The sequence below is a fragment of the Ruditapes philippinarum genome, unplaced genomic scaffold, assembly GCF_026571515.1.
Source record: "Ruditapes philippinarum isolate M1 unplaced genomic scaffold, ASM2657151v2 ctg2211_1_1_1_1, whole genome shotgun sequence".
In the NCBI taxonomy this organism is placed as follows: Eukaryota; Metazoa; Mollusca; class Bivalvia; order Venerida; family Veneridae; genus Ruditapes; species Ruditapes philippinarum.
In genome coordinates, this window is record NW_026856501.1 from 114,489 (window position 1) to 184,906 (window position 70,418).

The 70,418-nt window shown below is 31.5% G+C and overlaps 1 protein-coding gene across 2 annotated transcripts; it reads right to left on the minus strand.

The window, feature by feature from the left end:
• Positions 1-8,726: 8,726 nt before the first annotated feature.
• On the minus strand, positions 8,727-38,423 carry LOC132746761 (tetraspanin-13-like). 2 transcript variants are annotated; one of them, XM_060736011.1, is made up of 6 exons: positions 38,254-38,423; positions 26,635-26,802; positions 25,844-26,062; positions 23,661-23,831; positions 20,490-20,582; positions 8,727-14,088 (listed from the first exon to the last, which is right to left on the minus strand). In XM_060736011.1, the coding sequence occupies exons 1-5, from the start codon at positions 38,314-38,316 to the stop codon at positions 20,508-20,510; spliced, it is 696 nt and encodes a 231-aa protein (XP_060591994.1). In that variant the 5' UTR covers positions 38,317-38,423; the 3' UTR covers positions 8,727-14,088; positions 20,490-20,507. The 2 variants fall into 2 exon arrangements, with proteins under 2 accessions (XP_060591994.1, XP_060591993.1); XM_060736010.1 differs by lacking the exon at positions 20,490-20,582 and having other exon boundaries at positions 38,254-38,422.
• Positions 38,424-70,418: the final 31,995 nt, after the last annotated feature.

The following is a 70,418-nucleotide window of genomic DNA, read 5'->3' on the forward strand; positions in this document are numbered from 1 at the left end:
ATTTATTTGGATTTTATTGCGTTTGGAGGTCCACACCCCGATAGACTGTGGCACAAAGCATCAAGGACAAGACGGGACCCAAGGCTAGTAGTAGCTATGGCTGACCTGGCTAATTCTTCTATTTGTGGATGAAACCAAAATGATAGGAACAGATTTGCTTATCAGTATCAGAATACCCTGCAGTGATGATCAGTATATTCAAGCTATCGACCGAGGACATGCTGGAAGAAGTCTGTGATGTTGTAGGAGAGATAAACTTGCATTTCAGTCTTCAAGTACAAGATAAAAGTTCAGACTTTGTTGTAACGACATTTGGTTTGATCATCTGTGTATCCGATTTTAGATTAATGCATAATTAAAAAGTGGGAGCCAAAATAACTTTCTTATCATGAACAGCAACGCTGAGCGTAGTTATTTTATATATAGACTTGTTAGTTGTTACCTTACTGAATATTCGTATGAATTATGTCCTAGGTTAAAATTTACCTAACCCAAGTATATGGGAGGTTCACTCTAAAACACGAAACAATAGTTTCAGTTGATGGCAATGTACACCCTACATGTAGTGCTAAATCTAAAGAGATAAACAAATCCTACTTTCATATACATGTACTTGTATTCTCAAAAAAAAAAATCAAGTTTACCCTCACAAAGCCTTACCAAAAGTCCTAACGACGAGCTTATGGCCTTGTTAACACTTTACTTACTACAATTTTGAAATTAAAATAACTAAAATTTCAGCTGGAGCTGTTTGGCTCATTCGTCACAAGAACTAATATTTTCTGGTCATCAATAAAGAAATGGTACCCAGAACTGAGAGCCTCAATTTGTTGGAACAATTCGAGTGTCCATGCTATCCATCTGATTTCGTCGTTATCGACAATCGCAATTCTGTCGTTTCCGGTACACAATTCTACAAATCTTTTATATAGCACATGCATTTGTAGATTTATTGCCTTTGACTTAGTAAACATGGGCCATCAGTGATGACATGTGTCGCCTCATGATAGCCATACCTCAGCAAAAAATCATTCAACCTAAAACCCATGTGCAATATGCACAAGAATTTGAGCTATCGATCAATCCTGTAAAGTTTTATTGAAATTGCATTAGTGGTATAACAGGAGTAGTCCGGACAAATTTCAAAATTAAAATCATGAAAGGGCAAAAAAATCAATGAACCGAAAAATGTTGATGAGATGCACAACTAGACATTGTATTGATCATTCCTCTAAAGTTTTGATGAAATTGCACCAGTAGTTTCTGAGGAGTAGTCCAGACAAACTTCCGTGTAGCTGGCAACACAAAAAGCACCATTTTATTCAAGGGCAATAACTCAGCCCTTAAATAAAAAAAACCTTCAAGTGAAAAACTTGTGTACTAACCAATCAATCCTGTAAAATTCATTGAAATTGCATTAATGATATATGAGGAGTAGTCCGGACACACTTTATTAAAACCCTTTTCATTCAAGGGCCATAACTGGGCCAAAAAATATTCAAGCGGAAAACCCGTGTAATATGCGTAATATGCGCAAGTATTTGACCTAACAATTAACCTTGTAAAATTTCAACGAAATTGCATTATTGGTATAAGAGGAGTAGTCCAACAAACTTTAAAACATAAAAATAATTAAAGGGCCATAACTCTGACAAAATTTATTGAACCGAAAAAAAGCCGATGATATGCACAACTGGACTGGGTACTGATCATTCCTGATCATTCCTGTAAAGTTTGGATGAAATTGCACCAGCAGTTTTTGAAAAATAGTCCAGACATGCTTTTGGGCAACTCACAAAAAACCCTTTTATTAAAGGGCCAAAAATCATTCAACCGGAAAAATAAGAATAAAGTGACCATTAAAATATGTACTTTTGAACGTTGATAAAGTTTATTGTTTTCCATGGAAACGAGTGAAAAAAAGTTTTAAAAAAATGTTATTTTGTTTTGAAAATACATGAAAACGTTATCTTACGCCATTTACTACATGTGTACTTGGTTTTGGCACAGACTCGTTACAAACATTGTTTTCAGTGAATACTACAGAACATTATGGCACAAATTTGTAAAGGTAGAACATATGATTGCATAATTTCCGCCGCTTGAATATTTAATTTCATTCTTTTATCATTCCCAGGTTATAATATTTCTTACTATAATAATGCGTTCCTGTTGTTAAGATTTTTTTACCTCATATTTTTTAAACTACATTCAATAATATGTAATCATGTTAGCTCATTAAAAATCTTCAAAACCATATTTTTTGATAAACGACAAATATATACAACAGTATGCAACTTTATATCAACCCTTCAAACCACATGACTCATGGTAGTCTTTTAATTAGAGAAAGACTGTCGACAATAGAGCCAAACAGAATAAATGTTAGATAATAATGAAATAGAAATATTGTTGTTGTTGTTTTATTTTTTTTTATTCTTAAAAAGGACTACCACAATGACGTTATTGAAAAAGCAAATAAATATAGTCATTATTAAATGTACATATTCTTTTCTAAAATATTTCTTATATTATTATTTTAAAATTGCAATGAAAGGTTCACTTATTATTTAATAACTTATTTCTTATCACTCATTTAAAGGGTGTGATACTTCAAAGATATATATGTTGATACTTCAATTCTTTTTACACTTCCTATGTTAGGTTGAACCTTGATAAATTACTGTTAATGTTGAAAGTCACATATATCTAATTGTCATCAACTATATAGAGCTCTGCAATGTTTATTCAATATTTATTTTATTAATCTACAATTTGTCTTTCATGTTATGTTTACATGTTGTTATATATTAAAAGGTTCATGTAACTGTTAATTGTCTCATGATATAATTATGTTTAAATTCTATAAGTAATAGAAAGATCATCGAAACACGAGGCTATCTGATTTATATACGAGTATAAATCAGATTGCCGAGTGTTTTGATGTTCTTTCACAACAGTAACCGAACGGAAGGTAGGCAACTCTGCAAGAATTTCCAACATAACTTACAGAGTTACCTCTCTTCTCATTCCATATATCATATTACAACTAAATTAAATAAGTATTGCTAATTTTGTTTTAAAAGACTAAAGGAGTTTCTCATATAACTGCTCTACAGTGAATACCCTGGTAATGTTCTCTTCCTTAAAACCATAAAAATTAGACCGAAAAGCAACAGATTCTTAACCTATAAAATAATTTTCTGCATAAAATTATTTCGCGTCATTGAAAAGATAAGACCTATATAAATTAAAATAAAACATTGTCAAATTTAAATAACTGTACATATAACGTCTTTGCCTAAAAAACTGGGGAAAAAAGATAAAAAAAGAAGAAGAATCAGTTACTAATTATTAAAATTGAGTATGTTTACCCTTTCAAGAGACCTCGAGAGTTTTAAATATATGTATTAAATATAACCAGATAATATGCTCTTCTTTTGGAGGAAATAAAGATATTATTAATAATTTTTTATTATAATCCTAATAAATACACTGATTAGTAACATTTCTCGGTAACATACTGTAAAACCCTCAGTTTGTTGGTAAAATATTTAATAATTTAAAAGTAACATTATAAGAGACAGTTTTCAAGAATACAACCAGTTAGTTCTACAAAGCAGGATTTTGCAACACAATATACAATTCCCGTACTGGAAAAAATGAATGACAGTTTATTGTCATCAGACAGCCTTAAGAATTGATCATTTACATTTTCTGCTGATAAATCTTTCTGAATAACCTCATACCTGGAACAATACAAAATAACATGTTTCTCATCTTCAATGCTAGTTTCACAGATTGGACAAATTCTATGGTTTAAAGCTAACCTTTCATATCTGCCAGTTTCAAGTCTAATAGTAGCTACCCCACATCGAAACTTTGCAAATGCTGCTCTATGCTTATTCGGTAGGATAGCAGTTACTTAGTACTATATTTCTGTTTCAAAGCTAAACTTTAAGGTTCTATAAGTCCCAAACTTGTTTCCACCTTGCCCAGAACTACTATTTATTTATGTAGTGACTCAATCTATTCATCCAAATACTCGTTCAGATAAGAACTGGTTAGCTTTTCCACCAAACATTTCTATTTAAAACATTATTAAGAACTCAAAAATCACCACTGTCCGACCACTTCATTCTATGTGAAGGTTTTCACAAGTTAACATGGACTCCGGCGAGGATTTATCATTAATAAATATATATCACGCAGTCGAAGTACACTAAAAGACACTATGACAAAGATCAAATTTGTGCAAATATCTTGGATTTACGTGAGGAAGCTTGGGCGTTGTCGAAGCCATACATAAACATGTTCTCAGCTATATCTGATGAAGAGTTACCACGCGAAACAACTTCCACCATTTCTAGTGAAGCCCCTACTCTGTCTGACGAAGAAATATTTTTTCTGTCATGAACATTGAAGAGCCGTCTTTAAGAAGATACACCTAAAGAGACATCATACAGATTTCCTAAACCTATTGCTCACGAAGAAATTTAATGTATTTTCAGAAAATGACGGAGAAGCTGAAGTAGAAAACGTGATGGTCGGGACTACCCTTCGGATACTATGTAGTCTCTAGTTGTTTGTCTTCAACTATATATGGATTCTATCGGCAAGTATGGAACGCCATAGCTGCCTTATATACACACTTCTAAAGTGATGGTGTCCTTTTTATAAATTGTGCTGTGATTTAGATAAATGGTGGTGTCGTTTTTGACAGATGGTGCTGTCGTTTGAATAAGTGAACAGAAGTTGAACACATCGCTCTACTGATATTGCAATTATGGCGCTAGAACACCGGTATATTTTTAATTATGTTTTGCTTGGTAATGTAAAAAACAAAATCATAGACGATCTCTGTGATAATGAATACCTACGATAACAGTTTTATGAAGAAATCAAGAACGAGATGTTGTCGACCGCTAAAGATCTGGACGCCATACACGACAAGATTTAATGACGTTCATGATTTGCCAATTGTTGTTCCAGAAACGATTTGTAAATTCCCCAACATCAGTTCAAGTCCTGCTTTGACAAGTGGATTCAGAGATGGGAGAAGTGTGTATGGTGTATTGGAGAATATTTCGAAAAGGTTTGATTTTTAGATTCGTATGACCAATTTTCCTGACGCTGTCTCCCATTGTTACAGCTGGTCACCGTCTCGCCATTTTCCAAATCTAGCCACATGCGACTTTTACCTTTTCCAAAAACTTAAAAAGTTCTTATCTGGTCGTCGATATTGTCCCGACAGGCGCTTTGATCAGCCATCAGTCAGTGCCTCAGAGGTCTACCTAAATGAGCATACCATGACACACTTCATAAATGGATTTAGAGATAAAGTAACTGTTATGTATTTCAAGCCGCGGACTAAGAGCTGACTGCCTTTGGATATCCTACAATTTACATTACATATCGAACAACCATCGTTTTTTAATTGATCTGTGTTAGGTTATGATGAATGGGATATTTTGATATCAACAATCTAAGATGTCCGTAGAATAAACAATCTTAAAAGTTAATATTAATTTATTTTGAAAATGAATTGAAATTTTAAATACAATCAATATTGACCTATGTATAATGACCTTTTGTCGGTAAAAACCGTATTCCCAAGTGAAGCCAATGCGTAAATCGTAATGACTTATGAAAACTAATGACAACCCTCGCGAAAGGTGAACATTACCAAATAATACAAAAAATGTTTTATATTTATTTTTTGTCCATCAATATCATGTACTACTTTTTGGATTAAGCTAGGCGGATGTCAAGTCTGTGATTCGTACTTGAAAATATCCTGTGGTTTGTCCACTTTAATACTTTTTTAGTTTGTGTACTTTAATTTGGTTTTACATACAGTATACATATAAACTATAGTCTGTCCCATTAAAAATGGAAATGAACTTTTGCCTGGTATGAATTAACAAAACGACGTTGAATAAAAAATAAAACTTTTTTGTAAACTAAAAAAAGTCACCCTCGAGATTTTACTCTAAAGTGTCTACTTTTCTTGTGAAAGCAAATTTTGATTTCTCTATGGTAAATCTCTGTTGTTTATTTTCCGTAGCCATTGCCGAAGTACTCTTCATTTGAAGATGAACGGGAGAAAGCACGTGTCATGTTTCTAAAATATACATGAGGTTCTCGGGGTCGTTTCATGATTATGAGTAATTATAAGTAATTAAGTTGGACCACTCACAAGCGTCAGTAGCACCTGATACACACGAGATTCGAGTTTCAAACAATTACACGGTCTTTCAATCGCTTTCTACGCCATTATGCATCCTTGTGTGAAACGTTGCGGTTTCGTTGCTATTGGCCAATCAGAAGACTCGTTACAAAATATCGAACAGCTGATTGACAATGGCGTTGAAAGGAATCTAAATACCGTGGAAAGGTTTGAAATTCGAATTTTACGTTTATCAGATGCTACTGACGGGTGTGAGTGGTCCAACTTAATGTATTTAGTAATATTATTTAGTAAATTCAAGTGATTTTGACCCGTACTCAGCTGACAAACATGTATTAGTCTATGTTTACGTACCGAATCGTTGTGCCGCAATTCTGTCTACCAACGATTTTTAGCACGAATTCGCTCGTTTCCTGATAGATATTTCATGAACGGGAAGGGCTAGAGACTTGGGGTCGGTCTCATTTGGAAGCTTAATACAAACGTGAAATAGTGATATAAGTCGTTTTTAATTGTCCGGCCAATTGTTTTCACAACGGCTCGGGAAATGAATACCTTGCTTGTAGGCTCGAATCTGGAGTTTCCGGCCTTCTCTTAACTTATAGTATATTTTAAAGGGGGTCATTTTTTACAATTTTTTTTTTGGTTTTTGACACTTTTAAGATGAACACAGGTTTTATTATCAATCTGGTCATATATTTTCATCTCAGGTCCGATACTCCTGCCTGTGGTTTGTACTGCGTTCTTTGCGATTCCACTGCGCCTTTACGGCGCTCACACTGCTATGCAAACGCAGTATAAGCGCAGTAGAGACGCCGCACAATCTCCGTACAAGCGCTGTGGATAACCACCGCGTTCGTTTGGCGTTCCTTTAACGCTTCACGGCGCTCCTGTTGCGTTGTAGGAGATGCTAGTGAGTTGCTACGGCGACCTTACTTGGAGCCCATTGGGCTCATCAGAACGCTGACGGCGTTTGTTTTGAGCATTCTCAAAATGCGTGCCGTTGGCCGGTGTTCTGTGACGCTGTCGTGATGTTTGCGATCTTACTGCGTTCATCTCGGCAATCTGAATTTTCTTTGGACGCCGTTAGAACGCCGTCCTAGTGTGACAGGGGTTTACGGATTAAAACAAGACATACATGTTTTTGTATGGTTTACAGATATTAAGAAAGTAGAGAGAAATAGAATCCTTAAAGAAAGTCCAAAACGGCAAAATTGAAAATATTGCAAGCTCGGTTTGATTGAGCCTGTTCATGGACAGTACTGGAGTGCAAGCTACTGTCCACGCTCCATAGCAACGGCTTAAGGAGTTTTCAACATTTAAAAATGAAGTGGTAAAATTTTGAATTTAGAAACATCCGCAGATGTGTTCATACGGCGGTTATCATGGAACCTTCAATGTGACTCTTCCGTGCCATTCCATGAAAAGCGGCGTATGGTCCCCAAGTAATAGAAAGCGTGTGTCCTAAACGGGAAAACAATGGGTGGAACTATTCAAAATGGAATTTTGAAAGGGGATGAGAGGTTATGAGGCCTGCTTTGTTTGTTTGTTTCATTTTACGCCTTTTTCCAACAGTATTTCAGTCATATAGGCGGGTAATTTCCTAACCATCGTTCCCGGAGAGTTACACCAGTACTAGACTACCTTCCTCCGCGCTAAACTACCAAAGCATCTCCCGGGGATCGAACCCACGCCAGAGAGGTACTAGATTAGAAGTCATCGACTCTAACCCCTCGACCACGGAGGCGGTCTCTATGAGGCCTGCAGATCACATAAGCGTCAAAAGGCAAATTTAAAAAGCAGGCCACATATCCTAAGAGTGATTATTCAGTATTCAAGTGAGGAATATTGGAACCACTAGCCAAACTGAAAGAACTAAAATACCACAAACACAACCAACAATTATGTAAGGATCGGACCCGATTGCATGTACAGGGCGATATTTTACGGCCTCCACACAGCACACTTGGTCATGAAGCATTCCTTTTCCAAAGAGAGTTTAATGAACAAGTTGATTACTGCATTAAATTTCTAATACCACTAACATTAAAATATCTTCTTTTACAGATTAAAAATATATGGTTAATTATTATTATAGTAACTCAGTCACAATACAAGGATAAATCACCAACGGCTTAATCAATGACATCTTTTATGAATGATTCCAACCAATAATAATTGTGTGGTGGCCGAATTTCATACACACTTAGCATTGTAACTTTTATAAAACTCACTTAGCTTTGTAGATTGGCTTTTGCTTAAACATAACCTTCGTTTTTGAGCCGCGTCATGACAAAACCAACATAGTGCGTTTGCGACCAGCATGGATCCAGACCAGCCTGCACATCCATGCAGTCTGATCAGGATCCATGCTGTTCGCTTACAAAGCCTATAGCAAGTAGAGAAACTGATAGCGAACAGCATGGATCCTGCTCAGACTGCGCAGGCTGGTCTGGATCCATGCTGGTCACAAACCCATTATGTTGGTTTTGTTGTGACGAGGCTCATATAAATTTGCTAAATTATAACAAAGATATTGTTGCTTCATGAGAATTTATTTGGAATGATTATTTTATAAAAGTGCATTAACATAACCAAATATTTAGAGGAAACAAATGAAAGCTTAGAAATATTAAACATGTAAATACAACCCCGTATATGCTATGATTTAATGACACTTGAAATAATGTTATAGTGTTAATTTTTTTCTGGAGAACCATTGCCTTTTGTCAAGATTATCAATAGGTCTTATTAGCTTTTATATTACACAAAAATTTATTGTTGAAAAGACCTGTAAGAGAGTCATATAATAAAATGAGGTTATATAGACTATTCCATGAAAGTTCCAATAAGGAAGGAATTCTGACTGATTCTTTAACAAGCATACATTAACAGTGATATAGCGAAAGACTAAAAAAAATCAATGACAGACAGACAGACAGACAGACAGACAGAGAGAGGTGTCTATTACAATATAAGATACACACAAAAAACTTGCCAGTTAATCTATCATATATACATGTATATCATAAATGTACAAATTTCCCTACTTCTTATAATATACGTAAACTTACCACAACCATTTCAATACAACTTGACATTTTTATACTTCTATTGAACAAACAGTTAAAAGAAAATCTATAGATGATAAAAATTGAAGATAGTGAGTGCACGATTAAACTCTGAATAAAATATCTCATATATAACGTGATTCACTATACAACAAGAAAGGGTATCAATAAAATCCCTTTCCCAAAGCTTTACATCTAGTAAAAGCTGCAAATATAGCAAATTGCTGATTGGACAATGTTAGTCATGGAATTTCTTGATCAAATTTACATTAAAATAAGAAACATTCATATATATAAATGCAAGTTCAATGAACACTCAGAATCACTGTATGACTGATTTACAGTTTGTATAAGTTGATATAAGTTGAACATAATCTAAATTACAAATATAAAATACACAAAAATTTCAAAATTGAAACAAACATCTAACTGAAAATAGATAATATGTTGTAAGTAAAAATATGATTGACAGATGAAGAATATTTAGAAAAAAATATTTTAACTTATTTTTACTCTTGTAAGAAGTTGATTATCTTATATACCACACAAGTGATACTATAATATTTAGCTTTTATTATGAAAAGTAATATAATTATATAAGTCTTTATGTTCTACCTTATCTGATTATATGTACTACAAAAGAATCAAATTTTGAAGTAAATAAATAAGTAGAGGACATTCAAGTTACTTCTATAAATAAAGGATTTATTTTCCTGGAGTGGTATGAAAATAAATATTTCAGGAGTAGCAGTAGCCACAAGTGAAATATGATAATTTTCATACCACAAGATGGAAATAAATCCTGTATTTATAGAAGAAAAAAAAAATTCAGTTTATCATATACTAATTCTCCTTTTTCACCTTATGAATAGAATGAATTTTCTTTTATTTTTGTGTATTGGCTGAATTTAGAAGAAAGTAGTTTGGCAAGACATCAGTGAAAATACAGAAAATATGTTTCACTGCAGTGAAAATATGGAAAATAAAAATACACACTTTATTTCATAACTATTTCATCAATATTTCATTTAGAAGAATATAATAAAAGGATATATTAAAGTGAAACAACTAATCCTACAACAGAACTTCACTAATCAACTTATGTTCCCCCATTATAGAATACATTTCTACCAGCAAATGTTTCTTTCAGTCACTCAGATCATTCATACAATAATGCTTACAATAATAATGCTTCTACTAACTTTAAAGCAACAAAAAAAACAAAAACAAATAGCTAGTTTATATATATCTATATATCTACAACACCAACAGTAGTTTTATACAATATATACAAAATAATACTTAACAAATGTAAACCAAAAACTGAAAAATGTAAACAGAAAAAAACAAAGAAATTCAATAAAACTAACACCATACATGTTACAATTTGAGCCGCAACATGGCAAAACCAACGTAATGGGTTTGCGACCAGCATGGATCCAGACCAGCCTTCGCATCCGCGCAGTCTGATCAGGATCCATGCTGTTCGCTAACAAACCCTATTACAAGTAGAGAAACTGATAGCGATCCATGCTGGTCGCAAACCCATTATGTTGGTTTTGTCAAGACGCGGCTCATTTATATTCAACAATTCCCAAACATTTTTTGTTACTAACAAGACATCATGGCAGGACATGACACATATTGCTCACATCTACCATTTCTGATAACACTGAGGTGAATGTCAATATAAATCTGACAAAAAAAAAACTCGAAAATCTCTCAAAGCTTTAGTGACCTTAACCTTGGTGACTATCTTTAATCTTGGGGACTATCTTAGCCTTGGGTGATTATCTTAGCCTTAGGGACCATCTTAACCTTTGTGACTAGCTTAGCATTGGTGACTGTCTTGAACCTCAGTGACTATCTCAGCATTATGGATTATCTTAACCCTGGTGACTTTCTTAGCCTTTGGGTCCATCTTAGCCTTTTTGACTATTTTTAAATATGGCAACTATCTTAAGTTTGGTGATGAATATCTTAACAATGGTGACTATCTTTGCCTTGGATAATATCTTAGTATTGGGGACTATGACCTAGAACCCCATCCCCAAGATAGCGGTCTGTGCAAAGTATATTCATACACAATATGTAAGTCATTGGTCCATAAATAAAGACTATGAGCCAAAAATGAAAAACTAAGAAAAGCCTGTTTGACCAAATTTTCAAATTCATAATTTGAAGAAACTTGGTAAATGTCCACTTACATATACCATAGAATATATGTAAATACTATAATAGAATATATGTAAATACTATACATTAAGGTTTTGTTATTATACAAACTTTTACCATATCAGTCTATTCACTATCAAGATATATCTAGACTAGAACCCATTTTAACAACTCTGTCATAAATTGTTGAAAGTTGATAAATACCTCTAGCTTAACTGACCAAACAGTTGTGATTTAGGCCATGTTGTTATAGAGGATAAGTTTTTGAAGTATTCACTTTAAACATTTATTTTTGGTTCATTTATTTCACTTATATGTCAAAATTGTACATTTTAAGCAATTTTAGTGAAGATTTATTTTAGACATATGTAAATGGAAGTTTCAAAGTAGCCAAAATGTTTAAAGGATGTCATTTGAAATGATCTACTAACAAACATAAGACAGAAAGCCATTGTTCCTTCAACCTCACATGAGCACTAAGTACTTAGGCGAGCTTATAATTTAACATAGGAAAGAAATGTTTGTTTCTAGTTTTACTGCCAAAATTATGTTTTAAACAGATATGTAGAGGGTTTCTTAAAGCATGGATGGTACTAAAATATTGTCTTCCCAAAATAATAAGTTATTATATGATAAATATTTGCTGTGTTAATACATAAGATATGTAATACATATACCTCACACTGTCTAGTAAATATTTTATACTATCTACTTTATAGAAATTAAAGTTTTTGTAGAAACAAACATTTCACTTACAGCATACAACACTGGTATTAACTTATACCCTTCATTTATAACAATGTATTACATAGTGTTGCTTCATTTTATCTACACGTTTAAACAATTAAAATAAAATCATCAATGATAAACAAGTCAATATACAAGTTGTTTTTGTGTCAGAGAAATATTCATTTGAGCCGCGTCATGACAAAACCAACATAATGGGTTTGCGACCAGCATGGACCCAGACCAGCCTGCGCATCCATGCAGTCTGATCAGGATCCATGCTGTTCGCTTACAAACCCTATTACAAGTAGAGAAACTGATAGCGAACAGCATGGATCCTGATCAGACTGCGCGGATGCGCAGGCTGGTCTGGATCCATGCTGGTCACAAACGCACTATGTTGGTTTTGTCGTGACGCGGCTCATATTAACTTACTTACATCACACAAAATAATTTCAAATTCTTTTAATAAAATTTTTTGAAGAAAGATAATGAGAGAAAAAAAGTTTGCTAAATCAAAACAAATAATGTAATTTATTTTGGTACATTCTGTTCTTGGCACAAATTCAGCACAAGATATTGCACATTTTTCTTGTATAAATATCTGTTTAACATAATAAAACGAACACAAAATTGAAAAAAAGTTAAACTTTATGATCTGATATATCTACAGTAACAATAAGGAGAATAATCTGTGTCTTGAACAAACAGGAAGATGCTGTGTTGTTTTGTTTAACTTTGTCACAAAGATAAAAACATCAAATATACTCGGCAATTTTATTTCAGACAAAAAATGAATTTACTTTGATACTGACCTGTTATATCTTATGAAAAATTTGTTTAAACCAAATTACCAATTAGTGAAATTCATACCAAAGCTATTTATACATTATTAATAAAAACAATATGCTATAGTAAGGTAATAGATAGTATCAATTTAAAACTTTTCAAATACTAACGTCGGTTACCGGTTATTGAATTTTCTAACCGGTTTTTAGCTAAAAACCAACCGTACCCATTTAAACGATAAGTGTGACACCCCTACCACATAATAATGTTCAGATAAAGAGAGAATAATTTGAGCCGTGTCATGACAAAACCAACATAATGGGTTTGCGACCAGCATGGATCCAGACCAGCCTGCGCATCCGCGCAGTCTGATCAGGATCCATGCTGTTCGCTATCAGTTTCTTTACTTGTTATAGGGTCTGTAAGCAAACAGCATGGATCCTGATCAGACTGCGCGGATCCATGCTGGTCGCAAATGTACTATGTTGGTTTTGTCGTGACACGGCTCAATTTTCAATGAATATTAAACAATAATTAACCACCTATTCATGTTGGCATATCAAAAAACAAATACAAGAAAATTAATGGACAAAAGATTGATATATGATCATCAAATGAATAATGTAGAAATTACAAATGATAAACAAGTGTATATATTCCAAGCATTTTGTCTCTGTTGGGATTTCTCTTTGTAAGTCTTTAACTCATTTTTAAATTTGTGTGACACTTCAAACATTATATACAATCGATCTATGTGACACTTAAAACATTGTACATAATTTAAATCTTAATAAAAATCTGTTATTGCTGACAAAAAAGATACTACAGTATATATATGACTTAAACATTTTTACTGTGACTTAAACATTACTGGTTTATTGCTGACTATTAAATGTCACATTAACATGTCCCGAAGCTGTACATGTATGACTATGCCAAACAATTGATAAAATGGCTTTAGATGAAATTGTTCAACAAACTGATGTCTCTATAAGTAATCACACTGGCTATATGACATACAATACACTCAATTTATACAAATAACTTAACACATGCATCTTGTTACAAAAATGCATTAGGATTTGCTTCTGGATCTTTTTGGTTTCTGTATCTTAGTGACAACCATACACCTAAAATCTGAAAATATAAAACAATAAATACCACTTATATAAGTTATCATATATACTGAAAATATAAACAATAAATGCCACTTATATAAGTTATCATATATACTGAAAATACAAAATCATATATACTGAAAATATAAACAATAAACATCACTTATATAAGTTGCCATATATACTGAAAATATAAACAATAAACATCACTTATATAAGTTATCATATATACTGACAATATAAACAATAAACACAGCTTATATAAGTTATCATATATACTGAAAATATAAACAATAAACACCACTAATATAAGTTATCATGCATACTGGCCAATACTAAATAACTGTCAATAAAATGGCTATTTATGGATAAATCTAGCATAAGGCAACTCTGTCAAGACTGTCATCATTTATGTTGAGAGACAAAGAGATGTCTGGGGATTTTACTTAGATTTGTTGTAGTTTAAACAGGTATATCAGATCAAATCTAGTTACTATTTAGTATATAATATTAAAGTATACTATCTAGTATAGTGTATATAGTGGTATAAAGGGAGTTAATAACAGCACTGTACAGCTGTCACATACTACTAGTGTAGGAGTTAATAACAGCACTGTACAGCTGTCACATACTACTAGTGTAGTAAATCAAACAAAACATCTATACCATCTGTATCACAAGAGCCGGTTGAACCGGGTGATGCTCCCCGAATAGGTTTTGGACACAGGAAGGTATACCTCTTGTTGTGTCAGAGTTATGTCACAGACAAAGTTCAAAGTGTAAAACCAACCCAAATATTGTGCACGACACATTGTCTAAATATGGTGATTATTTTTGTGAAATAGTTGTAAAATCCGATTTCAAATAACAAAGTTATGCGCCTGACATTATTTTGCTGCAAGGTCATGCTGCAGTGATTTTTTTCACTTAATTGGGAAGAGGCCTTAGCCTCTTGATTTTGGGAAAAAATGTCGCTAAAATTGCTAATTTGGGAAGAAAAAAGCGGGTTTCAGTTAAGATTTTTGGGAAAACTGCATGATTTTAAAGAAAATTTCAATTGGGAAGAGGCCTTTTATCGGAGTCTGTAATAAAAGCAGGAAAATCACTGTGCTGTGACCTTGACCTTCACCGTAGTGACCTAAATGTTGCATGCGACACGTCGATTCAATATGGTGATCATCTCTGTGAAATAGTTGTTAAATCGGACTTCCAGTAACAAAGTTATGGGCCGGACACGATTTTGCTGCAAGGTCATACCGTGACCTTGACCTTCAAGGTAGCGACCCAAATGTTGCGCGGGACACAATGTCTCATTGTGGTGATCATTTCTGTGAAATAGTTGTAAAATCCGACTTCAAATAATGAAGTTATGTGCCGGACACAATTTTGCTTCAAGGTCATGCTGTGACCTTGACCTTCAAGGTAGCGAGCCAAATGTTGCGCATGACACGCCATTTTAATATGGTCATCATTTCTGTGAAATAGTTTAAAAATCTGACTTCAAATAAGGAAGTTATGGGCCGGACACCATTTTGCTGCAAGGTCATGCTGTGACCTTGACCTTCAAGGAAGCGACCCACATGTTGCACGCGACACATTGTCTCAATATGGTGATCATTTCTGTGGAATATTTTTTAAATCCGACTTCAAATAACAAAGTTATGGACGCGGACACGATTTTGCTGCAAGGTCATGCTGTGACCTTGACCTTCAAGGTAGTGACCCAAATGTTGCGCGCGACATGTCGTCTCAATATGGTGATCATTTCTGTGAAATATTTTTAAAATCCAACTTCAAATAACAAAGTTATAGACCGGACACGATTTTGCTGCAAGGTCATGCTGTGACCTTGACCTTCAAGGTAGCGACCCAAATGTTGCGCGCGACACGTCGTCTCAATATGGTGATCATTTCTGTGAAATATTTTTAAAATCCGACTTCAAATAATGAAGTTATGGACCGGACACGATTTTGCTGCAAGGTCATGTTGTGACCTTGACCTTCAAGGTAGCGACCCAAATGTTGCGCGCGACACGTCGTCTCAATATGGTGATAATTTTAAAATTCGACTTCAAATAACAAAGTTATGGGCCGGACACGAATTCGGGACGTACGTACGGACTGACGGACGGACGGACTGACGGACAACCCGACGACTATATGCTCCCCCGAAATTTTTCGGGGAGCATAAAAACAATATTTCATGTTTTAATGTTCTATAATTATCCCTTAGTTTAACTCATAGATACAAAGTTACATAAAGAAACGAAATAAATTTCTGTTATTTATATTAATTTACGCCAATCCCTCAATCTAAAGTCACTATTATATAACATTTGATTGTACCATGCTGTAGCTGTAATGTGCCTATGGTATATATAATACAGCTAATATTATATATAAATCTATAGAACTATTTAATCATATCTTATGTGTAGATTTAAAGTGCTATTTACCAATATGAAAATTAATTTACATATTTATTTCTAAACAAAATAAACAGTTTGTAAGGCTTATATAACAATATTATAAAAATACCAATAATGAGTACAATACATATATAACCCTATCACAATATATTATGATACTATATATTAGCCGCATCATGACAAAACCAACATAGTGGGTTTGCGACCAGCATGGATCCGCGCAGTCTGATCAGGATCCATGCTGTTCGCTATCAGTTTCTCTACTTGTAATAGGGTTTGTAAGCGAACAGCATGGATCATGATCAGACTGCGCGGATGCAAACCCATTATGAAGGTTTTGTCATGGCGCGGCTCATAAACATGTAGATTAATTTATACAACCACTTTCACCAGTTATTTGCATGAAGGAGACTTTGAGACTAAAGTCAGTTATTTCATATCTCTAGAGAAGATAAAGTAATCTTAGTTAAAGAAAACATTTTACAATATATTCCCATTGCTACAAAGTTTTTAGTTAAACTTTACACATATAAACAGGTTATGAAACAATGAGCTCTGAATAATCAAATATATGGATCTATCTCTGATTTAGTTCAAATGTTGATATACGACCTTCTGTATAATTCAAACATTACTTCTTAAAGTAAAAGAAATTATCATGTAACATAACAAAATTGTTCCAGTATGATTATTCTGTTACAACAACATCTGTTATATATTATGATGTTCATAATTATATAATAAATACTGACTGATATAATAAATGACAATTTGTAACATGAATTATAAATGAGCCGTGTCACGACAAAACCAACATAATGGGTTTGCGACCAGCATGGATCCAGACCAGCCTGCGCGTCCGCGCAGTCTGATCAGGATCCATGCTGTTTGCTTACAAACCCATCAGACCCCAGCATGGATCCTGATCAGACTGCGCGGATGCATGCTTGTCGCAAACCCATTATGTTGGTTTTGTCATGACGCGGCTCAAATACAATATGTTACTACTAGTAGTCAACATGTGTTTAACCATATGTCAGTTTTCATTACATCTATATAAATACATGTATATGATTATAAACACAGGACTATTTTCCTTAAACTGTAATCAGAATGTGATTCTACATTATTTAAATACTTAATTGCTTAATGAGACTTTTAGTGAAAAAAAATATAAAAAAATCCATACATTTCATTTTATTTAATTATTTAGTTTTATTATGGTAAAAACATTGATGTATATTGTAATTGATGATAAAATTTGATACTACTATTATTTGAATTGCAATTCTGGTTGACAAACCTGGCCTACCATTCATCAAGTTTCTTAACTATAAGTTTGTGAGATTTTTTAATTGTTACTTAACTACAAGTTTGTATTCTTTTCTACAGCTATTTTTTTCTTTTACTTTTTTTTTCTGAATCTTAACATATTTATACTAGCAGGGCTTTTTTTCCTTCTATAGCAGGGGCCGGTATAGAGCTGCTTCCCCAAAGAAAAATTCTTTAACATCATGCAGTTTTCCCCAAAAATTGAATTTACATCAAGTTATTTTTTGTCCAATAGGAATGCAGTATTTCAAATAATTCGTAACACATTTATTTTGGTAAATTGGCCGACTGTGAATCAGTTAAGTAAATTGATTGTTCATAATAATTATTCAAAACACTAAACTGGTTAAAATTTATTAGTATGCATTTACAAAATTAAATTGGTCGAGGCCATGATTGCAGGGCCAATAACTCACTGTTTAATTTTACATGAAACTATCTGTGTAGGGCTGATAACTCAAAAACACACTGTTTATTAAATAAGATATTTGATTTTTTTCACAAAGCTCAATGATTGAAGACATTTACATGCAGTCTGTCATTAATTAAACAATTACACAAATAGTGTCTAGATAAATGTTTTAAATTATTAAACCATAAAGTCAAATATTGTACAGAAGAATTGACAGTCATGCATCATGCAAATGCTATAGCATGCTTTTTTATATTTTGATTTAAACTTATATAGTACACTTACACTTGACTGTAGAATCAGGTCAATAGTTAAAATTATGAGTTGGATTTTGTTATTTAGGTCACATATTGACAGAATATCAAATATATGAGCCGCATCACGACAAAACCAACATAGTGCGTTTGCGACCAGCATGGATCCAGACCAGCCTGCGCATCCGCGCAGTCTGATCAGGATCCATGCTGTTCGCTATCAGTTTCTCTACTTGTAATAGAGTTGGTAAGCGAACAGCATGGATCCTGATCAGACTGTGCAGATGCGCAGGCTGGTCTGGATCCATGCTGGTCGCAAACGCACTATATTTAGGTTTTGTCGTGATGTGGCTCAAATATAACTTAAACTGGAGACCCTGGTCAGCATTGGTAAGCATAAGCATAGAAAAGCAAGAGGGAAGTAATGGGAGGTGAAGTGGTGTTGTAATGTACTTAAAAAACTCATCATACCAGCTATGATAATTTTCCCTTTTATCATCTAAGCATATCATTAATGCAGACATAAACATTTATTAAAAGTACATAAAATATTATTATTAAGGCTATATTCCACAGATTTCAGTGATCATGAAAACAATTACCAAACTTTAAAGGAACTTTACATGATTTCAAATTAATAAGTTTTCTGTTATATAAACTATATACATCAAGGGTTTAACAAAAACAGTAACAATGTGTCAAAAGAACCAATTATTATAAAATTATAAATTTTATTGAACTTTGGACATCATAAATAAGAGATTGGTCACATACTAAATCTCTGAGACTTTATCAACAGATTTTTTTCAAGCAGTATTTCATATGAATATCCACATGATACAATTTATCAATATTTGAAATACTTTTGGTAAATGTGCTCATTATAGACCAATCCACTTTAATCTGTAATGTTTCAAATAAATACCTCTATACTTTTATAATATTCCAATGCATAACTGCAAAGGGCAATAAATCCACTATATCTCAATGAGATGTAACCACATAATTATAAAGTTTTAGGTACTAAATTGAAATAGTTTAATGCATCATTCAATTCTATGACGGACAATTTCAAGACGGACGCTGGACAGGCAGACCTTGCAGACAGCACTTGTAAACAAATAATCTAGAAATTATATGTTCTAAATTGAAATAGTTTAAGTTTTAAGCACCATTTAATTTTGTGGTGGACAATTTTGCGACAGACAAACAGACAGTTATCAATGACTCTTAGGTATAGTACTTCTTCTCATTGTGATTTTATAGTATGTTTGAAACATTAAATAGTTCTAGAATTATGCTCCATTCAATTCTGTGACAATTTTGTGACAGACAACTTAAGGACGGACAGAATGATGGATGGATGAAATGATGGAAAGAGGCTGTACTGACAACGTCAATACCTATATTACTTTGCCTTGTTTTGTTTGTTTGTTTCATTTTATGCCTTTTTCCAACAGTATTACAGTCATATCAGTGACTGGGGATAATAAACATTGCTTATCATTTAAGATTGTATAAGGACTAATGTTTCTATAACAATCAAATAATGTAAACATTGAAATTTGTTTTTCAAATGAACAAAACATCCCACAATAATAGTATTATCATTCCATATTTCAAACAAAATGATTGATACACAACTGGATGCAGTGTAATTGATGAAATGAGCCGCGTCATGACAAAACCAACATAATGGGTTTGCGACCAGCATTGATCCAGACCAGCCTGCGCATCCGTGCAGTCTGATAAGGATCCATGCTGTTCCCTATCAGTTTCTCTACTTGTAATAGGGTTTGTAAGCGAACAGCATGGATCCTGATCAGACTGCGCGGATGCGCAGGCTGGTCTGGATCCATGCTGGTCGCAAACCCATTATGTTGGTTTTGTCGTGACGCGGCTCATATATTAAAACAGTAACATAAATAAACAAAGGAAATAAGCCTCGAACCAAAACAATAAGAACATAAATATATAATACATATAATACAACCTATTGTTACTGTTAGTATTAGAGGAAAGAACTTGGGTTAGCTCTAGGATCTTTCTGATTACGATACCGAATCGTAACCCAGACTCCAATGATCTGAAAACAAATATGTCAAGTTATTATAGTCACAGTACTTTAAATGAAATGTCTAATAAACTCACTAATTTAAAAGAAATGTTTCATACACTTAATCATTTAGGGTCAAAACACCATTTTTGGGGACAGAGCCTTGGCTTTTTCTTGGGGAAAATTAGCTTGATTTTTGCTTATTTGGGGAAAACTGATCCATTTTGTTGCCAAGGAAAAAAGAGAATTAATCCTTTATAATGAAAACATTACACTGAATTTATTGTCCCTTATAAACATATAGCCTCTAATAGTTTCTTTTATCACATACCCGTGCTGATTTTAACACACCGTAAAAATCGGTATTGCACGGCCGTGCATACATTTTGATATGACATCATTTGCATTTTACAAACATAGTTAAATGTTAGCGTTATACCATACGCTTGTCAATGAAAAAAGATTCTTTTGCACTTTATACAGTCTTTATTTTTGGGTAAGTGATAACTAGAATATAATATTTGTGTGTAGGTTCAATATTGTATTCATTGAACTTGTTGAATAAAATAGTATTTGCTTGCCAAATTTTATTCAATTTGTTCAATAATTTCAGTAATGAACACTCATTCAATATCATCTATATATAATATATATATATATATATAAAGGGAGATAATTTTATATATATATAGCTTCTGATTAAATTCCCATAATAACGTTTCTCTATTTTTCTTAAAGTCATCAAACAGAGAATTAAAATCATCATCAGAGAAGCCTTGAACATTTTGAGCCGCGTCATGACAAAACCAACATACTGGGTTTGCAACCAGCATGGATCCAGACCATCCGCGAAGTCTGATCAGGATCCATGCTGATCGCTATCAGTTACTCTACTTGTAATAGGGTTTGTAAGCGAACAGCATGGACCCTGATCAGTCTGCGCGGATGCGCAGGCTGGTCTGGATCCATGCTGGTCGCAAACCCATTATGTTGGTTTTGTCATGACGCGGCTCATTTGTTGCTTGTAGTATAAATACGCATCAATAACACATCTGTACAAAATCATATATGTTGTAAAAATTTAACACAAACTGTTTAACAAGTTCTACAAAATAAAATAAAGAAATGTACTCGGAAATACACTTATAAAATAAAGAAAAGTACTAGGGAATACTGAAAGTGTGCGGCAGTGACAGAACTTTAATTACAGCTGTGACTCCACAACTTATCTATGTATCTGGCAAACTAATTCTCCAATTTCTAATTTTATTTAATTCCATCATTCTATAGAATCTATAAATAGATTTTCAGATTTTCACAATTTAAGGTTTCGAATTTGGGTTTGTTTGTAGTTCAATGAAAGCACACTAACTAGTCTTGTCAGGAAAAGAAATACATGCAACCAATATGCATACCCCTCTAAGTAGATATCACAGTAATTGGGTCATGCCAAGCAGAAAAATTAAAATGTATTATGATCAAAGTGATCAAATGTCCTAATTATTTTCATGTTTTAGAATTAAGTTTTAAAGTGCAAATGATTTACATTGATAAAAATATAACAAAATTTACTGTTTATGTACAGGTACCAGGTTTTTTTTGTTTGTTTTGGGTTTTACGTCACATCAACACAGTATAGGTCATATCACGACGTTCCAGCTTTACTGGTGGAGGAAGACCTCATGTGCCCCTCTGTGCATTATTTCAGGCACGAACAGGCACCTGAGTAGAACCACCGACGTTCCGTAAGCTAGCTGGATAGCTTCCTCACATCAAAGAATCCAAAGTCCCTGTTGGGATTCGAACCCACAACGGTGAGGGGCAAGTGATTTGAAGTCAACGACCTTAACCACTCGGCCACGGACCCCCCCCCCCCCAGGTAAGGAAAACAATGAATTTCTACTGGTCAACAATGCCATCAAGAGATAAACAAAAATATCAGAGTTTGTTTATATTGTAGTTTGAGACCTTCAACACTGACTTGAGCATTAATTACTTGACCAGTGTATTTACATATATGCTTTCAGTAAAAAATGGCCAAAACATAATATAACTCCAAAATCAGCATTATATCCTAACTTTTTTGTTGTTGCAATATTCATGTTTTCAAATATGAAGTATGCTGCATGCTGACAGTTATTACTTAAATTTTAGTTATCAAATCATATCCATCTATTTCATACATTCTGACATATGCTTTGTTGTTGAGTAAGCTAACATGAAAGCCATGCATGTTTCACCATATCCAAATAAAAAAGAGGGCCATGACTGCCTGATAAATATCCCTTACCTGATTCAGATTATCCTGGAAATCATCCAAACAACATTTCTGACCAAAGTATAGGATATTGGGAACAAACCAAAAGCCACTTGAGTGTTAACAGGATTTTTTCTATGCTAGCTCATGTGACCTAGTTTTTCATCCCAGATGACCAATGTTCAAACTTTTTATTTTCAAAGTGAAAGGGGCATAACTCTGCAAAAAATCATCAAACCATGACCAAATTCAAACTTGACCTGTGCATTCCTTTTAACTATCCATATGTCAAATTTGAGTTGAATGTGTTAACTGTTGGGAGAGATAATGAACAGAAACTGAAAATTTCTTATTTTTCTCAAAAATAAAGGGGCATAACTCTGCCAAAAATCATTGAACCATGACCAAATTCGAACTTGACCTACACATTCCTGTGACATATCAATATATGTCAAATGTGAGTTGAATGTGAAGTACCAGTTGAGAGATAATGAACGGAAACTGAAAATTTTCTCAGGGGGCATAACTCTGCAAACAATCATCGTACCATGACCAAATTTGAACTTGACCTGCATTTTCCTATGTCTAATTTGAGTTGAATGTGTGCAACCGTTACAAAGATAAAGAACGGAAACTGATGACGACAGAAGGACAGAGATGGAAAGACATAATGACAGAACCGGGCAAAACTAAATGCCCAAGCCATTTTATGGCGGGGGCATAATAAACAGCCTCAAAGTGAGAGCTTTATAAATCAAGTGTCAAAATGAGAACAGCCTCAAAGAGAGACTTAATAATTAACGTCTTATAAAAATTAGCATCTTGAGAACAAAAATATTTGTTTTACTTACTTCTGTGAAACTAAAAAACAAGCCAATGCCTCCAGTGATAGAAAAAGCGTCATGGATCCTTGGTTTAAACTTTTCTAAACATGTTGCACATGGACATTTTTTATCTGTCACATTGCTGTTTATTTCAGCATTGCAACAAGGTGAGTCTACATTGCCTATACAACAAGATACCTGAAATAAAATGTTTCTAAGATACATACAAAGCATTGTCTGCTGTACATTTTGAAGAGATATTATTCAGGTTTAATACTTCATTTTAAATCTATTTTCAGCTCGTGTGACTTACATATGCTTTAGATTGAAACTGTGTATGTGATTATTTTGAGGGCCAATCCGGTGAAGTACGCTCCTTATCTACAAAGTGTTTAAGAAGATGTTGTTTTCAGGTATTGTGCATAACTACACATGACACACAGAGCGTTTAAGGTCCTCCTATATATATATATATAATACACCTTAGAACTTTCTCATTAAGAACAGAAACTATCTTACTTTGTTGGTTTTAACCAAATGTAAGACATGACAACCTAGGCAACACAAACAGTTGCACTGTCTTATTGCATAAACAAATTAAAACAAGAGCTGTCTGTTAGGCAAGTGTGTTCTACTATTCTCAGTGCAAGCTAGTAAAACAAAATCATGGCTAATGTAGAATTTTCTAAGTTCAAAAAGGACCATATTACTGTCAATATCCACGTTAGTGTTCAGGCATCAAAAATATTTTCAGAATCACTCTCCCTGCAGGATGATTAACTTTTAAATCCAATGTGCATATAATATTTCTCTACTCGTCCTGAATCAAGTTCTCTTAAATTCTTTGGTAATTATGAGCGGATGAGTGGAGACTTCGGTCTCTGGTGTTATGGGCCTTGTACAGTAACCTATTATGCTCTCAAATAAATGTAAGAGGTGCTTTAACAGACCAATTTTGTATTTTCAAGGACAAATGCCATAATAAATCTCCTACAAACAATCAAGTTTCAAGCATAGATTACAAACATTTCTATAGATCTAAAATCAAACTGTACACTTATATACACCTTTTTACAATCATGATTCCAAGGCAGCATTTTCCTCTCTCATTGCTTCTCAATGCACTTTTATTTTCTCCCTTACCAACTTTTTCAATTATATACTTGGAAACCAGCTAGCAATTGGCATTTCAAACATCCCTTTATTTTATTCTCAATCATGAATAAACATAAAACAACCTTAACAGTAATTTATAATTTTTTTATTTTTTTTAACCAAAGTTTTCAAAATTCACTCGTGAAAAAGTGCAATGTAAAAAGCAATGACCTTGTACACATGTCTACCAATACTGATGATGTAGATCATTTCATACTCATTAACATGTGTAACATAAAGTAAGTGGGTAAATAAAATATTTCAGTCTTCCTTTCCACTATTTTACAGAAATGGTCTTTATTTCTAACTCAATTGATGATAACTGAACAGAAATGGTCTTTATTTCTAATTCAATTGATGATAACTGTTATTTCTACCAGGGCAAGAGATCTCAAGGATTTTTTTTTCAAAATAAAGTTCATTTAAAGCACTTTTTCAAGAAAACCCTCAATTCAAGAACTTTTTAAGACCAGGGCTCTAATTAGCATTTTGGGACTGGGGCCAGAGTTTTGCATGATTTTCAAATATTTTTCATTCAAGGGGGAATTTCAACAGAAGAAAATTAATTCATTTAAAACGATCAAAACAAGATTCAGTTAACAAATTTATCAACAATAAGCTGCTGTCATGAAATATTTTGGTTACTTCCAATGAAATTGAATACATCTTTGATACTTTGTATATAACTTTCAACTTAAAAATGTGATCCCTGATCTATGGCATTTAAATATTATTTTCAAGGGAGAATATTAAGGTTTTAGGGGAAAAAAACATACTAGTATTTTAATGGGGGAATGGGGCCCATATTTGGTCCCAAATTTTACTATTGCGAGAGCCCTGAAGACACAGATCAGTTTGAAGCACTTTTCAAGACCTGTGCGAACCTTTCTTTAGTAGTTTTGAAGATGCCAACTAGCATGCTAAAACTTGACACAACTCTAATATAGTATGTTGCAGCTACTTAAGCAAAATTTTGACCTTAAGAATATTAAGACAATTACTATGATTAATTATGAAAAAAAAAGTCTATAAATAGTTAACAAAAAAGATCTTACAGCATCACAAGATGGGTGGCCAAGTGGGTCAGTTTTATTCAAATTTACATCTTCAAAGCCACAGCAAATTAATTTGTTCTGTATGGTATCCTTGAATGTCATATCAGCTGCCTTCCATCCATTACGTACTAAACTGATCTCCTGATCTCTGTTTACAGCCAAACAAGCACAGCCGAGAGAAAATTGCAGCAGGAACAATAAAAACAATATAATCATATACTTAAAAAAATGTTAAGAAAAATCAAATCAGTATTATAAATTGCTATATATATCTGTAACAAGAGGGCCATAATGGCCCTCATATTGCTCATCTGATTAAGGCCCTTAATGACAAAAACAAATTAATCTTGTTAACTATTTATGAAAAGCAGACTGTTGTGCTTTTCATTAATAGTTAACAATATTAATAATAGTTAACAATATTAATAATGTAAGACTATAATGTCTTAATCTGAAACATAAACTGATATCATAAAGTTCATAATTAATTGCCTCTGAAATAGTGCAAAATGAATGTAAACAAGGTTTTATTCATATCTGGACCCTGTGGGCTAGTTTCTGACATAAGATGACCCATACTCAAACTTAAGCTAGAAATCAACATAATAATCTTTCTGACCAAGTTCCAGGATATTTGGGCTGAAAATATTGCCTCTAGAGTGCAATAATTTGGACTGTGTGAGCATCAAGATTAAGAAATGAGGATCTTTATAAAATCTTCAAAACAGATAAACATTTTTTTCATCATTAGATCATATGCTAATTTAGTTGTATAACGAGTACAAGGATACAAAGAAGAGAAGAACTTGATGATGTTTGACAGCTCCTATCATTCCCACTAAGGAAATAAAAAACAGGAACACTCCACATGCAATGATTCCACCAATCAAACCTAGGCTCACCACAATGGCTGCCAGACGAGAGTATGCTGCCACACCTATTAGGATTATAGAGATTATCTGAAAGTATATAAAATATTGATATCATACTACATCATATAATTCTAATATTCTATTCTAATGTATCCCTAAGGCTCGTAAAACATTCAAGAGAAAAAATACTTGCTATTACATGCAACATGTAACTACATGTAGGTTATCTTTAAACCTACATGTAACAAGGTGCCCAGTCTGATGGACAGCTAAATCCCCTCCTGCAGCGGACATGAATGTGTACTTCTTGAACTTGGTGGGATCAAAGCTCCACGTAGACAAAATGCTCAACCAGACGTTATGATTCAAAGAATATCTTACTTATATATAAATAAAAGCATATCACTGAAAAAACATTATTTACATTAGGGCTCTCAATTCACAAATTTTAGTGCCAAAGTTTGGAAAGCATGGAAAACAACATGACAATACCCTCGCCTGCATACATGTACAGCTCCTACAAAACAGAGGCAGAGGCTCTCATTACTTCTGACTCATTTAAACAATAAAGCTTGCATTTGAATTAGCCAATCAGATTTCACGCACTGTATCATGTATGGCAGCCATTTGTTTATCAGCTGTATAATGAGAGGATTTAATCATGATTTTTTTGGATGTGACAGTTTAATTATTTTGTTAAAAGGTATTTATTTTTTACTTTTGTTCATAAATAGGTCAAAATTAATGTAAATACACGCTGTCTTAATTGTTTAAATGCAATAGATCTAAATCGATGTCTTATGTCAAATTGTTTGCTACAAGATTTTGCAATGATCTGTTAAGACCTAGCGTAACATGGAAAATGAAAAACACAAAATATCAGATTAAAGAATGATAAATATGAAATAGGTTACAAATAGGTCTTATAATTAGGAATAAAGGTACAATGTATTATGTAAAGAGTCTTATTGTGAAACCTATAAATATATAGAGGATATTGAATGAGTGTAAGTTCAATACTGAATTTATTGCACAAGTTGAATAAAATTATATTATGCAAGCCTTAGGCGAGCATAATATTATTTGATTCAACGAGTGCAATAAATTCAGTAATGAACTTACACGAATTTGATATTCTATTTATCACATACCCAAAATAAAGACCGCTTAAAGTGGAATAAGAGGCATTTTGATTGACGCGCCTATAGTATAACGCTAACATTTAGCGCGTCTTTATAACGCTAATGACGTCACGTCAAAATATATGCACGGTCATGCAATACCATATTTACGGAGTCGCAAAATCGGCACGAGTGTGTGATAAAAAAATATACTTAATTGTTAAAAAGTACTTTTTTTTTTGTGAATATGCATTTTTACGAAACACAGAATATATGGATCATGTAGTTTGACTTGTCACTAATTGTACTGCGAAACAAGATATTGTGCTATTTTCATGTCTAGGTAATATCTCGCCTTTACGTACAACATAAGTACCTTTTCTGTGGTGAAATTTGCGCCAGGATTTTGAGCGCAAGCTTTGAACTGTCTAAAATCATATTAGAATTTATATTTGAATAAATTTGTTATAGTACCTTTAAAGATTATTCATTTCTACATCAATTCCATTTTTAATTTGTGAAAAAATTCCTAACATAACGATTTTGATAGAAAAGTACCATCAAAATAAAGACATGGCCGCTAATGTCACGTGACAAATACACTGTTGATTTTATGAAAAATTTTGTTATGATATATCAAAGTCAACGATATGTCAATGCATCGAATTAAAAAGCTTGTCCAGTAGAAACTATTTGAATATGTTAACAAGCATGACTGTGTCAGACCAAAAGTGTTGTCAGGCTTCCGTATCAGTGACACTTTGATTGGCCAATGAAAATCAACAGCTCGGAATAAGAGTGTTTACGACTCTACACGCAGCATCACCTCTTGTGTTTTGTGTTGTGTCATTTATATAGGCAAGAAACATGAGGGATCCTAGAACTGGGCCTTGGTGGACACCTGAGAATACTGGGACTGCCATTTACATGATTTTCTATTGCAAGTTGCTAGCCGTACGGGCCCGTACGGCTAGCCAAAAGTTCTAGCCATACTTGAGTCACATATGCAGTCAGTGCGAAAGTCAAAAAAAATTTCCGGCCACAAGGACTTGGATCCTTAGATTTATTTCCGGCCCTGATGATTTTTTCCCGGCCCGGACTCTGAAAGGTATTTTTTTGAAGGGGTGCCGTGGGGGAGGGATATTGCCATAATTATAAACAAAAATATTTAGAAAATATGAATTATCAGACTCAACTATCAGATACTATGAAAAAAATATACAAAAACATAATAAATAAAACTTTAGTTTAATTCACAAGAAAAAGATACATCTTTCAAAGGTTGGAGAAAAAGTATGTTTTGGTAAGGAAATTATCCAAGACAAGATGGTGGCTTACATTACTTAGCAAAAACTGGTTGTATCTTGGGGTGATTTTGGTTATCTGGGTCTGTGAATACAAGTAAAAATGAAAAAAAAGATCGATCTTGGAAGTTTTGCATATTTCAGAAGGCCAAAAATTGTTTCAAACTGGCTGTAATTTTATTCGGACATGAGGACTGACTGTATCGAAATTTATCTCGGCCCTCCTGATTTTTAAATGGCGAGGTCCGAGGACCGACAGACTTTCGCACAGACTGCATATGACTAGCAAGGACACACCGTATTGGCTAGTTGAACAGCACTTTTCAAAATTATACGGAAGTCAAAAATGCATATATATGTTATTTTATGATGTTAAGCGAGGATTTTAACCAAGAAACAGCAATTGTCTTTAAGTCATTAAGTTTAATTTTCAACACTTTTAAAACGAAAAAAATACACTGAAAATAATTGTTGTTGGGCTCTGATAATTGCATCAATTAATGATGGTATAAAAGTTTGTCCATCATTAAGGAAAGTTTGCATGTCCTGTGAAACGCATTATAAAATTCTATTTTCAGTCCCTGGGTAGGCTTAAATTAAGGCTAATTACTTGATTGCACTTTTAAAAAGTTTTATGTTTGATATATATATTTATCTACTGTATTTGAGATTTATACAATTGTTTTTGCTTTTCACCGTTTTTTTTCAAGATAAATTATACAAAGCTTGTTCGTATTCATAATTTTACAAAATGGCGGAGCATTTTTATTACGGTGAAGTGAACACACGAGGACAAATGCAGAGACTTGATTAAAATAACATAGATTCTATATGCATTTACGAGGGTTACACGACTTACCGGAATCGGCCGAATTACCGGAATCGACCGGAATCGGTGTTGAATTACCGGAATCGACCTGTAACTTTGTAATAATTAAACTTTTTAAGTTTTTTCTTGCAATTTTATAAGATATAAACAATATCAATGATTTATGAAAAGATTTTTATAAATAAAATCGCTTTTGATTAATTTAACAAGAGATCTAATATCGACGAGCTACTGCCAAACTGCCCGTGACCGGAATCGGCCTGTTATTTCGTTGTTTATGCAACTTTTAATGTTCCTTTTGCATGTTTTTATAAAACCTAAATATTATCATTAATCTTCCTAGAGATTGTGAAAAAATCGCTTTTAAATAATGATAATAATAAACAAATATTTATGATCAGCGAAAACGTGCAAACTGCCGGAATCGGCAAAGGATTACCGAAATCGGCCTGTAATTTGCTTATCTATATTTATTAAACAAAATGTTTGCACCCTTGCTTATAAATAAACAATAGCAATGATATATAATCAGATTATTGTCAATAAAATCACTTTTTTATATTTATTAAACAAGATATTTAATATCAGCGTGTTACTGCCATACTGTCGGAATCGGCGAAGGATTACCGGAATCGACGTATAATTTAGTCAATTGTACTTTTTAACGTTTTTGTTGCATTGTTAATATTCATCTTATAAAATATAAATATTATGAAAGATATTTGAAAGTTTCTTTCTTTCTTTTATTTTGTAAATTTCAATTCGCCTTTGGTTAATAAAGCAAGAGATCGAAGATCGGCGAGTTACATATATACTGTCATACAGCCGAAATAGGCGAATGATTACCGGAATCGGCCTGTATTATTGTAATTTATGGACTTTGCAAGAAAATTGCAAACAATATAATAGGTATCTAAAAAGATTTCTGTAAATGAAGAATCCTTATTAAATAATAAGCTAGAGATCTAAGGTTGGCGAATTACTGCCATATCGCATAATTATATGCAGTGCCAGGGCTATCGGACAATTACCGGAATCGGTCTGTTTTTCCCCACCAATATTTCAACGTTTGAAAAATAACCTTGACTTATTTTATTAAATACAAACAATTTAAAAGATTTTTATAATGTTTATTGAAAAGAAGCAAAAGATTTATGAACAAGAGCTGTCCGTAAGACAGCGCGCTCGACTTTTTTATTGCTTGCCAATAAAAAAAGTTTTTGCAGTAATAGGCGAGATAAAATGTGAAATATGCATATACTACTGATTTTAATTTCAAGTACAAAAAGAGAAAAATAACTAGTTGTTTGATACCCTTGAATATTACAGCAATGTTTATATGACATAATTTATGGTAAAGTGAACAAGTGGATAGGAATGAATTTTTTTAGATTTTTTAAGTTTTTTAGTGCTTGCCTATAATACAAAACATTGACAGTTAAGGGCCATAATTCAAATAAAATCTTTGACAGAATTACCTTCTCCTGGACATGTTTGGGAATCATGATTGTAAACAAGTATTCCAACTTTCAAATTAATATCTCAAACAGTTCAGTCAAAAAGTCGACTGGTACTAAAAACTTAACCAAGATTCTAAGTCGATAAAAGGCCTTAATTTTTAAAACAAATCCTTGACAGAGTTACCTTCTCTTGCGTACAGATGGGGGTAATGATGTGAAATAGCATTAAAAGTTTCAAAGCAATATCTCAAAGGGTTAAGGCAATAAGTGGATTTTACCCATATTCAATGTATTTTCTAAGTCAAAAAGGGGCATAATTCTGTCAAAAACCTTGACAGAGTTATGTCCTCTTGTCTGTTGATGAAGGTCGTGATGGTAAACAAGTATGGTCAGTTTCAAAGCAATACCTCCAATGGTTTTGAAATAAAGTGAGGTGGTACAAAAAACTTAACCAAGCTCAATACACTTTCTAAGTCAAAAAAGGGCCATAATTCTGTCAAAAACCTTGACAGAGTTATGTACTCTTGTCTGTAGATGGAGGTTATGATGGTGAACAAGTATGGTAAGTTTCAAAGCCATACTTGTAATACTTCTGAAATAAAGTGGGGTGGTACGAAAAACTTAACCAAGGTGTGACGCCAACGCCGACGCCGGGGCGAGTAGGATAGCTCCCCTTTTCATAGAAAAGTCGAGCTAAAAATTGCTGTTATAAATAATAAAAAGATTAATATTGAAGATCGGCAAAAACGGGAAACCTGTCGGAATAGGCGATAGATTACCGGAATCGACCTGTAATTTGGTTATTTGTGAACTTTTTGAATATTTCTCTTGCATGTTTTATATAAGATATAAACATTTTCAAGGATATTCATTTTTGTAAATAAATTCGCTTTTGATTAGTAAAACTAGAGACCTAATATCGGCGAATTACTGTCATACTGCCGATATAGGGGAAGGATGGGCGTGATCAGCCTGTAATATAGTTATTTTTATGTTATTTTATTGACTGAAAATAATATCATTGATATACGAAGATTTTTTTAGAAATAAAGATCACTTTTTTACTATAAACTGGATATCTAAGATAGACTAATTACTATCATAGTGCCTGTATTAACAGGGAAATACCGGAATTAGTCTGTTATTTTGTTATATTTCAGCGTTTTAAAAATATCTTGCCATATTTTATTAAATACAAACAATTCAAATGATATTTGATAACATTTATTGCAATTGCTTTTACATAATAAACAAGGTGATCTGTGATTTCTTCCATACTACCGAATCGACGAGCGATTACCGGAATCGGATTCACTTCGTCTAGGATTACTGGAATCGGTTCTTATTTTGTTATGAATGTGAACTTAATATAATTATTATCATTTATTTTTGCATGTATTTACAAACATAATCATTGATCTATTATGGAATAATGCAATATCGTCTTTAAATTATATTTTTTTCAGGACATTGCTAACAGAGGATTGTTTGAAATGACGGATAACAATAGGTCAGTTTAGCCTTTCTTTATGTTTGCATTACTCAATTCTTGATTTCATAAAGTAGTTGATTTATAATTACATGCAATAATTTTTATTTGAATCTTTATTTAAACAATACAAACCTCATAAAATATTCACATGAAATCAATGTTTTACCAGGCAGTTAAATCGTACTTACTTGACAGTTTATGGTCATTCTGCAGTATCAAATCAATTGTCGTCATTTGCGTTATTGGTGCACCATAAAAATATTACAAAGATTGCGAATAAGTCAATCGTTGAAACATAGATTATTTAGTCTTAAATAGTAAACAAATCATATATACCCGTAACATATAAAACAGTGAGATATGGATGTTAACTATATACGCACAGATGATACTGTCACTTTATTGGAAGTAAACGAGCTGTATATTGGGAGCTGTGTATTGGGAAGTGTGATATACTACAAAACAGTGGGGTGCCAATATACGGTATGCTGATATATTTCATAGTGGGAGAGACTATCTGTTAGAGAATGCCTGTTGTACAGCAAGCTGTAGATGAATTAAGTCATAGGATTTATTGAACTTCATAATTTTTAAAGACTTAAGATTTAGTCAATGTAAAAACAAAACAACAATATAAACACCCTGTATAGATCTTAAGATTCTTTTCAAAGTTTAGCATAATTTCTAACCGTTTGACCCATGTAATTATTAATAAAAAATGGAAGAAGATCTTTTAAGTAAAGGACTATGATATATACATGTAGTTATCTATGTCTCTGGCTTATGACACTGAATTAATAATGACATTTTCCGCGAACATCCCAAATAAACACACAATTGTTTTTTAATGTGATGTATATATATTTTTTCATCTTTGATTAAATATAAACAATATCAATGATATGTAATCAGATTTTTGTAAATAAAATCTCTGCCATACTGTCGGAATCGGCGAAGGATTACCGAAATCGGCGTATAATTTGGTTATTAATGAAGATTTAAAAAAAGGTTCTTGCATCTTTATACAATATCAATGAAATGTAAAAAAAGTAAATAAAATGGCTTTTGATTAATTTAACTTGAGATCTAATATCGGCGAGCTACTGCCAAACTACCCGAATAACAATCCTTCCGACAGTATGACAGTAACTTGCTGATCTAGTTTAATTAATAAAGCGTGATTTTGTTTATAAAAATCTTTGTACATGTCAATTCTTAAAAAGTTCATGAATAAAATTACTGGCCGATTCTGGTAATAACTCCCCGATTCCAGCAGTATGACAGCTGGAACATACGATATGTCGTATGTTCCAGATGACAGTAACTTGCCTATCATAATTAAATCTCTTGTTTAATGAATCAAATGTGTTTTTTTTATAAAAAAATCTTATTACATGTCATTAATTGTTTATATTTTATAAAAGTTTAAAAGTTCATGAATAACAAAATTACAGGCCGATTCCGGTAATCATTCCTCGATTCCGGCAGTATGACAGTAACTAGCTGATCTTAAGTATGTTGCTTAATTAATCTTAAGCGATTTTTATTTATAAAAATATTTTTAATATGTCATTAACATTGTTTATATTTTATAAAAGATGCAAGATTTTTTTTTAAAAGTTCATAAATAACAAAGTTACAGGCCGATTCCAGTAATCATTCCCCGATTCCAGCTACAGCTTGCTTAACAACACGCTTTCTCTAACAGACAGACCCTCCCACTATGAAATATATCAGCATACCGTATATTGGCACCCCACTGTTTTGTAGTATATCACACTTCCCCATACACAGCTCCCGATATACAGCTCGTTTACTTCCAATAAAGTGACAGTATCATCTGTGCGTATATAGTTAACATCCATATCTCACTGTTTTATACGTTACGGGTATATACGATTTGTTTACTATTTAAGACTAAATAATCTATGTTTCAACTATTGACTTATTCGCAATCTTTGTAATATTTTTTATGGTGCACCAATAACGCAAATGACGACAATTGATTTGATACTGCAGAATGACCATGAACTGTCAAGTAAGTACGATTTAACTGCCTGGTAAAACATTGATTTCATGTGAATATTTTATGAGGTTTGTATTGTTTAAATAAAGATTCAAATAAAAAATATTGCATGTAATTATAAATCGACTACTTTATGAAATCAAGAATTGAGTTATGTAAACATAAAGAAAGACTAAACTGACCTATTGTTATCCGTCATTTCAAACAATCCTCGGTTAGCAATGTCCTGAAAAAAAAAAAAATTTAAAGACGGTATTGCATTATTCCATAATAGATCAATGATTATGTTTGTAAATACATGCAAAAATAAATAATAATTATATTAAGTTCACATTCATAACAAAATTAGAACCGATTCCAGTAATCCTAGACGAAGTGAAGCCGATTCCGGTAATCGCTCGTCGATTCGGTAGTATGGAAGAAATCATAGATCACCTTGTTTATTATGTAATAGCAATTGCAATAAATATTATTACATATCATTTGAATTGTTTGTATTTACACTTGTGTAAGAAAATATGGCAAGATATTTTTAAAACGCTGAAATATAACAAAATAACAGACTAATTCCGGTATTTCCCTGTTAATACAGGCACTATGATAGTAATTAGTCTATCTTAGATATCCAGTTTATAGTAAAAAAGTGATCTTTATTTCTAAAAAAATCTTCCTATATCAATGATATTATTTTCATTCAATATTAAAAATAACAAAAATAACTATAATATACAGGCTGATCACGCCCATCCTTCCCCTATATCGGCAGTATGACAGTAATTCGCCGATCTTAGGTCTCTTGTTTTACTAATCAAAAGCAAATTTACTTACAAAAATGAATATCGTTGAAAATGTTTATATCTTATAAAAACATGCAAAAGAAGTATTTAAAAAGTTCACAAATAACCAAATTACAGGTCGATTCCGGTAATCCATCACCTATTCCGACAGGTTTCCCGTTTTTTGCCGATCTTCAATATTAATCTTTTTATTATTTATAACAGCAATTTTTCATAAATCTTTTGCTCCTTTTCAATAAACATTATAAAAATCTTTTAAATTGTTTGTATTTAATAAAATAAGTCAAGGTTATTTTTCAAACGTTGAAATATTGGTGGGGAAAAACAGACCGATTCCGGTAATTGTCCGATAGCCCTGGCACTGCATATAATTATGCGATATGGCAGTAATTCGCCAACCTTAGATCTCTAGCTTATTATTTAATAAGGATTGTTCATTTACAGAAATCTTTTTAGATATCTATTATATTGCTTGCATTTTTTTCTTGCCAAGTCCATAAATTACAATAATACAGGCCGATTCCGGTAATCATTCGCCTATTTCGGCTGTATGACAGTATATGTAACTCGCCGATCATGCTTTATTAACCAAAGGCGAATTGAAATTTACAAAATAAAAGAAAGAAACTTTTAAATATCTTTCATAATATTTATATTTTATAAGATGAATATTAACAATGCAACAAAAACGTTAAAAAGTACAATAGACTAAATTATACGTCGATTCCGGTAATCATTTGCCGATTCCGACAGTATGGCAGTAACTCGCCGATATTAAATATCTTGTTTAATTAATAAAAAGTGATTTTATTGACAATAATCTGATTACATATCATTGCTATTGTTTATTTATAACCAAGGGTGCAAACATTTTGTTTAAAGTATATAGATAAGCAAATTACAGGCCGATTTCGGTAATCCTTTGCCGATTCCGGCAGTTTGCCCGTTTTCGCTGATCATAAATATTTGTTTATTATTATCATTATTTACAGTGTTCCCATTCACGCACAAATGTACGTGAATCACGTATAATTTACAAAAATCACGCATGAAATTACAACTAGGTGCGTGCATGCACGTATAAAAATTGAAGTTGAACTGCCAAAACATTATCCGCAAATTCGAATCACAAATCAATATTCTACTCATAAATCTCTGAAATTGTTTAAAAGACCGTAAAAATCGATACGACCGTAATTTAATCTGAGGTCATAACTCGGGTTTCCCAGCTGTGCTATTTTTAGCTCATGGACTGGTTCATAATTATTAACGACGCTTAGCGACGCTCTATATTAAACGCAGTAACAAGTCTACATCCGGGCAATACAAATAAGCCGTCTGAAATATTAAATAATCGCTGGAAAAGTTATTAAAAAATGCAACGCAATTGAAATGAATGGTTCCATAAAAGCGATTCCAGCGAAAAATCGCCCACCTTTACTCAATCCTCTAGCGCAAATCAAGAACCAGGCCCTAGTAAAAATAGTGTTGAACCCCCAAAAAGAAACATTGCAAACGATTTCAGAACTCCTGGTTGTCCGAATTTTCATGGCTTAGATTTGACAAAGACAACGGGAAAATGTTTTGTTTAACATGCGAGATATATGAAAAAAACACTTAAAACTGTCTGTGTTTAACTGACTTGCTTGTCTAAATTATAGTTTGTACCCCCTTAATATTCTGTGTACCCCCAAAATTATGACCTAGGGGGTACATGTACCCTCAAATTTAAATTCAAGTGGGAACACTGATTTAAAAGCGATTTTTTCACAATCTCTAGGAAGATTAATGATAATATTTAGGTTTTATAAAAACATGCAAAAGGAACATTAAAAGTTGCATAAACAACGAAATAATAGGCCGATTCCGGTCACGGGCAGTTTGGCAGTAGCTCGTCGATATTAGATCTCTTGATAAATTAATCAAAAGCGATTTTATTTATAAAAATCTTTTCATAAATCATTGATATTGTTTATATTTTATAATATTGCAAGAAAAAACTTTAAAAAGTTTAATTATTACAAAGTTACAGGTCGATTCCGGTAATTCACCGCCGATTCCGGTAATTCGGCCGATTCCGGTAAGTCGTGTAACCGCATTTACGATTTTCATATAATTTTGAAAAGTTCCGTACGGCTAGACAATACAATGCGTCCTGGCTAGTCATTCGTGACTCACGTACGGCTAGAACTTTCGGCTAGACAATACAGTGCGTCCTGGCTAGTCGTACGTGACTCAGGTATGGCTAAAACTTGTGGTACGGGCGTACACATAAGGCTAGCCACTTCCTCTTCTCACAACAGACTGCAACCATTGATCTAGAAAACTTTTGACCCATTTTAAAGGTACTCATATTTGGACTTTGGCAAACCTACTCTTTTTCGCCAGTTTTAATGGAACGGCCCCGACCCCTTATCTGTGAAAAAGCCCTGAATTTTAGTTTTGACGAAAAATCAATAAAACCTTTCTAAAGATAAATCACAAATAAACACAAACTGGAGATGCTTACAATATATAGAACATTCAAGATAATAAGGGCGTTCTTAGAACAGCTAAAGCCCCCGCAAACCATTATTAATATCTTCCACACAAACGTGTTTTTAAGTTACACAGCATAAAATTTTATTCGGCTGCTACACAATGGCCGAAATACACACGTCAAACGGTGAGTCAGTTAAATGCTTCCTATATCACTAAAATCCGTCAAACCGTACGGGTATAAGGTTGTTTGCCACTAAATATTTTCCAAACACCATTGTTCAAATTGAAAACAAAAATGGCCTTTAGTGCTGGGACCAAACATATTTGATATTTAGTCACGGCAACAGGCTAGGCCAGTGCTACTTTTCATATGTCCATTCACATGTATACAACATTTGTACTGTATTACGGTCTCATTAAAGAAATATTTAGCACGTGCTACAGAGATCAAGTATGTTGACTTGATTTATTTGAAAGACCCTTCGCCAAGTAACCTAATGTATTGATGTAGCTTGTTTCTCAAGAAGTTGAACATATTGACTTCATATTTTCCTATGTGTATAAACAATTTGAGAATATGTATCAGTAATGGATATTTGACGATTTACTTCTTACATGTTTAGTCCATTCTCTCTCTCATTCTGTGAATCTTACAACCTGAGAACTCATGTAAAGCACGACCTACATGTATCTCAATCTTTTATCATAAAGATATGTTTTTTCTATGAGAATAATATACAGAACACATAAAAACATCTCGTAATACAGATATAACCAACAAAATTTCGCAAAATGCCTTCGAACATTATTATCCCCCTTGCTAATGATAAATTCTCAGCTAACAAAAGTGCTGACAATACATCATACTTTTTATTTCACTTTATCCTAGTGAAAAATGCTTGTAAACACACACTTAAGAATATAGAAAAAATATTTTATTCTCGAAAACAATGAAACCAATTCATTAAGTAAAGTAAGTAAAAAAATAAAGCTGCTAGAAAACTCAAACTGTGCATAACCTAGAAAAAGGGAAAATGAGGAAAAGAACATAAAAAAACGGGTCCTAAGTTAATTCAGTTCATGAGAGTCGGAGTTGAAGAAGATAACACGTTAGGATCACAGATACATGTAGATGTGTAACCCAGGGCAATATTTCCAAGAGAGATTTTGACCACAAACAGCCGATCATACATTTTAATATGATCAATCATCTCAAAGCAAGTTGTTATATTCGAACTTACATGCAGTACCAAGGAAATTTCGCATGAAAGATGCACCTGAGAGGAAGACAAATTATAGTATCGGTCACTAGTGGGAAGGCATTAAAAATGCAGACAGGAAGGACTAGTATTTTACGTGCAGTAGGACTCGGCCTAGTCGAATTTCGAAGTTTATGTTGTATAGTAATTTAGTCACATTTGAAACATAATTCTGAGTCCCACTTTCCTCTGTGAATTATATACTGTCTTCAACTTTAAATATCAACACTATCCAAGTCATATGAGGCCAAAAATATAATACATTAGCTATCCACTTTTTCAGAAATCTTCATTCTGGCGGGAGACTGTTTTAATTGTCCATTTTAAAAACTCCGGTATGATGGCGGGTAGTATATCTCAAATCCTTGCGCCCAGCAATTAGGTTCTGGTGTAAACACAAGAACGACTTTTAAAATCATCATATAACACACAAAAATACACAGATGCACTATAATAGAAAAAGAGAGAATCCCTAAAGAAAGTGTAAAACGGCAACATTGAAAATATTCCAGGCTCTGTTTGATTGGGATTGTTCATGGACGGTACTGGCCCTGGGTGTGCACGTTACCTTCATTTTACATGCACCCAAGTCAATATAAGTTTGATATCTTGGCTGAAAAAACACGATTTTACTTAGTCCATGGCTCATTTTACAAAATAAAAGCTTTGAAATATGAAGTTTTCAATTCAATTTTAAAATTAAATTCCGCACAAACAAATAAAAAGTGAAAAGCATAATATCTTATTAATTAATTCCACCGAAAAGTATTGACAAAAACAAAACAATAAGTTTTTGTAACTGGATGGTACATGTATCAGTACGAATAAGGTATATTAACTTAATTAAGTAGATATATTTGTTGAAAATTATGGTGGCATATTTCTGCCACCAGATAACCATATAACTAACTAGCTAATTAGTTAACTCGTCACAGTTATAGTATTTTTTTTTTTGGTTAAATCAAAGTTGTTGACACGAGTCGGGTTAAACTTATTCTCATAATCAGTTTACACGTTTTAAAAGAAAAGAATTACGAGCCCCTATACAGCAGTTACTTTCAGTTTTTCACCCCTATGTTATTTTTTTTGTAGAGAAAAAAATCTGTCATTCTATCAATTGTAATTGAGAAATGATGATACATGATAAAGTGTAATAATTTACAATATGATTAGAAGTTTGAATACTAGTAATGTTAGAGTTCTGTATATATGCACGAGTTCAGCGGCAATTTTAGAGGAAACAAGAAACATGGAATTTCCGCATAACAAAGTTTTCTAATAAAAGCTACAGCAAAGGTGTGTGTGTGTGGGTGGGGGGATTAAACCTTCAACATTTTAATATTACGGAATACCAAAGATGCTTCATTGGGTAAAATGTAATTCAAAGGTCAAGACATTATTTGAAAAGCTCAAAATTGTGATCCTAAATGTTGTTTTGTCCAAGTATAAACCAAATCCCTCAATAAACAAGTCAAAATTACATAATCCCCTTTAATCACTCTTTAAAGGAAATTCATTTAGGACAAAAAAATTAAAACATACAATGTGATTTTCTTACATATATCAACTTGGGCGCTTAAAACAGAAAGATATTCAAAAGATTATTAAGAAATATACTCAGAAATAAATTGTAAATCGCATTTTTATGCAAAGCTTTGCAACGTTTATCAATTTTTTACAATTAGAATAATTATTCTGGAAAATGGAGTGAGCAAATGATTTGAAATGTTACACACACAAGTTATTGGTCTCAACCTACATGGAACATATGATGTGTAGATGTGTAAGATGAATAAGAAAACAAAGTACATAGTTACCTTTCCAGAATGATAGATACTTTTAAGTAATTGACTCGTTTCAAGACACGTTAGAAAACGTCTCAGAGGTATAATTAGTTGTTTAAACTTCCAAAATGGATTTCTTTTTTTATCTCTAGTAGCTATCAGGTCGAAGAATTCTAATGAATTTTTCGTAAATTGGTATTCCTTAGAGCATACATGTGGTATTTAAATACTAATAGAAGAGAAGAGGCACAAACGACACTACGATAGAAAGCTGTCCTCTCCTAGGTATCCTAGGTGTCTTTAGGGCATACCATTTGAACACGATAAAATAACTTTGCAGCAAATACTTTTACAATAGATTTCGTTGTGAATAAATAATAAATAATTGTAAGTTGTCACAGAGTAAAATGCATTCATTTTGAAACATTCCTCATATGATCTAAAATATCTGTTATTTCATTGGTCTAAGCAGTAAACGACGTAACAAATTATGAATCATTTATTCATTGGGTGTAGTTTTACATATTCGCTGGTGCATTGGATTTTCACGATCTCTGAACAGAATTAGAATCATATTTAAAAGCCGTAAATCATTAAATGTTAACTATGCGTTCGTATAGAAGTAATTGTTTCGTTTTGTTCTTTATTTCATATTTTCTCGATCGATATATCATTTCTTCACTAAAGTTTAAAAAAGATACACCGCAATGACGAGTATTGCGCAACGTTTGCGTAGTCGTTAAATGATTGATCTTATCTAACTCAAAACACACACTTAATTGTTGTTTTCCTTATAAGATGTGTGTGCGTATGTGCGTACTTTAATCGTTTTCATATAATAAAACAATTATTTACTGGTTAGCATTTTAATATCATGTGATATCATATAATACATACATGTAGAATATAACATACTTTAGTACATATAATACAATAATACATATAATACATGAAAATATATGCAATATGACCTGTTATGATAGATGATGCATGATTAACAAAAGTCTATTAGGATGCTATTTAAAACATCATTACTTTGAAAATCATTAACATAACTGCAGAGATAGAGCGACAAGATGCTAATATTGTAAATCATTAACATAAATGCTGAGATAGAAAGATGTTAATCTAGTAAATCATTAACATAACTGCAGAGATAGAGCGACAAGATGCTAATATTGTAAATCATTAACATAAACGCTGAGATAGAAAGATGTTCATCTAGTAAATCATTGACATAAATGTTGAGATAGAGCGACAAGATGTTAATCTAGTAAATCATTTACATAAATGCTGAGATAGAGCGACAAGATGTTAATCTAGTAAATCATTAACATAAATGTTGAGATAGAGCGACAAGATGTTAATCTAGTAAATCATTAACATAAATGCTGAGATAGAGCGACAAGATGTTAATCTAGTAAATCATTAACATAAATGCTGAGATAGAGCCACAAGATGTTAATCTAGTAAATCATTAACAGCCATGCATAGCATGTGCTAAATTATTATCTTAATTAATAAGAATTTTAAAAAAGAACAAAGGATGAAATATCGCAAGCATGTCCATTTCGACATCCCGATGATCAGATACAAGTTTGGATTCCGTTCTTTTTAATGTACGGTATATTCCATATATATGACTGTGTTATCCTCCATCGGATACGTGAAAAAAAAATACGGACATTGTGGCGTCCTTTTTATCGGCAAAACTATCAAAATAGAATATATTTATTAATCATTCGAACAGATCTTTATCAAATTAACTTTGGTGCAATGGGCTCTATGTCAGTGGTGCATAGCTAACTTTTACACCACAAATCAGCTGGCAAATCAAAATGTTTGATATTTATTAATATTCTTAAAATAATACCTTATGTATACCATTCATAAATGTTACGAATTCATATGAAAATGAAAAAAAAAAAAGAAAAAAAAAACACAAAAAACTCTTCACTAAACAATATTTAGGGAACTACTGTGTAAAAAAAGGTAACTGGGGGTGTAAAACAAAAATAAGGAAACTGCTAGTGTAAAACAAAAATAAGGTAACTGCTAGTGTAAAACAAAAATAAGGAAACTGCTAGTGTAAAACAAAAATAAGGAAACTGCTAGTGTAAAACAAAAATAAGGTAACTGCTAGTGTAAAACAAAAATAAGGAAACTGCTAGTGTAAAACAAAAATAAGGAAACTGCTAATGTAAAACAAAAATAAGGAAACTGCTAGTGTAAAACAAAAATAAGGAAACTGCTAGTGTAAAACAAAAATAAGGAAACTGCTAGTGTAAAACAAAAATAAGGAAACTGCTAATGTAAAACAAAAATAAGGAAACTGCTAGTGTAAAAAAAAAATAAGGAAACTGCTAGTGTAAAACAAAAATAAGGAAACTGCTAGTGTAAAACAAAAATAAGGAAACTGCTAGTGTAAAATAAAAATAAGGAAACTGTTTTAAATGGTATGCTGTTTAACATCAAGTTATTTCTAGCATTATGTTGATAATCATTCTCATAATGATAAATACTTGCGATAAACGCACACGTCAGCAGTCAAAATCATACAATATCTCACTTGATATATTCTAGTTACAAAATATATACAGCTTTAACCCGTGGCATTTAAAACCCGGAGAAACTATTTTTTATAGAGATTTATCAAAAAATCTTAAAACACCTACGACCAAAATAGTGTTCAATTGAGTGTTAACATCGTTGCTTTTAAACAGTTTTCGAAGTACGAAAGGTCACTAGATATGTGAGATATACGTATTTGATTGCTTTATTGAATTATTGAAACAAATAAAATCAGTTATTTTTTGTATAAAGGAGCTGATGATAACAATGTTACATTGGTTTATTGAAACATCCGCCTACTAACAAAAACACAATTATTGAGACACCTGTTACATCCTATATAAACTCGTATAATGACCAGCACTGTTACTGTGAAACTTTATGAATGGAAGACTACAAATACTTTATAATATATTCACCTTTATATTTGTGATAAGATGGTGTTACTATGACACCCGTATGTGATTGCTTTAACACATGTTTATATTCGTTTTATGAAGTTCCCCCAAAATATCGTTTTTATAACAGGTAAAATACGGAAAGGTATTAGTTACTGATATAATATTGATGTTAATAAATATGTGCTAAACATTAAACGTGTCTTATCATTCATGTGAAAACTTCTTTAAAAATGGAAGTTAGAATAAATTGGTGTTGTGTTTTTTTAAGTAAATAAGTATATATGGACTGAATAAAATAATTTATTTATTTATTTATTTATTTGGACGGGAGGTTTAAGTATACATGTATTTCCTGCGTGGCTATTCTGCAAATGAAGAGCATAAACCATTATATCTATATACTAGTATATTACATCTATATTATATCTATAATATTACATTTTGTATATATATTATATATATAAAATATAATATAATATAACATTTATAAAATATTATATCTATAATATTTTACTCGACTGTTACCGACTTTAAACAAGGTGTCTTTGATAATCCAACATCTTCTGTTATTATTAATTATTTATATGATATTCACAAAAGCTACCCTAATCGGAGTTGAAAAAAGTAATTAGTCACGTGGGTTTGCCTCTTAAAGTAAGCTGACAGCTGCATCAGATTCCCATATTTAATTTCTAACACCAGTGATTAATTTTCAATGGTAATATATCCCCTTGATTAAAGATGCGATGGAAATAAGCATTTATATGTTAAAATGCAAACCACACAGGTTACAAGGATAATTCATATATACATGTATTGTGTGGGATAATAACTATACTTGTCACCAATACCTCTTTCGAAATGTATCGTGTTATGTATTTGAGAAAAAATAGTGGGAGGAAGTAAAATATAGAATACATTTCCCGGAAAAACATAAATATTTTATCTAAGCAATATTTTCCGGTCGACCGGGATCCTTGATGCCGATACGTTAAGTGATTGAATACTGCTAAAGTCGCCGGTACAAGAGGGCGTAAGAGATGATGCACCATTAAAGTGTGTCTGCATTCTTCATTTGTTTATCCTCTTGAAAGGGACTTCCTCTTTTCAAGAATTTTATACTTGGACTTGACTTTGCTGTAATTCTTTATCAATTAAACATTTCTATAGTAATAAATTATTTTGTTAAGAGGTCAATTTCATATGATGCCCTCTCTATTAGCCACGGACGGACTGGCTCTCCACGTACTTAAAAACTGGAAGCACAATTCTATTATAATTTTTCGCTAGTATGTTAATTAACTGCTATTTGAGCCTCATTATACTTTATTCATGTTTATTACTCCATTATGTCATGTTTGTACATGGAATGAGAGAATAAAATGTTTTTTGACTTGACTTGACTTAACCAGCAGTTAGGTAGGTCGTATATTTCAACACACACACACTTAAAAGCGTATGACTCAGTTAATTAATTGGGAGCAATGAATATACTCGTAAACTTGACCGAAAAGAACAACTTTCGATTGATATCAATATAGTTTCAATGTACTGAAAAGAAATTAGCATGCCCAATGCCCTGTACAACTGTATGATGGATGATTATACCTTGTATTTCAAATAAAATCAATCATAACCCAATTGTACCAATGACAGACAAAAACTGTTAAACTCGATTTTCTTGTGTATGCCGTACCACTATAATCTGTGTTTATAAAATTAAATCTTTAGGTCTGATTAAATGAGGTCACCCTTATTGCTGCCCCCCCCCCCAAAAAAAAAAAATGACGTGTGGTAGTGTGGTAAGATATTTTGAAAGTTAATACAAATACATTTTTTTTCCACAAAAAAATGCAAAAAGTGCGTTCTATCTTTCATATTGTATCATAGTTTGGGGACCTTTCTGTTGAAAAAGTGTCAGAGTTAAATCGTATACATATACATGCACAGTGCGGTAACTGGAGTGCAGGTATCAGTTAACCGCACTCCAGATCATGCCCGTTGATTGGCTCATTTTTGCTGGGGTTTACATATTGTGACGGCAGGGAAAGGGAAAGCGGCAGAAATATCATATTCAGATGCTCGATCATTGGTTACTTTTTCCCGGGGTTTAAAATTGTGACAACAGGGAACGTGTTTTTATGTTTGACTATGATACAAAAGAGAAAGAACACCAAAACACTCGGCAATCTGATTTATACTCGGGGGCTACGCCCCCTCGTACAAATCAGATAGCCTCGTGTTTCGGTGCTCTTTCTATTACATGGAACGTTCATGCAAACTCTTGGAACAACCTTCGTATTGATATGTCTTGGTGGCTGTACGACGATTGACTGCTTTTATCTAAATTTTGCATCAGATTCCTGATGAAAACACTTTTAACCCTTTGTATGAATAAACAATTTATATAAAGATAAACTTCTCAGGAAACACTGAATGCTGAATGCATATAAATGTCACAGACTGGATTGTCATTATTCCCCAGAGGTAATGTTTCCATTAAAATAACGCTAGTCGTAACACAAACTACCATGTTTGAAATAAATTAAGATGCAGTTTCCTCGAAAATAAAAAATGTTCATTTTTCAGCGTCAGACCAATCTAACTAACAAAGTTTAGTTATATGAGCCGCGTCACGACAAAACCAACATAATGGGTTTGCGACTAACATGGATCCAGACCAGCCTGCGCATCCACGCAGTCTGATCAGGATCCATGCTGTTCGCTATCAGTTTCTCTACTTGTAATAGAGTTGGTAAGCGAACAACATAGAACCTGATCAGACTGCGCGGATGCGCAGGCTGGTCTGGATCCATGCTGGTCGCAAACGCACTATGTTGGTTTTGTCGTGACGCGGCTCAAATGTCCATTTTACAGCATGAGACCAATTTAACTAACAAAGTTTAGTTATATGTGTTTTACTTATCATTAACTTCTAGTTTATAAGAGTGTTAATTTCTGAATGTTTAGTTCTAAACTATAACCCCTTTTACATGTTTTAGAGCTCATTTTATAAAAATAGTTTTTTAATTAAAAAAAATGATAATTTTACACTGAAAGATATGAAAATAAGAGATCATAATTTTCCTCACATTCATATTTTCTTATAGATAATATATAAAGTCAGACAATAGTTTACCTACATCAAAGATGACATTGATTACAACCTTAATCAGATAGATAATTAAATTCATTCAAAAACCAATTAATCATCGTACATCGTCTTTTTATTTATTTTTTTATTTTTTTTATTTTATGATTTAATAAGATTCATAGCAGTCTGATAATTACATTTCCTTCCACATGCAAAACTGTTATAGAAAACATTCGGGCATATTTAAGTATCCAACGAGTAATAATTTTTATGCATTGTATAATGGAAACATTACTGATAGTCATCAGCCAGACATATTTATAAGTACATAACTCGAGGTTCGTGGGAGATAACCTTGTAAAAAATTCATGTTTTTCCTAATTCATAGTAAGTTCTTGAATGAATATACATCTGCTACAAGTAATTTATTATTTGTAACATTTTTGAATAAGTTTCATTTCCTTTCAGTAAGTGTCAAATTATAAAATCGAAAGTAAATCTGTTAAAGAAAAATCGCGCCAAAATATAATTTTTAAAATGGTGGTGTTGAATTGATGAATGAATTGAATAGATTAATCCTCTCGGTTTAACGGATAAAGACCTATTGCTAAACGGAATGATGCATTTTTTTATCCTCAAAAGTTGTTTATCTGAAAATAAAACACTATACAAAATTCGAATTGCTAAATTTCATTTAATAAGTCAATAAGCCAATGTCAAGCGAAACTTCATCTTACATTCCACAGTTTGAATTGCAAAAAAAATGTTGGATAAAATTGGCTGCTCGAGACGAGATAGATTTGGCCATGTTGTAGTCTTGTAAAAATTCTGTAACAAGATTCAAATGGCAAGCGGCTCTTTGAAAAAAAACGCATTTCGACAAAACTGTCCCCTGTTTCTTGGTCGGATAGAACGAAAGTTAGATAACGACTTATTGGACTTGGATTACCCTCTTCTATAGGCAAATTTAGATACACCGGAATACTTGTTGATTTGTTTTTGAATAACGGAGATAAAAAAAACACCTTGATATTAGCTATAATTGATATGTCCGAATTCCATAGCACGTTAGGACTTTCCAGACGTTTGGAACGACCAGCCCTCTAGCAGTGAATATTTTTAATTTATCGTAAATGCTAGAAAGATTATGAAACTAATTCAAGCCGGCAACATATGTGGTTATAGTTTTGGAAGCCTGGCCATTTTCAAAACAATATGTAATAAAAAGGACAATACACTGAATTGGAACTCGCAATTAAACCTTATAATTCATTAATCAATTAAAATTCGAAAACGAATATCGCTACAACGACTGGGAATAAAACAAAACCAGTAATATCAGGTGTTAAACCGCTCAAGTGCTAATCGTGTGGTCAGTTTCCTTGGCAACAATGACCTTGACAAGTAAATTCCAGAACCACAAATTGTCAACAATAAACACGATCTGCGCTGTCTGAAAACAACTTCTGTATTTTAAACCCACAGACACGCCAATATATTTCTTTAAAAATAAGAGCAATATGTTCAAATCCCGTCGAACATAATGTATCAAATTAGCTGATTTAACACTATATTAAAATCATTCAACAATAACATAATGCAGCTTACCTTAGCGCCGAATGGAGTGCGTGTGCTTGTCAAAATAATACTGATTATTTATTATCAGAACAAAAACTAAGTAACTCAAAATCATTCGGCGATATTGGTACATGTATTAAGCGGTAGGATCTCTTTAAATTTGATTTAAGCAATTTGCTATGTTGACCTAATTCTTGGATTATTTTGACTGCATTATGGAAACATGTGTATTTGACTGACCATAAATTCAGATCGATATACATGTAGTCATTAATAGATTTATCGAATGGATATGATAAATGAAAGATAAATGAAACATCATCCGGAATTCCCCAGCAGTTTTCTTTGGTACTAAACATATCGAGGACACAATTAAATTGAATGGGTCCGCAAATCTTACTGTATTTCTTTCTTTCTCTATTTGCTCTTTAATTAAAATCTAATCAGGCCTCGGTAATAATGCGCGTATTTTTTTGACCCACGTGCAGCACGTAGCCCCGTGTATTTAATTGGAAAGCCACTGATAATTACGACAAATAATAAAATCAAACAGTTAGTTCGTTTCCCAGTAAGTTATATACGTGGGCTTTCAAACAAAGTCGTCGACAATCGCTGTAAAACTAAAATATAACATCTGAGCCTGAAATATTTTGCACACGTTTCAAGATGTCTCTATCAATTTGAAGTAAGATGCTCAACATTATTTTAAGAAAGTATACATTATCGAATATTGAAGCATAAATTCAGAACTGAAGTTAGCGTTTGCAGGGGTTTCCATGCCAACAAACGTCATTTTATCAAGCTAACACATTATCTTCACAAGAAAGACGTTCAAAATTTGTCTCTCATATACTGAATGACACCTACGGTCAAAAAGTAAAAAACTATACAAAAGTACCCGAATAGTTTACAATCGTTGGTATACAAGCTATCATAAATATATAACAGATAACGTAGATATTGCAAAACTTGGATTCATGTTGTCAAGCGACCATGAAAGGTGGAGAAAGTTTGAAAACATTATTTTTTAAAGAAGACAGACATCAAATACATGTATCTCAGAAATGAAAGACTTTAAAATTGATTATGTTGTGAATTTATAAATACAATTAGTGTTTGTCTCGTATAAGTAGTCGGCTTGACATCAAAAGTGCACATAACTTGATTATAACGTTGCAACATGGACCTCAAAGCGTTATCGGCTAGTCTTATAAGTAGTTGTGTGATTTTTTTTCACTTTTTTTCACATTTTATTAATTGAAAAGAAGATTTTTAAAATATTTTTACCTCCTTTAAGTGTTGTGCTTTAACTTTACAAAACTTTAATATGTTCTTCTTATTATTATCTCGAGTTATCTCCCTATTGCAGAGTTTACCCACCTTTTAAAAAGTTATTTTGTGCATTATGATACTTAAAAATGCATTTCATTTTCCCCATAACAAATACTATACCAAAATACAGATTACTTTATTTCACACTGCAATATGCTAAGTTTTATTCATTTTCATCTGGGACTTGTAATAGCTCAATATGCCTTATAATTGTCAAAGTAAAGCAAATGTTGCGTCTTTAATACATACCCTGGAGGGAAGTTTGATTTATTTGTAAATACAAGTTTTATATGAAATTAAGTGTTACATTATAATAAGTGAACAATAGAGTGTTTATGCACATTTTTTACGTGCATAAACATCTGCAGGAAGAGTCCCATTTACAGCCTGAACACGCAAGGTGAAGGATTTTATAAGCCCGAGGGCTTCTGCTGATCTTAATGCACGAAAAATATGTGCATTAGCGTTATTCTTGTATTCAAGTATAGGTCTTATCAATTTGATTATTTCGCGTTTCGTTATCTTTTGTTCATATAATAAAACCATTTTATGCTTCCATCGAGCTAGTGTGATGTCATTTGACAAGAAAGTAACTGGGCCGTCATTTCAGAAAGCTATATTTGAATGGTGACCTAAGTCATGTATGTTATTAAACGAGCAACACCGAAGCATGCTCACATGATTAAATCAATTTATGTATATTTTCTTTTTCGTTAATTTTTGATTTTATGCAAGAAAAGCTTATTATAATAATTGCTTAAAAGTATCGTTTAACAAGTAAAAAATCAAAATTTATATAAATGTGATAAAAGTATATCCAAACCCAGAAAATGAAAATACATAAAGCTTGTACAATTTTCTTGACTTAATTATAAAACAAGGTATGGAATGTGTCTTTACTAATACAGTTAATTTTTAATAAGCAGAATTATTTGTGTTTGATTGTTGTAAGAATTTTTTCACGTAAAAGCACGCATAGCTTCAACCAAGTTTATTCATTGTAACATAAAATGTTACGAGAAAAAAAGAGGATATGCGTACATGTTATGGATTTTTTTTCTCAAACATTAAGCTTTATAAAATGTACATGCTTTTGTTCTTCTTTTTTTTTTCTCTTTTGTTTTGATTTTTACTTGTCAATATTATTACTAACAGCGTTATCCAGATAATAACCATTCTCTAAGTGTAGACATATTACACAGGAGAAGTGTCCTCTGAGATATTGCATGCTGTTCATCATTGTGACTTTGTATGTTTTATTTATATAATGTTTTTGCTCCTGTATTTGTATATATGCAAACTGAGCTGATATCAATAAAACCAGTTAAAACCAAAACCAGAAGTTTATTTGCTTCACGGGAAACGATATTGTTCATCTACAAAGTGCTTGGAACTGTAGGGTATTGATAGCACTTAAAAATTTAGGGAGCAATAAATGTAATAGTAAAAGTCCTGTAGCAACATTGTTAAAGGTCGTGCTAAAATAAATCAACACCGTTTTTCAGGGTTATGAAAGTATTTCTCTAGTTAAAGTTATAGCCGATAGAATCAGACGTGTAAGTGTAAAATCGCCGCATGAATGTCATTCTACGTGTTTTCTCAAGTACTGTTTTTTTTTCCTACGATTTCATACATATGAACAAATGATAACACCTTTGCAGATATCACTCGACTTTTCCCTTATAAAAGGACAACATCACTGTTTAGCAAACGATAGAAAAACTGATGTAACAAAATCAGTTGAAATATTTTTATCTTATAGACTTGTCAAATATCAAATATACATCTTGATCGCTTTGAGTGAAAACAAATAAATAGGGTTTAATATAAATGGAAGATGGCACGAAAATATAACTTAAAGTTATTGTTTTTCGTTGCAATAATTTGATGTTAAGCGAAAGCGTTAAAATGAGTTTTCATCTCTGGTTAAATTCCAATCATAATTTCATTACATATAAGCTTTTAAAAATTAAATCGCTGCCTTTGAAATGTTAATAGGTAATTAGTGTTCAAAATTAGTTATTAATTAAAACTGCTAAGCCCTAGCTGTAGTGTGTATCCACAGCAGATTTCGGTTATTACGATTTAATTTAATATAATGCAACCACAAACTGTTGATAATTAGTATTTCTAATCAAGAATTACAAAAACCAAGAAAGACGAAACATGCACTGATATGACTATATACTGAAACGAAAAGGATAGGGAAATTTCATCTCTATATAAATAGCACTATTTTCTCAATCTACATTAATTGGCATTCATAACTCAGTAACAAACTATTTCTGTACGTTATTTCTTTATACATGTAGATAATAATAAGATAAAATAAAGATCGTTCGTAAGATGCAATTGTTAAATTTATTGCTGATACTTGTTTGTCTTGGTGCAGGTAAAGATTGTTTTGTTTTTATTGCTGTTGTTGTTTTGTATTTGATTTTTTATTACATTAAGTTTACTGTAAAACACTTATAATGTTGTTTACGAACACAGAATGAAAACGACAAAGAAGCTTTGGAATTTATGTTACATTTGTACAACATACATGCTTTTTTAAAAACTGTTTTGACGTTAACAATACATTGGATACCATGTTTATTGTCCATCTCAAATATATATGAAGGTGTACTATGGTCGCGATTGTTAAATAGATATACCCTAACATATAGCGTTACGAAGCAAACTTGTACATATTCAAGAAAGAAAACGTTGTTTTGAGATATGTTTCAAGATTGTTTGCTTGAGAAATATTTCTTTCACGAATAAATAGTTGAAAATACATATAAAGGTTAAAAGGGTCTTATATTTATCGTTAGCATACTTATAAAAGCTAAAACACACAAACAAACCTGAATGAGGTCCACACTGTTTATTTAAGAAATTATATAATTATAAAAACCAAAAGATGATATAATAACATATCTAACATTTTTGAAATGTCTTTAAAAACTGTTTGATTTTAACATAAAACATTAACTTAATGATTATGTAAAAAATATCTGATTATATACGTGACATTTTTTGGAAAATTATTTTATTGAACAATTTTATTTAGATCTATAATCAATACAATTGCTAACTGTTTATGCATTGTTTAAAAAATCTCTTAGTAAAAGCAATTTTTTATATTAGATTTATCTATATTAGTTTTATTTAGTAGTTATTAACATATATTTCTTTTACTGAAGACCATTTATCAAATTAAAACAAAATAGAATTCATAATCAACTGCTCCGTGACAATTTACATATCCTTAGCTCTCTTAAAATATTCTGGTATCTAACTTTTTCAGTTTCTAAATCATGAGATGACAACCGAAGTTTTGCAAAAAGTATTTTTTGTCACTACTGATAGAAAATATATATTTTCATTTTAATTACTGATTATCGAAAATATATCGTTAAATCCTCTATATACAACTTACTCTCTTGTTTGAAAAACAAAGTATAATACCTAAAAAAATGTTTTTTAAGGAAATTTGATCACTTTGTCAATAACATTTCTGTTTTGTCCTACAGCTCAAAAGTGTCTCAACTCTTTAATCCAATTTACAAAGAAGGAAGTTCAGTTTATTTTGTTGGACGCGGCACTTTCATATCATACGTTCTTTCACTGTGACAGTTTACATGTCAATATCAATCATATGGTGTCATAGTAGCAATGTTATACTAGAAAAGGTTCAACTAAAATATCTAAAACATACTATTGGGTCTTAAATCAAGCACACCCAACTGTATTGTATATTGTGAGACGGTAGTCAAGCTTTTACACATTGAGGTTAACACAAGAATGATAAGCTTCTGGTCATTTTGTTTTGTTCCGAAATATTTTAAGCTGACATGTTCTTTGAATAATATCATGCTTTACAATTTCAATAAATTGTTAATTTTAAAAGACGAGCATTTAAATAGATATTAAGTATACGAATACGAGTATACTGAAAATAGGGTATTACCATATAGTCCCATATCACAAATGGTTAGTTGCTTGTGATTTAAATAGAAATTGTCTGATTCATATTTGAACGAGTGGTATTTTTTGTCAGTAATACTAATAAATGTAAAAACTACCGATTATTCAAAGAAACACATTCAAATTTGAACCATACACCATATACCTTACTATTTTTGAAACCGTAAAAACAGACTTCCAGTATAAACTGGAAGCTGGTTTAGAACTGAACTTACCAGCAAAGTGTACACTTTGTAACTTTATTGTAAGCATTGTTAATAAATTTCATTTTCTGTTGGCGTGTTAAGAATTTCCTGCACTAAGAAAAGGGTATTAAGATACAAAGGACAATCTTATATTATGGTATTTAAATCTATAATGCACTTTAAATCTTTGCTGAGGCAATTTTTATAAAATTTAATAATAGATTATTATGTAATCTGGTGCATTTCACTCCAGAGAGGAATAGAACTCATTCACTTCAACCTTAAATAGCGTCCACACATCGACCAAACGTATAGCAGACACAAGTCACAGACCAGATATCAGCCAATTTTGTTACAAGACGATTATCAATGATATTATAAACGAAACCAACTGATGTACACAAGTGTCTCCACTTGAACTTACACCATCCTCACCACTAAAAGAAAAACATCGCTTATAGTCAAGCCGTCAGAATAAGAACGTGACATGAATATAAATATTAACTCAATCTACGGTATCTTTTCTATATCTATTTTTACAGAACAAAACGATATAACAATTTTGGGTTGAAGCCGAAATTACGCATGTTCTAATTTAAGAACAATATACATGTGTATATTATATTTTATAACTCTGATAAACTCACGAGTAACGTCCGTTATCTTTCTTAAATAAACTTTAAAACTTATCCTCCTTGATTTTTTTTATTATACTTGATTCCTTATCTTTAATAACACTCATGATTAGATCATGTGCTGAAAACATGTACTTGTTGTTTGATACTCGTATAAAGCATATGGAATACAAAAATTCCCTTCCTGTCATGAAATTTCTAGTTATGTATATGCGTGATAATATATACCTCTATGATTTATTATGTAAATATTTTATATTATCTTGTCATGAAATAAGTATTAAATAAACTTGTAAATTTGTGAAATTGAATATAGCTGACATATTAAAACGACGTGAAAATGATATTTTGGTCATTTACAAAATATCTTTTTAAAGACAATGAGTTGTCACATTGTTTATTAGAAGGCGGTATTACGTTATCTAAGTTGCTTGATAACCTTATAAGTTAGTGATATTCGTTACCGTCTGCAAAATCTTGTACCAAAAACAATGAATTATAATATTTTATGTTTCATTCTATAACTCAAAGTTTATTTATCAAATGAAATAGCTTCATGGTTTAACATAAGCAACACTAGATAGCTATGAAAGTATCTTGATCTTATCTAAATGATATAGAGGATATTTGTTTGTTTGTGTGTAAGATGAAATTTTATTTCATCGAGTGGGCTTTAAAAACAGTATTCTCACGAGTGGCGTAGCCACGAGTGAGAATACTGTTTTTAAAGTTCACGAGATGAAATAAAATTACATCTTACACAACAAACAGACAAATTTTCTTTTTATTTTATGCTTAAAAATAATAAAAACAAACAATTCTTGTAGGAGAAAAAGTCCAACCATCCATCCATATTTCTGTTACTTACTGCGAATTTATATTAGACCTGGCTTTGTAAAATGTAAGCGGCAGCCATTTTTTGAAGTTGTGTATTTCATGGGAGGAAAATAATTGTGTAAGATTCAGAGGTATATAATTTGGATTTGTTAGTCATACACCTTTTTAAAAGAAAGAAAACTTATTTGAGGATTGTAACAGACAAAAATAAGTGATGACAGAAGTGAAAACATTCAGAAAAGGAGCTAGGAAAATGGAAAACTTGGAAGCTTGCTAAGGAACGCTGGGTTGTTTTACTTATTCTACGAGTGATGGCTGTCAATGCTTTTCAATGTTTCATAAAGCATACGGCAGTTATTGCTCGTAGGATACTTTAATATGCCCAAATGTCATCAAGAGCAATTTTGCATGGGGAAGGAATGTATTTATCAGACTGTAAAAACGAAACAAGAAAATTTAGAAATTTAGAGACGAAATTTGGTGATTGGAATTTGAATAAATAGAAGTAAGTTTTCTCTCTTTATTACTTTTGACATTTAAGTTATTTATCTATTTCACCTTTCCATTTCTTTTAACAGCCTGACATTGTCAGAATTGTCAGTAAAAATAAAATTGAGGTACCACATGGGGAAAATCTTAAAAAAAGTAGTTTCGTCATTGAAAAAAGTGAAATTATATTTTGATAATTTTCACTGTGAAATTATCAAATATAATTTTCACGGATAAATCAGTAATCTACTGAAAAGCATAGAATAAAATTTTATTTTTGCAGATGTACTAAAAAGCTTGACATGTTTTCATAAGATTCATAGATTGTAATATCTAATGTAAAGGAATATACATAAATGAGCTAATTTATAAAAAAAAAAAAAAAAAAAAAAAAAATCTTTAAACAGCAAATAATTCAAAGCAACTGTGCAATTAACTTACTATTTACAGAAGTTACATGAAGACCTCAGTCGGTGTTGCTCGATTTGACGACATAAAATAACGGTAGAGCAAATATCAATATCCTATAAATATACTTTCATAAATATTAAAGAGGCAATGATTATCAAATTTTTCAACAATCGTTAAAAAGGCCGTCTTAATGAATATCTGCTGATATATATCTGACAAGTCTAAAGGTTTTACAAGAATGTATGTTTTTGACTGACTGACTAATTGATTAATTGATTGATTGATTGATTGATTGGTTGATTGATTGGTTTATTTATATATAACGAAAATGATAATTTTATTGTTGCTCTGCAGAAGTTAACATGAAGGCTAAACAACGATCAAACTGATTTTAAGTGGGCTTGTGTTCAAACACGCAAGAACTGTAACTAAAATAAATTATTATATTGTTATAGAGATATTTAAATACAAGGTGGAAAATGTCATATTTAACATTGCTCCTATCGCCCACTATAAACATTTCAGTGTTTCCCTTCGATGAAACAACAAAAGTGCATTGCGCAATCATTGCTATGTTATATGAGTTAAAGTCTACAAATGTTGGGTGTGCTTGACACTTTGCTAGCGTTTAGTATGTGAGCGTTTTTACACTTGCTTAGATTTTCATTATCCAGTGTGCATAATACTGTTTGAACATAAGGTGAAAATAGAAACCGGTATCCATTTACTGTGAAGTCTTTTATTGCAATGGGTATATATATGTGTAGAACTTTAAACTGATATAAGACAGAAACCAGGATAGCAAGATCCAGTGGATATTTAGAACACCTTGTTATCAAAATGAACTTTACTTATCAATTCTTAATTATTCTTAGTACCGGTAAGTTCATTTCACTATTTTTATAGCATTTACACATCGTAAGTTTAAAGGGATAAAGCTATATCTAATGAAATATTTCTATAAAATTTATAAACAGTAATATAATGTTATTTTTCTTGATTGTAATTTTATGATACTTCCTTGAAATAGTAGTAACATGTTGCGTCTCTGTTATTTATCACATATGAATATCATTTAACACATGTAAAATGTTATGGAAAAATCTATTATACATAAATGTTCCGAAACAAAATATTGTCATGCTAATTTAAGCAGATTTTTACCATTGATTTTCCATTCACTATTCTCTTACAAGAAAACATAAAAATCATTTTTCTTTGATAAAACAGTTTGGGAATATTTTTGTTTATATTTTTGTAAGCTAAAAGTATCATATGTATATATAGCTTTATACACTTTAATCGTCTTGATAATCAATATAGTATGTAAATTTAGTAATTTGTCAAATGTTTATTAATGATAAATAATTGATTTTAAAATAAATTAATGTAGCTTGTTATTAACTTAGTGTTATAACTTTGATGTTGAAATCACACACTGTTTAATTACAAACATTTCTGAGAACGCATAAATTATTTACAGTGTATAATCAAAACTTATATAGATAAATGAGCCGCGTCATGACAAAACCAACATAGTGGGTTTGCGACCAGCATGGATCCAGACCAGCCTGCGCATCCGCGCGGTCTAATCAGGTTCCATGCTGTTCGCTTATCACCTCTATTACAAGTAGAGAAACTGATAGCGAACAGCATGGATCCTGATCAGACTACGCTGAGGCGCAGGCTGGTCTGGATCCATGCTGGTCGCAAACCCACTATGTTGGTTTTATCGTGACGCGGCTCATATATACAGTAGTAATTCGTTACAGAAACGGAGATTTCTTCTCATACCGAATCATTCCAAATATTCTTATGACAACGTTAGAATATTTTAAATCCATTACTAATGTTTAATTGAAATATATTTTTTTTAATTTAAGTAGATTAATTGTTTAGTTCATTTAACATTAACATATTTTTTAAAGATGAACTGGTATTACATGAAAGTTAATGACGCTCCATAGACAAGAGTAAATTTGATATTATTTGTATCTATGTTTGCTCAAGCATTCTCGTTATGTGGCATATGATATTTCTGTGCCTAACCGTAACGCGAGGTTGTATAAAAGCAACACTGTGGAAAACCGAAAATGCAACAATTCAAAAGTACGAAAATGCAACAGTGTAAAAAATAAAAATACAATAATGCCAAAAAAAGAAATATTAATAATAATAATACTAATAATAATAATAATAGTAAAAGAAAAGCAAGTATGCCAAAATGCAAAAACTTGACAAAATGTGTCATACTTAAGCTTTTCGCCTCGAGAATGAAAAACAAATGCAAAAACACGAAGATATCATGAAAATTTGATTTTAAAAGAAATATTTTAAAAAAAATTAGGATTTTTTCCCTTTAAAAATTTGAAAAAGGCAGAAAATGATGCCTTTTATAGAAAAAATTCACGATGATTTGCTATTAACAAGGGAAAGGTGTTTGTTGACTCGGGCGATTTGCCCCAGAAATTTAATTTACGACGTTTTTTTTTTTTTAAAATGCAATAAGGGGGCCCATTGGGGATGGTAGACACTTTTTTTAACCCTATAAAACCCCTGAAAAAATTGTTTTCTCATGGAAAAATATTTTGAAATTCAAAAGCCGCAGTTATATTTGGGTATTTAAAAAGAAAATGAGGTTTTATTAAAAAACATAATATTTTAAAGTGTTAAATAAGTCATAAATATTAAATTTTGGAAATAAAATTTAATTTAATCAACAGGGGGAAACGAAATCACACATTATTATAACTGTCATGGGAATAAATTTAATGACAAGTTTTAAACACGACATTTCTGAAAATTATTTCATCTCAGTGATACAAAACGTGACAATATGACTTTGAAAAAGAATCAGCCCTTCCTCAGATTGTTGTAATAACATGTAAATTTACTTTTTAACCATTTTTCATTTCAAAAGTGGATTTATATTGATTGCTCATATTCTATTTTTCTGATTATAATTGGTTCGCGATACCATCAAATGTATACGATTTATAAAGATATTCTATTGTCTCAATCACAAACGCCACATTTGCCGTGTAATATTATGTAATACAGGGGTAATAAAATTTTATCTTTGACACTCAGCTGTTTCAATTCAAATTTCTTGAAAAAGTGGTCAAATGATACCTTAAACAGAGTACTTTTGTTTGCGCTTTTGATCATTGAATTATTAGTCCTTCATATGTTCGTATATCTGTTGTAAATATCAAATCATGTTTTGAGTACTAACCGTTTTAAGTCATCTCAAAATTACTGTTTTTCTGGTGACATAACTTGAAAATCACGTCTAGTTAAGCCTAAAAGTATGATAAAATGTAGTCTTTCGTTATTGCGTTTTTGTCCTACGCAGAATGCGCATGCGCGAAGTGCAACATCCATTACGATTGAAAAATAGGTTATTTATAGAGGTTTCACAAACAAGAATTTAACTGTTCTTGGATTTTACTTATATTAAACGAAACAACAGCGTCAATATTACTCAAAGCGTCAAGATTAATAATTGCGTCAAGATTACTAATAGAGTCAGCAAGATTACTAAAAGATTCAGAATTAATTATAGCGTCAAGATAACTAAAAGTTTCAGAATTAATTATAGCGTCAATATTACTCATAGAGTCAGAATTAATTATTGCGTCAAGATTATTCAAAGATTTAGTATTAATTATAGCGTCAAGATTACTAAAAGAGTCAGGCTTAATTACAGCGACAAGATTACTAAAAGATTCAGAATTAATTATAGTGTCAAGATTACTAAAAGATTCAGAATTAATTATAGTGTCAAGATTACTCATAGAGTCAGAATTAATTATAGTGTCAAGATTACTAAAAGATTCAGAATTAATTATTGCGTCAAGATTACTGAAAGAGTCAGAATTAATTATAACGTCAAGATTACTCATAGAGTCAGAATTAATTATAGCGTCAAGATTACTAAAAGAGTCAGAATTAATTACTGCGTCAAGATTACTGAAAGAGTCAGAATTAATTACTGCGTCAAGATTACTAAAAGAATCAGAATTAATTATAACGTCAAGATTACTAAAAGAGTCAGAATTAATTACTGCGTCAAGATTACTGAAAGAGTCAGAATTAATTATAACGTCAAGATTACTCATAGAGTCAGAATTAATTATAGCGTCAAGATTACTAAAAGAGTCAGAATTAATTATAGCGTCAAGATTACTGAAAGAGTCAGAATTAATTATAGCGTCAAGATTACTGAAAGAGTCAGAATTAATTATAACGTTAAGATTTATCATAGAGTAAGAATTAATTATAGCGTCAATATTACTAAAAGAGTCAGAATTAATTATAGCGACAAGATTACTGAAAGAGTCAGAATTAATTATAGCGTCAATATTACTAAAAGAGTCAGAATTAATTATAGCGACAAGATTACTAAAAGAGTCAGAATTAATTATAGCGTAAATATTACTAAAAGAGTCAGAATTAATTACTGCGTCAAGATTACTGAAAGAGTCAGAATTAATTATAGCGTCAATATTACTAAAAGAGTCAGAATTAATTACTGCGTCAAGATTACTGAAAGAGTCAGAATTAATTATAGCGTCAATATTACTAAAAGAGTCAGAATTAATTACTGCGTCAAGATTACTGAAAGAGTCAGAATTAATTATAGCGTCAATATTACTAAAAGATTCAGAATTAATTATAACGTCAAGATTACTAAAAGAGTCAGAATTAATTATAGCGTCAATATTACTAAAAGAGTCAGAATTAATTACTGCGTCAAGATTACTGAAAGAGTCAGAATTAATTATAGCGTCAATATTACTAAAAGAGTCAGAATTAATTACTGCGTCAATATTACTAAAAGATTCAGAATTAATTATAACGTCAAGATTACTAAAAGAGTCAGAATTAATTATAGCGTCAATATTACTAAAAGATTCAGAATTAATTATAACGTCAAGATTACTAAAAGAGTCAGAATTAATTATAGCGTCAATATTACTAAAAGAGTCAGAATTAATTACTGCGTCAAGATTACTGAAAGAGTCAGAATTAATTATAGCGTCAATATTACTAAAAGAGTCAGAATTAATTATAGCGACAAGATTACTAAAAGAGTCAGAATTAATTATAGCGTCAATATTACTAAAACAGTCAGAATTAATTACTGCGTCAAGATTACTGAAGAGTCAGAATTAATTATAGCGTCAATATTACTAAAAGAGTCAGAATTAATTATAGCGACAAGATTACTGAAAGAGTCAGAATTAATTATAGCGTCAATATTACTAAAAGAGTCAGAATTAAAAATTACTGCGTCAATATTACTGAAAGAGTCAGAATTAATTATAGCGTCAAGATTACTCATAGAGTCAGAATTAATTATAGCGTCAATATTACTAAAAGAGTCAGAATTAATTACTGCGTCAATATTACTAAAAGAGTCAGAATTAATTATAGCGTCAATATTACTAAAAGAGTCAGAATTAATTACTGCGTCAAGATTACTGAAAGAGTCAGAATTAATTATAGCGTCAATATTACTAAAAGAGTCAGAATTAATTACTGCGTCAAGATTACTGAAAGAGTCAGAATTAATTATAGCGTCAATATTACTAAAAGAGTCAGAATTAATTATAGCGTCAAGATTACTCATAGAGTCAGAATTAATTATAGCGTCAAGATTACTCATAGAGTCAGAATTAATTATAACGTCAAGATTACTCATAGAGTCAGAATTAATTATAGCGTCAATATTACTAAAAGAGTCAGAATTAATTATAGCGTCAAGATTACTGAAAGAGTCAGAATTAATTATAGCGTCAATATTACTAAAAGAGTCAGAATTAATTACTGCGTCAAGATTACTGAAAGAGTCAGAATTAATTATAGCGTCAATATTACTAAAAGAGTCAGAATTAATTATAACGTTAAGATTACTGAAAGAGTCAAAATTAATTATAACGTTAAGATTTATCATAGAGTAAGAATTAATTATAGCGTCAAGATTACTCATAGAGTCAGAATTAATTATAGCGTCAATATTACTAAAAGAGTCAGAATTAATTATAGCGTCAACATTACTAAAAGAGTCAGAATTAATTATAGCGTCAACATAACTAAAAGAGTCAGAATTAATAATAGCGTCAATATTACGAAAAGATTCAGAATTAATTATAGCGTCAAGATTACTAAAAGAGTCAGAATTAATTATAACGTCAATATTACTAAAAGAGTCAGAATTAATTATAGCGTCAACATTACTAAAAGAGTCAGAATTAATTATAGCGTCAAGATTACTAAAAGAGTCAGAATTAATTATAGCGTCAAGATTACTAAAAGAGTCAGAATTAATAATAGCGGTCAATATTACTAAAAGAGTCAGAATTAATTATAGCGTCAAGATTACTAAAAGAGTCAGAATTAATTATAGCGTCAAGATTACTAAAAGAGTCAGAATTAATTATAGCGTCAATATTACTAAAAGAGTCAGAATTAATTATAACGTTAAGATTACTAAAAGAGTTAGAATTAATTATAGCGTCAAGATTACTAAAAGATTCAGAATTAATTATAGCGTCAAGATTACTGAAAGAGTTAGAATTATTTATAGCGTCAATATTACTAAAAGAGTCAGAATTAATTATAACGTTAAGATTACTAAAAGCGTTAGAATTAATTATAGCGTCAAGATTACTAAAATATTCAGAATTAATTATAGCGTCAAGATTACTCATAGAGTAAGAATTAATTATAGCGTCAAGATTACTAAAAGATTCAGAATTAATTATAGCGTCTATATTACTAAAAGAGTCAGAATTAATTATAGCGTCAAGATTACTCAAAGAGTCAAAATAAATTAAAGCGTCAATATTACTAAAAGAGTCAGAATTAATTATAACGTTAAGATTATTCATAGTCATAATTAATTAAAGCGTCAAGATTACTCATAGAGTCAGAATTAATTAATGCGTCAATATTACTAAAAGAGTCAGAATTAATTATTGCGTCAAGATTACTAAAAGATTCAGGATTAAATATTGTGTCACGATAACTAAAATATTCACAAATAATTATTGCGTCAATATTACTAAAAGAGAATTAATTATAACGTCAAGATTATTGAAAGATTCACAATTAATTATTACGTCAAGATTAATAAAGATTCTGAAATAATTATAGCGTCAAGATTACTATAAGAGTCAGAATTAATTATTGCATCAAGATTACTAAAAGATTCAGGATTATTAATCGCGTCAAGATTACTTAAAGATTCAGAATTAATTATTGCGTCAAGATAACTAAAAGATTCGGGATTAATTAAAGCGTCAAGATTAATGAAAGAGTCAGAATTAATTAAAGCGTCAAGATTACTCAAATATTCAGAATTAATTATTGCGTCAAGATTACTAAAATATTCCGTCAAGATTCCTAAAAGATTCAGGATTAATTGTTGCGTCAAGATTACCAAAAGATTCAGGATTAATTACTACGCCAAGATTGCTAAAAGATTCAGGATTATTTATAGCGTCAAGATTACTAAAAGATTCACAATTAATTATTGCGCCAAGAAGACTAAAAGATTCGGAATTAATTATAGCGTCAAGATTACTCATAGAGTCAGAATTAATTATAGCGTCAAGATTACTAAAAGTTTCAGAATTAATTATAGCGCCAAGATTACTAAAAGAATCAGAATTAATTATAGCGTCAAGATTACTAAAAGTTTCAGAATTAATTATAGCGTCAAGATTACTAAAAGATTCAGAATTAATTATAGCGTCAAGATTACTCATAGAGTCAGAATTAATTATAGCGTCAAGATTACTAAAAGTTTCAGAATTAATTATAGCGTCAAGATTACTAAAAGAATCAGAATTAATTATAGCGTCAAGATTACTAAAAGTTTCAGATAGATAGATAGATAGATAGATAGATACTTTATTAACTTAAACTTTTACAAGTTTTTCGTTATAACAAATAATATATGATACAAATTTACAATCACATGACAATGGCATACATAGGAACATTAGTGACACAACATAGTGGGAGAAGGTAAACACACACACATACACACACACGCACGCACACAAGTACACCAACACACACACGCACACACACACGCCACGGTAAAAAATAATATTTATCACATGGAGAAGGAGGATGGGTATGTGAATACAGTTGCAATTCAGTTTATGAATACAAAAATTATACACAACCTAGATTTAGTAAAGTTCAATATGCAAATAACATTAACTAGTAGATGGTATAAATGATATGAAAACTAAACAATTTGACTCGCTCTAAACAGAAAAAGCTTTATACAAAAATTTACCGAGATTCTTTACTATTTTAAAATTCCTAGATTGCATCAATTCTACAAATTTGTACACACTTGGATGTCTGTAATAATAAGATTTTATAAAAGTCTTTCTTAATTCATCGTAAAACGGGCAAATGATTACAAAATGATATTCATCTTCTATATCGTTTTTGTTACAAAGTGGGCATTTTCTTTGATTGCGGTCTATTCTATTTGGCGCATATCGGCCTGTTTCAATTCTCAGTTTATGTGATGATAAACGCAGTCTGGATGTAGCAATTCTAAAACTTTTTAGGTAAAATGTCTATATAAGATTCAAATTCAAAACTATTTTTAATATATCCATACGATACATCACTGGTAGATAACTTACGTTCCCATTTTTGTTTAAAACATCAGTTACTCTTCCTTTAAACAAAATATGAAATTTTTTCAAGTCAACTAAACTGGATTGTACCATACATAGGAAAATCCGTATTCATCTAAAAGAGATTTAACATTATAAACCCAATTATTTTTATTATTCTTAATTTCAAGTAGACAATCATATAGTTTACTGATCAAGATATTTTCCGTCGATACAGTTTTGCACCAAAATTTAATAATTCTAAACATATCTATTTATATACATTGGAAATCGACCTAACTCTCCATAAATACTATTTGTACATGTTGACATTTTAACATTTAATAATTGTTTACAAAATTTTAAATGAACACGTTCTATTTCTTTCGATTTTCCAAAGCCCCATATTCGCATCCGTAATTCAAGGTGGCGCAACAAAAGCATCAAACAGTTGGCACATAACAGAGGGTTTAACGGCATAATGTTTCGTTTTATGTATTAGAACATTCAAAGCTTTTTAATCCTTTACCTACTAATGTCGTCTGATTTAAAGTATAAGAGCCCGTGTAATTAAAACAGTGCCTAGATAATTAAAGTTATTTACAGTTTCTATAAAGCTACCTTTGTATGTCCATTTTTCGTTTGCTTTAACGGGCCTCGCTTTCTGAATACAACAATTTTGTTTTATCAGTGTTGACTTCAAGCCCCCACTTATCACAATATCCATTTAGCAAATCAAGACTATGCTGTAATTCCACAGGACTTTTACCAAGTAAAACCAAATCGTCAGCAAATAATAAAAGAATAAAGTAATATCGTCAAGAGTAAAACCACACAAAGGATTCAGAATTAAATATATTGTGTCACGATAACTAAAATATTCACAATTAATTATTGTGTCAAGATTACTAAAAGAGAATTAATTATAACGTCAAGATTACTGAAAGATTCACAATTAATTATAACGTCAAGATTACTAAAAGATTCAGAAATAATTATAGCGTCAAGATTACTGAAATATTCAGAATTAATTATAGCGTCAATATTACTATAAAAGTCAGAATTAATTATTGCGTCAAGATTACCAAAAGATTCAGGATTATTAATAGCGTCAAGATTACTAAAAGATTCAGAATTAATTATTGCGTCAAGATAACTAAAAGATTCGGGATTAATTATAGCGTCAAGATTAATGAAAGAGTCAGAATTAATAAAAGCGTCAAGATTACTCAAATATTCTGAATTAATTATTGCGTCAAGATTACTAAAATATTCCGTCAAGATTCCTAAAAGATTCAGGATTAATTATTGCGTCAAGATTACCAAAAGATTCAGGATTAATTACTACGTCAAGATTGCTAAATGATTCAGGATTATTTATAGCGTCAAGATTACTAAAAGATTCACAATTAATTATTGCGCCAAGAAGACTAAAAGATTCGGATTTAATTATAGCGTCAAGATTACTAAACGATTCAGGATTAATTATAGCGTCAAGATAACTAAAAGGTTCATAATTAATTATAGCGTCAAGATTACTCATAGGGTCAGGCTTAATTATAGCGTCATGATTTCTAAAAGATTCAGAATTAATTATAGCGTCAAGATAACTAAAAGAGTCAGAATTAATTATAGCGTCAAGATTTATCATAGAGTAAGAATTAATTATAGCGTAAATATTAGTAGAAGAGTCAGAACTAATTATATCGCATTGAATTATCATAGCGTTAGGATTTATCATTGCATCAGCATTGTCAAATATCTAAGAATAAAATAAAATGCTTCAAGTGAAGTCTTAGCACTACGGAAATGGAAACGAAAGCCATAAATATTTGCAAATATATTTAGCGTGCATAAAAAAATGTTGTCACGTTACAAAACAATAAAAAAATGTTTCCCGACATTTACTTAAAATTATCAATTCTTTTAAAAGTATTTTTCAGTCATGAGGAAATATGTTGGTGTACATGTTTTGAAATAGCGAAGACTAAATATATAAGACAAACCCTATTGCCCTGAGGAATCTCATATATCACATTCTTAGACAGTACATTCTAAACACTTACCGTTTCTCCTTTTTTAACCAAACTAAAACATTTTAGTATTTCTAACATGATTCACCTCAGATATAGAGGATATTTGTTTGTTTGCGTGTAAGATAAAATTTTATTTCATCGAGTGAGCTTTAAAAACAGTATCTAGAATGCACGAGATGAAATAAAATTACACCTTACACAACAAACAAACAAGTTTTATTTTTATTTTATGCTTAAAAAAACAAGTTAAAATGAAATTTTCTCAATATGAACTGTAATTTTAAAATCTGTTTTCCCCACTGGTAGCCTCATTTTAGTCGACTTACAAGAAGGCTAGATATGAAAAATAAGTTCGACAATCAACGTTAAATTGCAATGATATTATTTATCTTATTCAAAAAACATGAATGATCCCTTGTTTTAAAAATAAAAACAAACAATTCCTGTAGAAGAAAAAGTCACATCATCCGAACGTATTTCCGTTACTTACGGCGAATTTATATCAGACCTGGTTTTGAGTAACATAAGCGACCGCCAGTTTTAAAAGTTGTGTATTTCACGGGAGGAAAATGATTGTTCTTTGATTCAGAGGGATATCATTTGGATTTGTTAATCATACATCTTTTTTATAAGAAAGGAATCTTATTTGAGGACTGTTTCAGACAATAAATAATTTTTAACAGATGTGTAAATATTAATAAAGCGGCAACGAATTAGGAAAACATGGAATTGTCTTACGAACGCTCGGTTGTTTACTTATTCTTCTGACTGATGACTGTCATTGCTTTTAAAAATTTCATATTGCATTAGGTAGTTATTACTCGTAGGATACTTAAAAATGCCCAAAAATCACCAAGAGCAGTTTTGCATATGGATGGAAGCGTATTTTTAAGACTGTAAAAATAAAACAAAAATTTAGTGACGACATTTGGTGATTGAAAATTTGAATGAATTGAAGTAAGTTTTTTCTTTACTTTTGAGATTTAAGTTATTTATCAATTCCAGCTTTGTTGTCTCTAAACAGCCCTGACAATGTCAAAATTGTCAGCAAAAATGAAATTGAAGTAAACATGGGGAAATCTTTAACGGTAGTCTCGTCATTGAAAAGTGTAAAATTCTATTTTTATAATATTAACTGTGAAATTATCAAATATAATTTTAAGGGATAAGTCAGTAATCCACTTAAAAGCATAAAATAAAATGACTTATAGCATCATGATATTCGTTGTCAAAATTATCTTTAAACATAAATACATGTGTAGTACAAGACCTTTCTTCGTTGTACAGATATTTTTTGAAATCTAGTTAAAGATCGAATAGTATAACTTCCCTTACTAGCCTCAGTGCCAAGGATTTAAGACTTTAAGTATAAAACCGCCTCCATGGTCAGGTCAAGGGGTTAGAGTCGATGACTTCTATTCCAGTTACCTCTCTGGTTTTTCGTGGGTTCGAATTCCCGGGGAGATGCTTTGGTAGTTTAGTGCGGAGGAAGGTAGTCTAGTACTGGTGTAACTCTCCAGGAACGATGGTTAGGAAACTACCCACCAATATGACTGAAAATACTGTTGGAAAAAAGGCGTAAAATGAAAAAAAAAAAAAAAAAAAAAAAAAACTTTAAGTATTAAATTGAAAGCTGTAGGTTCGAATCTTTATGAAACATTGTTATTTTGTTGTTTTTGTTTGTTTGTTGATTTTTGTTTCTAAATTATATTTTGCAAATGTTGAGTACTAAGTTTTTGTGCATGCCTGTCATCCATTTTACGACTGTACAAATTGAAATTATGAAAATTTACATAAGCTTCATGCAATTTGTTTACAATTTCATTGTCAGCTCGATTATCTATAATTTGAAACTGAACAATTCTTATATTTACATAATATGTTCTGTTTATATTTCAGTTTTATCACGTATAGCACTTTCAGACCAGTGCTCATGCCACCAGTGTTCACATGTAAGGAACAGGGCACGACAATGTGAATGTTGCGTTTATTTTCTCCATGGAAAACGTTCACCAACAAAAAGATTGTTAGAAACTATAAAATTCAAGAAACACTTAGACAGTCTCGGGGAAACTTCAGCGGCAAGTCATGAACTAAGCTATAACGACAATCGAAATTCAAAAAGGTCCAGAGTCGGAAATAATCAATCAATCAAAACTTCACTGATGTTATCAAGAATGATTTGGTACCCTGAAATTTAAATTCAGTTTTGCAGATTAGCGTATAAATGAAATAATCATCTAAACACTTCCTCTTTTTTACCAAACTAAAACATTTTGGTATTCCTAACATTATTCACCTCAGAAACTGACTTATTTATGTTAGCTGATTTACATTAAATTTGTTATATCCAATGATAGAAAATTGTTACATTCAAACCAAAGTAAAGACAGTAATTATACGATAAGATATTCTTTGTAGAAACATTGTAAGAAATGATGAAACATTATGTTAGTCTTGTTTATAACTGAAAATATTATGACAAATAAAACATTTTTCCAAAGTTTTTGTTTTATATACTGCATACTTGATATTTGATGATACAAAGTACATTTCACAAAGAGACCACTAGATGCAACAGTTTTATCATTGTTAAAATACCTTAAATGTCAAATACATTGATACACTTGCATTGTTTGTTCCATTTTTGAAAAATAAATATATTTAGAATACATAATCTAGTTGTAGGTGTGTAACGAGGATCGGCTAGTTATCGTTGATCAAAAAGTGGATTTTCTTCGTTTTAAATCTAAAATAAAACAACTGGTTTTGAAGAAGACTTTAACGAAAGTATGATGACCTTTCCAATAAAGATTAAAATAGCTGTAAATTATACTCGTATAGATTTAAGGCGGCTGATATTTATCTGACGATCAACGCATGTTATTATACTTATTATACTTGAAATTTATATTTCAATTCTTAACATTTAGAGTACAAAAACACACAGCATTAAAA

Excerpts from the sequence above, each read along its gene's own strand:
- LOC132746761 (XM_060736011.1), bottom strand. The coding sequence starts at position 38,316 with ATGGTTTGCGGGGGCTTTAGCTGTTCTAAGAACGCCCTTATTATCTTG. Across the intron at positions 26,063-26,634 it reads ATCAAGTTCTTCTCTTCTTT|TATATGATTATATTGTTTTT; the intron begins GTATCCTTGTAC and ends CATTTTTTTAAG. Across the intron at positions 23,832-25,843 it reads GCCACCCATCTTGTGATGCT|GTATCTTGTTGTATAGGCAA; the intron begins GTAAGATCTTTT and ends ATTTTATTTCAG.